General features: G+C 44.7%; 2 protein-coding genes across 2 annotated transcripts; one reads left to right on the forward strand and one right to left on the reverse strand.

Moving 5' to 3' along the window:
• Positions 1–26,808: 26,808 nt before the first annotated feature.
• LOC124797959 (trypsin-7-like) lies at positions 26,809–33,527 on the reverse strand. The gene is made up of 2 exons (XM_047261117.1): positions 33,144–33,527; positions 26,809–27,207 (listed from the first exon to the last, which is right to left on the reverse strand). Exons 1-2 carry the CDS (start codon positions 33,525–33,527, stop codon positions 26,809–26,811), a joined length of 783 nt encoding a protein of 260 aa, XP_047117073.1.
• Positions 33,528–52,380: 18,853 nt separating this feature from the next.
• On the forward strand, positions 52,381–59,308 carry LOC124798814 (trypsin-1-like). Its single transcript, XM_047262344.1, has 2 exons — positions 52,381–52,848; positions 58,907–59,308. Exons 1-2 carry the CDS (start codon positions 52,381–52,383, stop codon positions 59,306–59,308), a joined length of 870 nt encoding a protein of 289 aa, XP_047118300.1.
• The last annotated feature ends 12,781 nt before the right edge of the window (positions 59,309–72,089 follow it).

Genomic DNA, 72,089 nt, shown 5'->3' on the forward strand with positions numbered 1-72,089 from the left:
CTTCAAGAAGTGAGACTGGGTGTTATTTGTTGCATCAGACCGAGCCCCCATTTTATGCAATGGCTTAACAACAGCATATTTCAGTCTCTTAGGAATCATGATCTGTTTCAGTGAGCTACAACATATGTGGCTGAGAATCCTACTTATCTGTTGGGAACAATCTTTTAATACCATGTTGGAGATGCTATCAGTTCCATATGAGGTTTTACTTTAGACTACTTTCCTAACTTCAGAAGGAGAAGTGGGTAGAATTCCAATTTTATCAAACTGCATAGGTATTGCCTCTCCCATGTATAGCCTTTCCTTTTTTAATAAATATCTGGATCCCATTTTTACCACAATGTTTAAACAGTATTATTAAAAGCATTTTCAGCCTCAGACTTTCTGTTAGTAAATTTTTCAATCAGTTTCCCTTTCAACAATGTTCCAGATTGTTTTAATTTTACTATCAGAGTTGCTGATCTCAGACATAATACAATTACTTCTGGAATTTTTAATCACTTTTCTTAATACAGTACACTAATTTTTATAATATTTGGATGATTCTGGGCCATTACTTTTTTTGTTTTAGATAGATTTCCTTTTACCTGTTACTAGATTTTTCATCCCTTTTGTAAGCCATGATTTTTTAATGAGGTTGCTCACAGTTATATTTCACTGTTTTCTTAGGAACACTGTTTTCAAAAATACTCACAAATGTATCACGAAGTAAGTTATATTTTTAATTGGCATATGATGTGTTGTGGGTTGGCAGGAGAGCCAACACCGGGTTACAAGAGGAAGCCGAAAGGCACACGTTTTAGCTCACGCAGGCTGGTGTGAGGTCTGGAACAGGACAAGGAAATTAGAATTTAGAAAAAACGGTCGTAGCTGGTGGAATACTTAACTTTAATCCATAAATGGTGAACGTCGCTCTTGATGGTACATTATTCATAATATCAATAGTAACTGGTAATGGCGCCTTGCTAGGTCGTAGCAAATGACGTAGCTGAAGGCTATGCTAACTATCGTCTCGGCAAATGAGAGCGTATTTTGTCAGTGAACCATCGCTAGCAAAGTCGGTTGTACAACTGGGGCGAGTGCTAGGAAGTCTCTCTAGACCTGCCGTGTGGCGGTGCTCGGTCTGCAATCACTGATAGTGGTGACACGCGGGTCCGACGTATACTAAAGGACCGCGGCCGATTTACAGGCTACCACCTAGCAAGTGTGGTGTCTGGCGATGACACCACATGGTGCCCAGTACACCCCATCCCAATCTAACTGCTGCAATCGTTAAATCGTTAGTTGAATGCGCTATTTCGGAAGCTGTTTTTGTTACTGTATGGAGGTATGTCATATACTGTAACTAGCTGTGAATATTGATCAGAAAGACCATACTTAACAGGATAAATGTTTATGTAATTAAATTTATCTTGGTCTATGAAAGTATTATCTACCAGTGCGCTACATTCCTGGGCTACCCAAGTAGGAACATCAGTAACTGATGTCAAATTGAAAGAATCTAGTAATACTTCAAGATCGTTCTCCCTATCTGACTCCTTCAGAAAATCTTCATTGAAATCTCCACAAATAATAATTTACATCCCTCTGTCTGACAGACAGCACAACAAGGAATAGAAGTATCTCAAAATTTATGACAATTTCCCACTGGGGACCTATACACAGTTACAATTATGAAATTACCGTTACTTAGTTTAAACTGTCAGAAACATGCTTCTGTATGCTTTACACAGAAAAATTTTCAGTACTTAAAATTTTCACACTACAGTAACTTTTAAAATATATGGTTTCTTCTTTTCCCATATTGTCACGAGTTACATGCGCTAAAAGCTTATAACCACTTACATTTATCTTTTCCATGTCTGTGTTTATATTAATTTCAGACATGTATAGTGCATCTACTGCGTTCTCTGTTTCTAAATGTTACAAACAAACAAGTAGCACTTCGACTTTGTTATTTAAACCCATGACAGTTGTATTTCAATGCAATATACTAACATTGGTTTTTGACTGTACTTTTATCAGAATCTACTAATAATTTAACATCTTTAGTACCTTCTCATTCTGTTTGATTCCTTTCAGTGTTGCGTCACTGGACACTGGTCTTAGCCTAAAATGGAGTCAATGTGATTGGCTTCAATTATGCAGCACCAGAGCTGTGGTCTCAGACTCATACGGACGTGATCTTTACGTTAAGAATTTATCCCCTCTGCCAATCTTTTCATCTCGGAATAGCACTTGCAGCATACATCCTTAATTATACTCTGGGTCTACTTCAATATCTGTTTTTCTCTACAATTTTCCCTAAGTATTTCCCGGTGTCTTAACTTAGTCCTGTCACCCTGCCCCTTCTTCATGTCAATGTTTTCCACAATGAAGCACCAAAAAAACTATATTCAAATACAGAGATATGTAAACAGGCAGGATATGGCTCTGCGGTCGGCATCGCCTATATAAGACAACAAGCGTCTTGAGGAATTGTTACATCGGTTACTTCTGCCATAATGTCAGGTTATCAAGATTTAAGTGATTCTGAACATGGTGTTCTAGTCGGCGCACGAGCCCTGGGACACAGCATCTCTGAGGTAGCGATGAAGTGGGGACTAATTGACGAGTGTACCGCGAATATCAAGAATCCCGTAAAATATCAAATCTCTGACGCCGCTGCGGCCAGAAAAAGATCCTGCAAGAACTGGACCAACGACGACTGAAGAGAATCGTTCAACGTGACAGAAGTGCAACCCTTCCGCAAATTGCTGCAGATTTCAGTGCTGGGCCATCAACAACTGTCAGCGGGTGAACCATTCAACGAAACATCATCGATATGGGTTTTGGCAGCCGAAGATCCACTCATGTACCCTTGATGACTGCACGACACAATGTTTTACATCTTGCCTGGGCCCGTCAACATCGACATTAGACTGTTGATGACTGGAAACATGTTGCCTTGTCGGACGAGTGTCTTTCCAAGCTGTATCGAGCGAATAGAGATGTACGGGTATGGGGACAACCTCACGCATCCGTGGACAATGCAATGCATGTGCATATAACCACCTTGTGTGTTATATGTAACAGGATGGATCAACTGCCCTTACAGACACAGTCTTCACACATGATATAGTTGTTAGCAGAAGTCAGTCTGAATGTACGACTACTATGTGTGGGGAGCCCTGAAGTCTAAGAACTGCAGTAGAACATTTCAGGTGAGATCGCAGCAGTCCATCTTCGTTCCGCTTTCAGCATCTAGATGACCAGGGCCCAAAAGTGGCAAGAGATGCATTGTGGTCACTTTCAACATCTGCTATAGTGAGGTTAGTACTGTATTTCCCTTCCCCTGCTGTGTTTCTTTGTGCCCTGGAACTCTGTACTCATGGCCACTCTTATTTGCCCCATCCTGTACATAAATATATAGCCCATATTCAACCAAAATCTGTTTTTCATCTTTTCTAAAAAATAAAAGAAGTTGTATTCACATGCCTAGAAGCCGAGGGTTTGTGGTACCGATTCTCGGTCGAACCACAAATTGTTGAATCTTTGTTATAAAAAAGATAAAAAAGAAAAAGGAAAAACCATGAAGTGAGTGCCTACATGTCAAGAGATTGCGGAATCGAAACTTGGTGATACCATGGATTAAAAGGAAAAAAAAGTGGTGACGTGCGTGACCGAAAACCCATAGGTATTGGGATGTAATCGTGGTCAGGCCATGGATTTTTCGGTCTGTCTTTTAACATAGCATTCACCTCTCAGTTATGTGGGGGTTCGCAAGAATCGACACGTGGTTCAGATTCCACGTTAAACTGTAGGTCCCTTTTCCCTGTTTGCTAGCTGGGATATGTCGGGGATATGGAATTCACCGGTGTGGCGACCAGTTGAATGAACTGCGACATGCCATAGAGCTGCACGAAGTTATTATGTAACACCCCGGTGCATCTGACGTATATAGCTTCTTTTCTGTGTTTACTTCTTAGAGTTTTACTTACATTGTGTGTGAGTTTCGTATAGGAGGTGTAATTTCGTGTTTTAGTTACTGTAATCGTAAATTCAGGCAGATCGTAGTGCAGTCGTTAGGCATTTGTACAGGTTAGTTCATACATTCTTTGCGTGTTTCCCTTGCGTTATCTAGGCACTCGTGTTTCAGTAACTGTTGTTCAACATCGATTAGAATGGACAGGGATTGTGATTGCTGTGTTTGGATGAGGGCTGAGTTGGCATCCCTTCGCTCACAGCTGCAGGCGGTGCTGACTTTGGTCGTGCAGTTTGAGGCTGTTGCCAATGTGCACCACTGTGGGGAGCCGGACTTGGGTATCAAGGGAATGTCAACCTCGTCCCGTCTGACCCCAGATCGGTCTGCCACTGTGGTTGCCCCGGTTGCTACCTGCAGTGGGGCTGAGCCCTCGCCTGTGGTTGATTGGGAGGTCGTTCCAAGGCGTGGCAGGTGGCCAAAGACGTCCCCAGAGGCTGATCAGAAAGCCTCCCCGGTGCATCTGACAAACAGGTTTCAGGTACTGTCTCTGGCTGAGCCAGATGCAGCTGCCTGCCCTGTTTCAGAGGATGATTCTCAGCCTTCAAGGTCTGGGCAATCGCAGAGGGTGGGCTTATTGGTAGTTGGGAGCTCCAATGTTAGGCGTGTAATGGGGCCCTTAGGGATATGGCGGCTAAGGAGGGGAAGAAATCCAGTGTGCACTCCGTGTGCATTCTGGGTGGAGTAATTCCTGATGTGGAAAGGGTCCTTCCGGTTGCCATGAAGAGCACACGGTGCAGCCAGCTGCAGGTGGTGGCACATGTTGGCAGTAATGACGTGTGTCGCTTTGGATCTGAGGAAATTCTCTCTGGATTCCAGCGGCTATCTGATCTGGTGAAGGCTGCCGGTCTTGCTTACGAGATGAAAGCAGAGCTGACCATCTGCAGCATCGTTGACAGAACCGACTGCGGACCTTTGGTGCAGAGCCGAGTGGAGGGTCTGAATCAGAGGCTCAGACGGTTTTGCGACCGTGTTGGCTGCATACTCCTTGACTTGCGCCATAGGATGGTGGGGTTTCGGATTCCGCTGAATAGATCAGGAGTTCACTACACTCAGCTGGCGGCTACACGGGTAGCGGAGGGTGTGTGGCGTGGACTGGGCGGTTTTTTAGATTAGAAGGCCTCGGGAAAGTACGGGGTGGGCTGCAATCTCAAAGGGTGCATGGAAAATACAGGACGTGCTTGGATCAAGGAACAGTCGGAATTGTAGTTGTAAATTGTTGTAGTTGTGCTGGGAAAGTCCCTGAGCTTCAAGCGCTAATAGAAAGCACAGAAGCTGAAATCGTTATAGGTACAGAAAGCTGGCTAAAGCCTGAAATAAGTTCTGCAGAAATTTTTACGAAGTCTCAGACGGTGTTCAGGAAAGATAGATTAGGCAGAATTGGTGGTGGAGTGTTTGTGTCTGTCAGTAGTGGTTTATCTTGTAGTGAAGTCGAAGTAGATACTCCGTGCGAATTGCTATGGGTGGAGGTTATACTTAACAGCCGAACTAAGTTAATAATTGGCTCCTTCTACCGACCCCCAGACTCCGATGATATAGTTGCTGAACAGTTTAGAGAAAATTTGAGTCTCGTAACAAATAAATACCTCACTCATACGATTATAGTTGGTGGGGACTTCAACCTTCCCTCGATATGTTGGCAAAAATACTTGTTCAAAACCGGTGGTAGGCAGAAAACATCTTCCGAGATTGTCCTAAATGCCTTCCCCGAAAATTATTTCGAGCAGTTAGTCCACGAACCCACGCGAATTGTAAATGGTTGCGAAAACACACTTGACCTCTTAGCCACAAACAATCCAGAGCTAATAGAGAGCATCATGACTGATACGGGGATTAGTGATCACAAGGTCGTTGTAGCTAGGCTCAATACCGTTTCTTCCAAATCCACCACAAACAAACGCAAAATAATTTTATTTAAAAAAGCGGACAAAGTGTCAGTAGAAGCCTTCCTAAGAGACCATCTCCATTCCTTCCGAACTGACTATGCAAATGTAGACGAGATGTGGCTCAAATTCAAAGATATAGTAGCAACAGCAATTGAGAGATTCATACCTCATAAACTGGTAAGAGATGGTACTGATCCCCCATGGTGCACAAAACAGGTCCGAACGCTGTTGCAGAGGCAACGGAAAAACCATGCAAAGTTCAGAAGAACGCGAAATCCCGAAGATTGGTTAAAATTTACAGACGCGCCAAATTTGGCACGGACTTCAATGCGAGATGCCTTTAAAAGGTTCCACAACGAAACATTGTCTCGAAATTCGGTAGAAAATTCGAAGAAATTCTGGTCGTATGTAAAGTGGCAAGACGCAGTCAATACCTTCGCTGCGCAGTGCCAATGGTACTGTTACCGACGACTGTGCCGCAAAATCGGAGTTATTGAACGCAGTTTTGCGAAATTCCTTCACCAGGGAAGACGAATGGAATATTCCAGAATTTGAAACACGAACAGCTGCTAGCTTGAGTTTCTTAGGGGTTGCGAAGCAACCAAATCGCTTGATACGGGCAAGTCTCCAGGTCCAGATTGTATACCGATTAGGTTCCTTTCAGATTACGCTGATACAATAGCTCCCTACTTAGCAATCATATACAACCGCTCGCTCACCGATAGATCTGTACCTACAGATTGAAAAATTGCGCAGGTCACACCAGTGTTTAAGAAGGGTAGTAGGAGTAATCCATCGACCTACAGACCTATATCATTGACGTCGGTTTGCAGTAGGGTTTTGGAGCATATACTGTATTCAAACATTATGAATCACCTCGAAGGGAACGATCTATTGATACGTAATCAGCATGGTTTCAGAAAACATCGTTCTTGTGCAACGCAGCTAGCTCTTTATTCGCACGAAGTAATGGCCAATATCGACAGGGCATCTCAAGTTGATTCCGTATTTCTAGATTTCCGGAAAGCTTTTGACACCGTTCCTCACAAGCGACTTCTAATCAAGCCGCGGGACTACGGGGTATCGTCTCAGTTGTGCGACTGGATTCGTGATTTCCTGTCATGAAGGTCGCAGTTAGTAGTAATAGACGGCAAATCATCGAGTAAAACTGAAATGATATCAGGTGTTCCCCAGGGAAGCGTCCTGGGACCTCTGCTGTCCCTGATCTATATAAATGACCTGGGTGACAATCTGAGCAGTTCTCTTAGGTTGTTCGCAGATGATGCTGTAATTTACCGCCTAGTAAGGTCATCCGAAGACCAGTATCAGTTGCAAAGCGATTTAGGAAAGATTGCTGTATGGTGTGGCAGGTGGCAATTGACGCTAAATAACGAAAAGTGTGAGGTGATCCACATGAGTTCCAAAAGAAATCCGTTGGAATTCGATTACTCGATAAATAGTACAATTCTTAAGGCCGTCAATTCAACTAAGTACCTGGGTGTTAAAATTACTAACAACTTCAGTTGGAAAGACCACATAGAAAATATTGTGGGGAAGGCGTGCCAAAGGATGCGTTTCATTGGCAGGACACTTAGAAGATGCAACAAGTCCACTCAAGAGACAGCTTACACTACACTCGTTCGTCCTCTGTTAGAATATTGCTGCGCGGCGTGGGATCCTTACCAGGTGGGATTGACAGAGGAAATCGAAAGGGTGCAAAAAAGGGCAGCTCGTTTTGTATTATCACGTAATAGGGGAGAGAGTGTGGCAGATATGATACGCGAGTTGGGATGGAAGTCATTAAAGCAAAGACGTTTTTCGTCGCGGCGAGATCTATTTACGAAATTTCAGTCACCAACTTTCTCTTCCGAATGCGAAATTTTTTTTTTTTGAGCTCAACCTACATAGGTAGGAATGATCATCAAAATAAAATAAGAGAAATCAGAGCTCGAAGAGAAAGGTTTAGGTGTTCGTTTTTCCCGCGCGCTGTTCGGGAGTGGAATGGTAGAGAGATAGTATGATTGTGGTTCGATGAACCCTCTGCCAAGCACTTAAATGTGAATTGCAGAGTAATCATGTAGATGTAGAAGTTCAAAAAATTCATACGTATGGTAATGTAACACGAGATTTACTATACCTTCTTCGACATGGCTCTCTTTGTAATTTACTTTGTTGAACATCAGCGCGAACACTTCACAATACGTAACAAGCGAAAAAAACCTTTTTAAGGAAATAGATCCTCGGTATGATTACACTTTTATCTTGATTGTCATCTTGCATAGCCTCATCGTCAGTGGCACGGAATACGCCAGTCGCCCTTCCTCCAACTACATGGCGTTTTCCATCATCAGTAGAGCTAAGAAATTAAGCAACAATTCAAAAATTTCTCAAGTCTGCATTCGGTGCTAAATCCTCCGATTGCTTCGAAGTGGAATCCGACGTATAATTTCAGTATCTATATCTGCAGATCCATGTGTAGTTACATTCCTCACAAAAAAGATTTGAGAAACTAACAGAAAAACTAAATACAGTTCAAATGGGAAAAGCAGATAAAGGTTACATGACCAAACAGTGAGATCGTAATACGTAGGCACGTCCTACTTGAACTTGCTGAAAGAACGACGTGCAGTGCCTCATCGAGAGTAAATCACAGCTGTGTCAGGAAGTGGGGAAGTATAGAGAACTAATTAATGGGAACCATACAACAGGCTGCTAGACGTAAACCCGTGAGAAGTGTTAGCTCAGAAGAAACTGGTTTCACGCGAAATGTTTAAGATTCCTAGTATCTAAGTGACTTGCAGCGGACAAAAGGAAAACTATCTTGATGTTACATCATTTTCGAGCTACACTTTCCAGGAACTACTTATGTGCAGGGCACTAGAGATAACTGAAGTATCGAGTGTCAACAACTCTAACAGAGTAAATAGATAATGCTTCCGAGCCAAAACACTTCGAAGATAACATTTCTTGAATATTCTGTCGGCAAGTGGAATAACGTAGAAATATTAAAAATTGAAATACATAGTAATAGTGTTCATAATATTTATTTTACATTACATTCTGAATCTTCTTAGGTTGTCTGATAACGCCGCGGAAGCCAGTTCGCAACAAAATATGGAATAAATATTATGGAACATGAATTCACTGCATTTCAGTTTTTAAGACCTCGAAGGTAAATGACACAGAATGGTGAAGCGCGTGAAGAAACCATTTGCCATTGCTCAGAGAAGCCCTTCCAGTAAGTGCTGTTTCAGTGATTCGCGCAAGCGATACCGCGTTTAATGCTGAAATGGCGTGGATGCTGTGTGTTGTTGTTGTGGTTCTCAGTCCAAAGACTTGTCTGATGCAGCTCTCCATGCTACTCTATGCTTTGCAAGCATCTTCATCTCCGAGTAACTACTGCAACCTACATCCTTCTGAATCTGCTTGCTGTATTCATCTCTTGGTCTTCTTTACGATTTTTACCCCCCCCCCCTCTCGCTTCCCTCCTGTACTAAATTGGTAATACCTTGAAGTCCTACCAACCGATCCCTTCTTGTCGTAAGGCTGGACCACAAATTTCTCTTCTTTCCAAATCTATTCAGGCGCCTAGTCACGGTTCGCGCGACTCCCCCGTCGGGGGTTCGAGTCCTTCCTCGGGCATGGGTGTGTATGTTGTCCTTAGCATAAGTTAGTTTAAGTTAGATTAAGTAGTGTGTAAGCTTAGGGACCGATGACCTCAGCAGTTTGGTCCCATAAAACCTTACCACAAATTTCCAAATATTCAGTGCCTCCTCATTAATTACACAATCTAACCATCCAATCTTCAGCATTCTTCTATAGCACCATATTTCGAATTTTTCTATTCTCTTCTTGTCTAAACTGTTTGTCCTCCATGTTTCACTTCCATAAATGGCTACACTCCATACAAATACTTTCAGAAAGGACTTGCTGACACATAAATCTATACTCAATGTCAACAAATTTCTGTTCTTCAGAAACGCTTCCTTGCCTTTGCCAGTTACATTTTATATCCTCCCTACTTCGATCATTTCTGTTATTTTGCTTCCCGATTAGCAAAACTCATCTACTACTTTGAGTGTCTCGTTTCCTAATCTAATTAATTCCCTCGACACCAATTGATTTCATTAGGCTACATTCCATTATCCTCGTTTTGCGTTTGTTTGCTGTCTATTCCGTTCAACTGCTCTTCCAAGTCCATTGCTGTCTCTGACAGAATTACAATGTCTCCGCAGACCTCGATTTTTTAAAATTTCTTTCCTCTGGACTTCAACTCCTTCTATAAAATTTTTCTTTTGTTTCCTTTACTGTTTGCTCATTATACAGTTTCAATAACAGCGGCGATAGGCTACAAACCCGTCTCACTCCCTGCTCAACCACTGCTTCCCTTTCATGCCCCTCAGGTCTTATAACTGCCATATGTTGTGTGTACAAATTGTAAATTGTCTTTCGCTCCCTGTATTTTAACACTGCCACCTTCAGAATTTGAAAGAGAGTATTCCAGTCAACATTGTAAAAAGTTTTCTCTAAGTCTACAAATGCCATGAACGTAGGTTTGCCTTTCCTTAACCTATCTTCTATAAGAAGTCAGTATTGCATCGCGTATTCCCACATTTCTCCGAAATCCAAACTGATCTTCCCCGAGATCGGCCTCTAACAGTTCTTCCATTCTTCTGTGAAGGATACGTGGTAGTATTTTGCAACCATAACTTATTGTACTGATAGTTCGGTAATTTTCACACCTGTCAACATTCTTCTTGAAGTCTGAGGGTATTTCGCCTGTCTCATACAACTTGCTCACTAGATGGAAGAGTTTTGCCATGACTGCCTCTCCCAAGGCTATTAGTAGCTCTCCAGGGCTTTGTTTCGACTTAAGTCTTTCAATGCTCTGCAAAATTTTTCACGTAGTATCATGTTTCCCTTCTCATCTTCATCTACGTCCTCTTCCGTTTCCATAATATTGCCCTCAAGTACGTCTCCTTTATCGAGACCCTCTATATACTCCTTCCACCTTTCTCCTTTCCCTTCTTTGTTTAGGCCTGGTTTTCCATCTGAGCTCTTGGTATTCATAGAGGTGGTTCTCTTTTCTCCGAAGGTCTCTGTAATTTCCCCGTAGGCAGCATCAATCTTACCTCTAGTGCTATGTGCCTCTACGTCCTTACATTTGTCCTTTAGCCATTCCTGCTTAGCCATTTTGCACTTCTTGTCGAATTCATTTTTAGGCTTTTGTATTGCTTTTCTCCTGTTTCATTTATTGCATTTTTATATTTTCTTCGTTCATCGATCAAGTTCAGTATCTCTTCCGTTACGCAATTCTACTAGCCCTCGTCTTTTTACCTAATTGATCCTCTGCTGACCTCACTATTTCATCTCTAAAACTACCCATTCTTGTTCTACTGTATTGCTTTCCCCTGCTCTTATCAACCATTCCCTAATGCTCCCTCTGAAACACTCTACCACCTCTGGTTCATTTAGTTTATCGGACCCATCTCCTTAAAATCCGGCCGTTTTGCAGTTTCTTTAGTTTTGGTCTGCAGTTCATAACCAATAAAATGTGGTAAGAGTCCACATCTACCCCTGGAAACTGTATGTCTGAAACTGCAGTGACGAGAATAATTAATAATTCCTGCCTTCCGGCTTCGAACCCGACACCTATCTCCGTTTCTCCCTAGCCGCAAATTGACATTAAATATTAGTTTCTTTCACCAGAAGCGAGATGTGTGCATTTCTGAATTAGAAATGACATGGCGAAAAATACAGAAATGAGTGAGAATCGAACCTCGCAGATATCGTTCTTGACTATTCCAGAAGACATGTTATCTATCAATTTCTCTTTCACCAGTACCTAGGAGTGTCATTTTTAAACGTGTAGTGATGTGATGAAAAGATCTGTGTCTGTCGGCCGGAGTGGCCGAGCGGTTCTAGGCGCTACAGTCTGGAACCGCGTGACCGCTACAGTCGCAGGTTCCAATCCTGCCTCGGGCATGGATATGTGTGATGTTCTTTGGTTAGTTAGGTGTAAGTAGTTCTAAGTTCTAGGGGACTGATGACCACGGCAGTTAAGTCCCATAGCGCTCAGAGCCACTTCATCTGTGTCTCTCTGTGGGAGTCGAATCCGCCACATATCGTTACTAATAATGAATAAAGATTTGTTAAAAATCAAAATACTCGTAAATGTTCATCGCCAGTTACGTGCGCTCATGCTAAAGTCTGAAAGGACATTATCAAAATTTTTGGGCGGAACCAGGATTCGAACCCTGACACGCGAATTACTTGGAGAATTTGAGGAGTCTGGAACCTTGAGCAAACAACGAATTGCTGGCACTATGTGATCACGAATAGAACAAATCCCATGAAACCAGAACCAATATAGTCAACATTTTAAGCTGATGTATGAGACGGAATAAGTTCCCCGTGGCCTTACATGGCGTTTGGTGCTGTAACTAAAATAAAGATTACTGGTGTAAGAAAGGTTACTGGTGACACAGAGTCTACATGCTGCCAACTACGCATCTATCGTGGTCCAACGTAGTCTGTAGTCGGCGGCGAACGGATATCACGTTTAATGTTATTTAGTAACTACATTGAAATAGCATGTTTTTCATTTTGCTTAATAAGGGGTTAGTCAGGTCTACTAGTGTCTATCAGATCGAACCCTAACCCTATTTATACTAACCTAGTAACATATACCAGCACCACGAAACTGCACGGTTAGCTGAGTCAAGCTTTTGCCTTAGCGCTGTTGAGCCATACGGGATGAGAATTTTGGCTTCATGACTCCCTGAACTGAATTACTTCATTTTGTAATCACTGAAATAAAATCACATAACGACCATCTACACACTCTGCCAACACTGTAGGATACGTAAGTTTCCACAGGAAGTGTTGCTTCCCCTAAGTTACTCTTCTTGGCTAACGTCATGAAATGGAAAATAAAGCTGAGTTACAGAACTCGGTTCTTTCGTGATTGATTAAACTGCAACTCGTCAGTCTGCTAACGGCATAAATCTCTGAGAAGCTAACGAATAATTTACTTCATTTTCTTGCCCGCCAGTAACAGAAAAACCTTGGGAAGACGTTTCCTTCATCAGAAGCGAGATGTGCGCATATGTCCTGTTCAGAACAATTTCTGCTTCACCGGCCTACGCCAACGCCGCCTAAGAGTCTCAGTGTAGGTGGGGTTGTCCAAGGTTGCCTGATGCTATACTATGTCAGGCCGGGTGAAAACGGCGGATCGTGCTATGCCTATGATTTACCGCGGCCATTTGTACACTCATATTGGTATTCATAAAGTTATGTAATAATGTAGTTTGGTCTACAGCGCGAAATGTTTTCTATAATCACTGTGTATGCCATGCAGGTAACAGCAACGTAGTAACCAGTATTCTCGCAGTATACGATGTTAGGAACATTTGTGGCGATTTTGGCAAGAAGGGGGAAAGCAGGAAACTCGAACGTTTTTACCTTGTATGACGTGAGTGTTGTCGAAGGAATGAAGTCGGTTAATCGCTTTCTCGTTTCTTGTAGGATGATTTTAAAGAGGATTATTTGCTACATCCAGCAAGCCAAACATCTGTAGCTCTGTCATATAAAGAGTTAAAATGTTACTTTTCTGTGAGACTAATATCTAGAACCAGTGACGTCGCAGTGCGACATAGTTTCTACTTACTTGCCGAGCTACTGCGGCAGTCACTACCCTCATAATGCTAGAGATACCTAAGAGAGTCAATTCGCAATGAAGACTTAATTACGGTACTGGTTATTAAAATTGCTACACCAAGAAGAAATACAGATGATAAACGGTGTAAGACGTCGTGGTCTTCTGAGCTTCATTGCTTACATATTCCGACCTCACAATCATATTCCGCACATCAAGACGCTTCATTCGAACCCAAACTCGATAAAATAAAGTCAATGTTGTATGAATTCATGTAAACGATATGCAAATAACTAATAAATCGCAAGTGCGCACTGTGGTTGAAATACTCGAGGCTGGCGTACACACATACATTCCAGACACGACGGTCATAGGAGCTTTTAGTTCGAGAGAGCCAACCGCACACCAGGAGGCCAGTCCAAACAAATCTACGTCGGCCGGTGGCCGCCCGTGGAGCGGACAGCATTCGCTCGAGGGAAAGGAGAAACGACCCCGTGTTTGGCCTAAAAGCAAATTCCACTACATTGTGTGGGAGCGGCTGGCCTACGCATTCTTTACACATAGCACGCAGTTTCAGAGATTTTCACAGGGAGACAACAAACGCCAAACGCCGATACTACAGATTTCCAGAGTGGGCGCCTTAAACGAAACGTCATTCTCCCGTTTTAGAAGAGAAATGCTGATTTTCAGATGATATTTCTAACGCCTTGAGCTGAAGGAGTAATGGAAGAGACCGAAAGATATACCCCTTCACATCTGGCGTGGAGAGGCGCCATTCCTTTGTCGCTTTTGGAGCGAGGAACAAGTCTCTCCTCAGTACTTCACTGGGAGAGCATCAGTGTCGAGAGCGAATCAAAGTGCGACTCTCTATATTGAGCCCTTGCGATTAAGCGTTGTTCACTGTGTTGGCTGAGGCACTAATTGTGCGGCGTAAAGGGACAGAGTTATAGTTAAACGCCTGCGAGCAAATTTTTGAGTGGCATCGCGGTAGACTGGTTATCTGACCGGTGTACCTCGCCAATAGTTAGACTAGGGGTGAATAGGAGTCTTTGACTTCATCAAGGCGTAGGGAAAGTTTGACTGGCGAAGGTCAATCCAGATTGAATGAGAGTTATCTTATTTATCAGCAGCGAGCGGCGCAGACAGCAGTCATTGCAGCTTGTAGTATTGTGCACTACAGCTATTGCGAGCCCCATATTTCCTCCACAACAGTACACTTCACAGCATTTCACACACGACAGCCTCGACCGTACCTAGCAGCATTCTAAAGGATAATTATTCAAGTTGAGTAGGCGCACCTCTCAGCCATTCTGCCAAGTCAACAACCATCTTAAACTTTGTATAGAAATTTCAGTATCGAATCCTATCTTTGAGAGGTAACTTCACATTCCGAAAAGAACCAGGATATAACTTCTTCAATTCATAACTAAAAGTGCCTTTGTGATTTCTCAGAATTTTTGCAAATTAAATAATAGCTTTCGTTAGTTTCATGTTTTTCTTACACTAACTAGCACTACTCCAGTACCCAAGTATCCCACTACATACGTAAGAAACTCTGTGAATTTTTGTGTCATTTCATTAAAGCGGACGAATCCAGAAGACATTTATTGCTGAAAGTTCTTCAGACATTTCTCTTTAGAACGTTTGGAACGTCTGCCTGACTTCTGTAGTAGTATGGGGGTGGAAATTGCATCTTGCAGGAGCCACGGGGTAAAGGGTATATCACAGATTAATCCATTGCACAGAAAAACAGAATCTCAGATTAACCCCACGCTCACAACGGGTATTCATTGGACAAATATGTTATTCTAGAACTGACATGTGATAACATTTCCACGCAATTTGGGTGCATAGATCATGAGAAATCAGTACCCAGAACAACCACCTCTGGCCATAATAACGGCCCTGATTCGCCTGGGCATTGAGTCAGAGCTTGGATGGCGTGCGCAGGTACAGCTGCCCATGCAGCTTCAATGCGATACCACAGTTCATCAAGAGTAGTGACTGGCGTATTGTGACGAGCCAGTTGCAAAGTCACCATTGACCAGACCTTTTCAATTGGTGAGAGATCTGGAATATGTGGTGGTCAGGGCAGCAGTCGAACATTTTCTGTATCCAGAAACGCCCGTACAAGATCTGCAACATGCGGTTGTGCATTACCCTGCTGAAATGTACGGTTTTGCACGGATCGAATGAAGTGTAGAGCCACGGGTCGTAACACATCTGAAATGTAACGTCCACTGTTCAAAGTGCCGTAAATGCAAAAAGAGGTGACCGAGACGTGTAACCAATGGCACCCTATACCATCACACCGGGTGATACGCCAGTATGGCAATGACGAATACACGCTTCCAATGTGCGTTCACCGCGATGTCGCCAAACACAGATGCGACCATCATGATGCTGTAAACAGAACCTGGATTCATCCGAAAAAATGACGTTTTGCCATCCATGCACCCAGGTTCATCGTTGAGTACACCATCGCAGGCGCTCCTGTCTGTGATGCAGCGTCAAGGGTAACCGCAGCCATGGTCTCCGAGCTGATAGTCCATGCTGCTGCAAACGTCGTCGAACTTTTCGTACAGATGGCTGTTGTGTTGCAATGGTCCCCATCTGTTGAGTCAGGGATCGAGACGTGGCTGCACGATCGGTTACAGCCATGCAGAAAAGATGCCTGCCATCTCGACTGCTAGTGATACGAGGTCGTTGGGATTCAGGACGGCGTTCCGTATTACCCTCCTGAACCCACCGATTGCATATTCTGCTAACAGTCATTGGATCTCGACCAACGTGAGCAGCAATGTCGAGATACGATAAACCGCAATCGCGATAGGCTACTATCCGACCTTTTTCAAAGTCGGATACGTGATGGTACGCCTTTCTCCTCCTTACACGAGGCATCACGTTTCACCAGGCAACGCCGGTCAACTGCTGTTTGTGTATGAGAAATCGGTTGGAAACTTTCCTCATGTCAGTACGTTTTAGGTGTCGCCACCGGCGCCAATCTTGTGCGAATACTCTAATCATTTGCATATCACAGCATCTTCTTCCTGTCGGTTAAATTTCGCGTCTGTAGCACGTCATCTTCGTGGTGTAGCAATTTTAATGGCCAGTAGTGTATTTTTAATTATTCATGAATTATTTTGTAAAAGAAGTATCTATGTGTTAAAATTTGCAAGGAAAACTATGTGAAACAAAACGCAGTAAGTACTTTCATTTGTCTGGCGATATAAGAAAACGGAACGCGACTAGTTTGGTCTTCACTTCTTTTGTCCTCCGTTATCGAGATGAGATGTGTGTCGTGAGTACCCTTTTATTCAGTAACTATGTTAAGTTGATGTTAAGTAGCCGTGTTTCATTTGCAAATCCCTTTCCTTGCTATTTGTGTGACAGGTGATCTTATTGTGCATTTTTTTAGTCCAGTTCCAAGCTGCATCGAAGAGAAGTTGCTGGTGCACTGTTTGGTGGGCACGGCCGAACACTGTTAGTGTTCATTCACCGTTTAATGCATCAGATTGTAATTCATACGTCCCTGAGATCATTTTTTACCCATCTTTCTTTCTCTCATAATCCAGACAATGTTATTACGCGAACTGCGCAATGTCGATCAAAAATTGTTCAAATGTCTCTAAGCACTATGGGACTCAACTTCTGAGGTCATTAGTCCCCTAGAACTTAGAACTAGTTAAACCTAACTAACCTAAGGACATCACACACATCCATGCCCGAGGCAGGATTCGAACCTGCGACCGTAGCGGTCTCGCGGTTCCAGGCTGCAGCGCCTAGAACCGCACGGCCACTTCGGCCGGCGCAATGTCGTCTACCAAAGCATTCACCGGTCTGATGTACTGACGATGACGGAAGGCTGAGTTCAGTTTAATTAGGAAAGGGAGTAAATTTTCTCTGTGCAATATTTTATCATTTCAATAGGATTGCCTCCAGCAAGTGATTATTAAAAGTCATTTTTACTATCAAAGATAAAATCTATTAACATTGCACATTAATTAATTAATACCTGTCTAACCAAACAATAATCATATAAAAATATCTTCTCTCTTATTTTTCTATGTTGAGAAACGCTGTAATCCGCAGAGACTTACAAGCGAAAAATCTATCACGTAACAAAGCCTCTTCAATCTTTGTCGAAGCCTCACTGACAGAAAAGGAATACGAAATAATTCGAACACCTGATAGGAAGTTCTATGCCTGTTACAGGACCCTTCAAGAGGCTAGAAATCAATGTTAGCCTGTGACTGAATACATCAGGAGACTGCAACGTGAGTGGAGATTTAACTTACAGCCTTTTTTGGCCACAACTGCGAGCGATTAATGTATTTGGAAGAGATTTTGAACTATCTTCCGAATGATGACATAAATGCATTGGAATCTATCTATAAATGGTGCTGTGATGACTCACAGCAAATTCAGTAAAAAAAAAAAAATGATTCCGATGCGAACGCATTTCAGTCACCTTTAGTGCCTCCTCTCCAACTTATTAGTCGCACGAATAACTGTTTGGAAAAATCATACACCATCATCTCCTCAGTGCTGTAGACTGGGAGGCATCATCTGAATAATACGTAAGATCCTGTGTAAGAAGTTAAGTATCTAATAAAAGTTCAATTGTGTTGCAAAGTATGTTAATACATTATTATCCTCATATCTCCTCACGGGTCTCACAGTACCGATAATACCAAACACTAATATTGGCCAAGATTTTGCATGGAGTACCGCTGTGTGCATCGGATGGGTGAGACAAGTGGTGAGGGAGTGGACAGATTCATGTGGTGAAACAGTGGTAGCATCAACAGCTGTTTAACCAGGCAGCCTTATACACCACGATGGCCGTCCTCAGGACCACACTGTGTGCGTCAAAACGCAACCAACCCCGGTGTGCGCTGACGACCCTACCACGCCTGGCGACGTTTGTTGTCCTGGGTTGCAGTGGCTGCTGTCACGGCGACCGCGTGCCGTCTGGCGCAAAGAGGAGCGCGGGCTGCCCAAGCTCTCCGGAGTCGTCGGCTGAGCACTCCCACACATACAGTGAGCGGAGAATACGGTGGCCGATGGGCAGTGACCAGTTTTCGTCCAAAGAGCTGGTCGAGTTCATTCGTTTGTTCGAAGACAGAATAATCGCTACGGACGCCCTGCGATCTTTCTCAAACGATTTTACAGAAACTGATCAGCAAAAAAAAAAAAAAAAAAAAAAAAAAAAAAAAAAAAAAAAAAAAAAAAAAAAAAAAAAAAAAAACACTTTTGCCGTAGGTTCCTGAAAGTGTGCCTATCATTTCGTTAATGTATGGTTCTAGTCCATGAAGGTCACCCGACCCATAACCTACAACTACACTACTGGCCATTAATATTGCTACACCACGAAGATGACGTGCTACAGACGCGAAATTTAACCGACAGGAAGAGGATGCTGTGATATGCAAATGATTAGAGCATTCGCACAACATTGGCGCCGGTGGCGACACCTAAAACATACTGACATGAGGAAAGTTTCCAACCGATTTCTCATACACAAACAGCAGTTGACCGGCGTTGCCTGGTGAAACGTGATGCCTCGTGTAAGGAGGAGAAAGGCGTACCATCACGTTTCCGACTTTGATAAAGGTCGGATAGTAGCCTATCGCGATTGCGGTTTATCGTATCTCGACATTGCTGCTCGCGTTGGTCCAGATCCAATGACTGTTAGCAGAATATGGAATCGGTGGGTTCAGGAGGGTAATACTGAACCCCGTGCTGGATCCCAACGGCCGCGTATCACTAGCAGTCGAGATGACAGGCATCTTATCCGCATGGCTGTAACGGATCGTGCAGCGACGTCTCCATCTCTGAGTCAATACATGGGGACCTTTGCAAGACAACAACCATCTGCACGAACAGTTCGACGACGTTTACAGCAGCATGGACTACCAGCTCGGTGAGCATGGCTGCGGTTACCCTAGACGCTGCATCACAGACAGGAGCGCCTTCGATGGTGTACTCAACGACGCACCTGGGTGCACGAATGGCAAAACGTCGTTTTTTCGGATGAATCCAGGTTCTGTTTACAGCATAATGATGGTCGCATCTGTGTTTGGCGACATCGCGGTGAACGCACATTGGAAGCGTGTATTCGTCATCGCCATACTGGCGTATCACCCGGTGTGAGGGTATGGGGTGCCATTGGTTACAAATCTAGGTCACCTCTTATTCGCACATATTGCAGTTTGAACAGTGGACGTTACATTTCAGATGTGTTACGACCCGTGGCTCTACCCTTCATTCAATCTCTGCGAAACCCTACGTTTCAGCAGGATAATGCACGACCGCATGTTTGCAGGTCCTGTACGGGCCTTTCTGGATAAAGAAAATGTTGGACTGCTGCCCTGGCCAGCACATTATCCAGATCTCTCACCAACTGGTCAATGGTGGCCGAGCAATTGGCTCGTCACAATACGCCAGTCACTACTCTTGATGAATTGTTGTATCGTGTCGAAGCTGCATGGGCAGCTGTACCTGTACACGCCATCCAAGCTCTGTTTGACTCAATGCCCAGGCGTATCAAGGCCGTTATTATGGCCAGAGGTGGTTGTTCTGGGTACTGATTTCTCAGGATCTATGCTCCCAAATTGCGTGAAAATGTAATCACATGTCAGTTCTAGTACAATATATTTATCCAATGAATACCCGTTTATCATCCCTATTTCTTCTTGGTGTAGCAATTTTAATGAGCAGTAGTGTACATCCTCTCATTAGTACATCGTTTCGTTGAATTAATGTACAAATTTATTCACATATGTAAAATTATTTATAATATTTTCAGGTGTTAACTAAACTTGGGGCTACTTTTTATTCATTTATACAGTAAAAATCTCAAGCTCAGATCTAATGCTTGTACGTATATAACTCTTCGTGTAGGTGATGAAGTAATATCTGCCAGATTCTTGGAGCTTTATTTGACTGATATACGTTACTTCTGTGGCTCCAAAATTTTTTCTCAGTAGCTCTGTCTCATGTCTTTTACTGGGTGTGCTTAACTCTGTGAACAATTTTGATGGCCTACCAACTCGAGTTTTAGGACATGGAATTTTGGTAGCACTTTGCAGCCAGTCTGGCTATTTCTTAAGAAAGAATTTTTAAGATTGTGTGAAGCAAGTTATCGTTTCTTTAATTGTGACTTTATATAAGACATTTCATGTTTAAAACCTTTCTTTTCTTCATTGGGGAACGTAGGATTTGACAACATACAATTTTTCATAAAGTCATACCCTTTACAAACACGTTTCTTCATAAGATAATACAGCTCTTTTCTTGTCATTACTTTGACTTTCGAAGGGCTTAGGATAAAAATAATACGTTTTCATAAATTTTTTCGGAGATGATAATGTCTTGTAATTGATAACTCATTAACATAAAACCATCATACGAAATCAAACTGCGGCATACAGCGGCTATTCTTTTTAAATTTCCGGCAGAAGAATGATTTTGCTTTCACACTGCATTAACAACTATGCAGGGTAACACCCTCAAGTACAACAAAAACATATTATTACTGGTAAAAGTAGTAGATAATATGATTAAAAGTAATTGTAAATAACGGTACAACCCGGACTTCCGGAATCCATATTGCTTTTCTCTACACATCTAGTAAAAACACAGTTTAACACATTCAGAAACGTAGAGTGATTTCAAGCCAGTAGAGAAGCTTTAGATGCACTGCAAGTGAGACGTAGATACACACTAGCTCTACCGCGTATCAGTGCACAATAAGCAAATAGCACACTGCCCCTTCTATCCGATTATCGCAGTAAGTTATGCGTTCCGGGAACTGACGCATTCTAAAAGCGCACTTTTGGACAGCTTCGCGACGCGTAGCGACGCGGAATAGACCAGGTCGTTACAAAGACTGTATTGTCAACGACAAAAAAGAAAAAGGTTCAAATGGCTCTGAGTACTAAGGGACTTAACATCTGAGGTCATCAGTCCCCTAGAATTTAGAACTACTTGAACCTAACTAACCTAAGGACATCACACACTTCCATGCCCGAGGCAGGAATCGAACCTGCGACCGTAGCGGTGACGCGGTTCCAGACTGAAGCGCCTTGAACCGCTCGGCCTCATGTCAACGACACGCTGAAGTCCAATCTTCCTTCCTTATAACCACTTCCAAGCTGGTACTTTCATGTAATGCCTCCAAAACTGTTACCGCCGTCCTATGCTGAAGGCGTGGGTCGTCCCCCATTTACGTGAAACTAGAGCGAACATGATGGCGAGCCTCTACAGTGTGCGGTGGAACGGCATAATTGGAGCTCAGGAAGCCGATAGTCCACCAGCCTGAACGAGGTAGGACTGGAGTGGTGACTGGGTGTCTGGTAGCTATCCAATGCGTTGTCTTACAAACATCATCATTGCTAAGACATCAATATATTGTTCATCAACATTAACAATCAAGATGATACTCGGAAACGGGTCGTGCTGCAGAATAGACTGCCCAGCAGGCAGGCGATGGTGAGCGAACGACTGTGCGGCCCTGGGATCGAACTGTACACCTCCAGTCTGGAGAAGCGGCTGGTTGAACCGTGTAGGCTCACAGAGTCGAAGACTCATACACCCGTGGACCATCGAGCACGTTGGCGCACTGGTTAGCACATTTAGGTTTTCCTTGGTTTCCCTAAATCGCTTCAGGCAAATGCCGCGATGGTGCCTTTGAAAGGGCACCGTCGACTTCCTTCCCCGTCCTTCCCTAATTCGATGGAAGTGGTGACCTCGCTGTCCCCTCCCCCAAACCAACCAAACAGTCAAGTCGTGGACCGACGAAGGTCCCCCATAGTGACTGCTGGCTGATAGACTGCCATCCATTTAATACAATATCCTACGGTTCACGAAATTCCCAGTTGCAGTTAACAGCACGACGCACTCTACCGCGAAGCTCGTCACTGACTTGCTGTCCGACGGCGACACACACTATTGACAAAAGACTTTTTAGCGATTGAATTCTCAAGGCAGCTCCAGAGTTGCTTATACACCCACAATTCTACCAGAGTCGGATGACGAAACAGAGCAATCGCTTCTAAAACGCATCGCTGACGCGTCAGCGCTCTGGAAGCGTTCTATCTTCAAATTAAATTAATAATAACTTTCCCAGTTAGGTTTATATTCACTCTCTCATTTTTGCTACCTTAATCCATGCTTTAGGAACTTCTACCTACAATTTTATATTAGTACCTTAATGGATATAGTTCTACGTTTTTTCAAACTGAGCTTCAGGTGGTCTTCACCTTTAACTGTCCATCCTGTCATCGCTCGACCTTTGTAGCATTAATTTAATTTTCTGAAAATCGGCACATCGTAATGGTTTTATACACAGAATGTTGTGCTGTAGCCTCTATACTCTTTCCTGTATCAAAATAGCGGATATTGTACTAAGATCTTCAGATTTTAAATCCAAAATTTACAATTTAGCAATGCAGGAAGTTTTTTATAACGCAATATAAACACGGAGCTGATTAAATATGCGTCTGATAAACTAGACCGGATGTGAGACGAACGAACGGAATGAAGCTTTGGTACGCCCTGTATCCAGGAAAGGCGATAAACCACAAAAGGCAAAATTCTGAAGAATAAATGTGCTAAATTCCTATTACAAACTGTATATTAAAACTGTGAACAGTGGATTAATATCAACAGAAGAAGCAGTTATGTCAGAGGTACAACATGACTTTAGAATAGATAGATCATGCTGCGACTGTCTTTTCATTTTGGCATTGTTAATACCAACTTACAATGTTTTTATCGTTTATGAAACAGGCCCTTGACAAGGTAAAGTGGAAAAATGATGTGTAATCACTAAAGAAAATCTAGCAGACCTGGTTACGGTAATTCAGTCACTACGCGAAAATAATAAAATAAGGATCCGTGATGTAAGGAATGAGAAAGCCCCTGTTGATATTAACCAAGGACTTAGACATAGTGCCCCCTGTCTCCATCCTTTTCACTTTTTATGTCGACGATGTCTTTCATAAATGGCAGATTATATTAAATGACACATTAAAAAGCGGTAATTTTAAATTAATGCTTATTCATAGGAGAATTTAAAGCAAAATTTAAAATTTGCACTACGTGCGAGAAATTACCGCTAAATTCGGAATGAGAATATCGACAGATAAAACAAATGTCATCACATTTCAAAGAATGGAACCCGTAAGAGTCAAAATCGTTATAGTTGGACAAACCATTGAACAAGAAGGGGAGTTTAAGTACTTAGCGTGCCATTTTAAATTTCCTAAATCAGCCGATATAGAGCTAAAATTGGACAGATTGAGTAATTTCTGTGGATCCATATAACACACATTAAAACATAATGCTCGAACGAAATATTCATTAAACTTTACAAAGTAGATTTGTTGTCTTTAGTGCTAAGTGACAGTTAGAGTTGGATCCTGTCCTTTGATCAGCTACGACTCGTGGAATCGTCAGCGATGAGGTTCCTCCGCTTTGTAGAGCGACCATAGAAAAAACATCGATATTAGACAAGTACTAAATGTTGAAACCATTGCAAATATAGCTGAAAAATACCGACTGATTTGCAAAGACCATATCCAAGGTATGTCCAATAATAGAATAACTAATGCTGCAATACAATATAACCCAAAAGGAAAGAGAAACGTTGGACGACTGTTAAAGAGATGACGTGAACAATTCTGAGGCGAAACAAGCTGAACAACCAAATATTTTGAGAAAACTACTTTTCTGAGGACGCTCACAATTAGTATTCCTAACTTCTGAATACCTCGGAATCATTCTACTAACAGATTACATAATTATAACAACATTAAAACTTTTGTGCCACACTGTTGTGTAACACTTTGCCTGCCATAAGGACATGCAGAAGCGCACTTGTCTTGACTCTGGAAGAGTAGGAGATCCCCTTTCGTCTGCTAACTCACCAATGTTACTATGCAGATGAGGCATTTGCTTCCCCACATTCTCAATCTCTCTTACGTAAGCCGGCCGGGGTGGCCGAGCGGTTCTAGGCACTACAGTCTGGAACCGCGTGACCGCTACGGTCGCAGGTTCGAATCCTGCCTCGGGCATGGGTGTGTGATGTCCTTAGGTTAGTTAGGTTTAAGTAGTTCTAAGTCCTAGGGGACTGATGACACAGAAGTTAAGTCCCATAGTGCTCAGAGCCATTTGAACCATTTTTTTTTTCTCTTAAGTCAGCACTGCACTGAGTTCATTCCTTCCTCCAGAATCCCAATACAGAAGGAACACATAATGCCTGTTTTTAGGTTAAATAACTAAGAATATTTTGTCAAAAACCAGCATATGTGCTAATCAGAGCTATCATATTTCAATAAAGCGCCAAATTCGTGCAGAATTGGTAAAATTGAACACCACAACTATATCTGTAGAAACATTAAAAAGGAGACTGAGTGAAGTGGGCTTTAAAGGATGTGTCACAGCAAGAAAACCACTTCTATGGCCCATAAATAAACAGAAGAGACTTGAATGGGCTAGAAAACGTCGTAATTAGACATCGGAAGAGTGGACGAAGGAGTTATTCACCGATAAATCGAAGTTCGAGATTTTTGGAACCAGAAGGAGATTATTTGTTCGCCGATTTGTAGGGGAAAGGGTAGCTTAGCAGTGTGTTCTACCTACAGTTAAACGCGGTGGACGTTCTATTATGGTTTGTGGATGTTTTGGCTGAGATAGAGTTGGCGACTTTGTGAAAATAGAAGAATGTATGGATCAGAAGCAGTACCACTGCATACTGCAATATCATGCAATACAAAGTGGATTGCGCTTAATACGTAAATGATTCACCTTACAACAGGATAATGACCCAAAACATCGGTCGGCATACTGTACGAACTACAATGTGTCAAAGGGAAAACAGAATGACATGGTATGGCCGTCCCAAAGCCACGATTGTAATCCCATAGAAATGGTCTGCGATGAAGTGGACAGACGTATCAGGGAAGTTAATATATCTAGCAAGGAACATATCTGGAATATTGTTAAGGATGTGTCGAATCATATAGATTCACGATACCTACAAAAAAAAAAAAAAAAAATTGATCGCGTGCCTCGAGTTTGTGAGGCAGTCATTAAGTACAAAGGAGGATACTTTGATGAAAGTAAAATAGAATGACTGTCATTGTTTTATATATGTGGAAGGTAATATAAATATATTATGTTAGAAATGACATTTCATTTGTGTTGTAAATATGAAATACCACGGTGTATTGAAAATAATGAGCAGTAGTATCATATAGTAACTGAATGCTACTATTAATTGAGCCCTAATATCCACTATATGTGCCAGGTGATCAAAAAGTCAGTATAAATTTGAAAACTGAATAAATCACGGAATAATGTAGATAGAGAGGTACAAATTGACACACATGATTGGAATGACGTGGGGTTTTATTAGAACCAAAAAAATACAGAAGTTCAGAAAATGTCCGACAGATGGCACTTCATCTGATCAGAATAGCAATAACAAAGTAAGACAAAGCAAAGATGATGTTCTTTACAGGAAATACTCAATATGTCCACCATCATTCCTCAACAATAGCTGTAGTCGAGGAATAATGTTATGAACAGCACTGTAAAACATGTCCGGAGTTATGGTGAGGCATTGGCATCGGATGTTGTCTTTCAGCATCCCTAGAGAATTTGGTCGATCACGATACACTTGCGACTTCAGGTAATCCCAAAGCCAATAATCGCACGGACTGAGGTCTGGGGACCTGGGAGGCCAAGCATGACGAAAGTGGCGGTTGAGCACACGATCATCACCAAACGACGCGCGCAAGATATCTTTCGCGCGCCATCTGTCGGACATTTTGTGAATCCCATGTCATTCTAAGCGTGTGTGTCAATTTTTTCCTCTCTATCTACATTATTCCGTGGTTTATTAAACTTTCAAATTTATACTGACTTTTTGATCACCCTGTATATATGGCTGAATTAACAGTAGCATTCAGTTACTATATTCACGACAGTTATTGCCTGGGATTGCCATTAAATAATTGAGCTTCTGATACAAATAGTAAAATAAAATGTGTGGGAGTTTATGTATAGGACTGTTCTTTTTCTGAGTTTTTTCAAGTGATTACAAAATAAGATTTTGGTACAAATATCAATGTTTATTTGCGGAAACAAAGAGCGTTGATTAGTACGAAAGACATAAATGTTTCGACCAGAAGCGTTGATCTCCCAAGATTAGAATGAATAAGGCCTATGCCCTTTCAGACTCCTGAGATCTCGCTGATCCAGGACCTGACGCTGCCGACGTTGGCGTAGACGTCGAGGCCAAGCTCGCACGGAAAGAGCGTCCAGGATAAGACGCCAACCTGCGTGCTGCCACTGACCAGCGGTCCTCCAAAGTCGCCATCGCAAGAGCCCCTCAGCAGTTCTCCAGCGCACACCATGCGCGCGGTCACGTTCCTGATCACGTAGGTCGCCTGGCAGACGGCACGGTCCACGATGTTGACGTACACCTTCTGCAGAACACTGGACATACTGCCGTCAGTGACGTTGTAGCCCCAGCCAGTGATCGTCACCGGCAGGCCCACTGGTGGGTCGTAGCCTTGCTCAGGCAGGTTCACTGCCTGCACGTTAGGACCTAGTGCGAACGAGCCGTTCACCTGTAAAAGCAGAAAAAATGCACTACTGGCCATTAAAAGAAGGTAAGGCAGATGGCAAACGGGTATTCCTTGGACAAATATATTATACTAGAACTGACATGTGATTACATTTTCACGCAATTTGGGTGCATACATCCTTAGAAAACACTACCCAGAACAACCACCTCTGGCCGAAATAACGGCCTTGATACGCCTGGACATTGAGTCAAACAGAGCTTGGACGGCGTGTACAGGTACTGCTGCCTATCCAGCTTCAACACGATACCACACTTCACCGAGAGTAGTGACTGGCGTATTGTGACGAGCCAGTTCCTCGGCCATCATTCACCAGACGTTTTCAGTTGGTGGGAGATCTGGAGAATGTGCTGGCCAGGGCAGCAGTCGAACATTTTCTGTATCCAGAAAGGCCCGCACAGGACCTGCAACATGCGGTCGTGCATTATTCTCCTGGTTTAGGGTTTCGCAGGGATCGCATGAAGGGTAAAGCCACGGGTCGTAACACATCTGAAATGTTACGTCCACTGTTCAAAGTGCCGTCAACGCGAACAAGAGGTGACTGAGACGTGTAACCACAATGGCACCCCATACCATCACTCCGGGTGATACGCCAGTATGGCGACGACGAATACACGCTCCCATTGTGCGTTCACCGCGATGTAACCAAACAGGGATGCGACCATGATGATGCCGTAACCAGCTCTGGATTCATCCGAAAAAATGACGTTTTGCTATTCGTGCACCCAGGTTCGTCGTTGAGTACATCATCGCAGGCGCTCCTGTCTGTGATGCAGCGTCAAGGCTAACCGCAGCCATGGTCTCCGAGCTGATAGTCCATGCTGCTGCAAACGTCGTCGAACTATTCGTGCAGATGGTTGTTGTCTTCCAAACGTCCCCATCTGTTGACTCAGGGATCGAGACGTGGCTGCACGATCCGTTACAGCCATGCGGATAAGATGCCCGTCATCTCGACTGGTAGTGATACGAGGCCGTTGGGATCCAGCACGGCGTTCCGTATTACCCCCCTGAACCCACCGATTCCATATTCTGCTAACAGTCATTGGATCTCGACCAATGCGAGCAGGAATGTCGCGATACGATAAACCGCAATCGCGATAGGCTACAATCCGATCTTTATCAAAGTCGGGAACGTGATGGTACGCATTTCTCCTTCTTACACGAGACATCACAATAACGTTTCACCCGGCAACGGCTGTCTACTGCTGTTTGTGTATGAGAAATCGGTTGGAAACTTTCCTCATGTCAGCACGTTGTAGGTGTCGCCACCGGCGCAAACCTTATGTGAATGCTCTGAAAAGCTAATCATTTGCATATCACAGCATCCTCTTCCTGTCGGCTAAATTTCGATTCTGTAGCACGTCATCTTCGTGGTGTAGCAATTTTAATGGCCAGTAGGGTACTAAGTCACAACTCTTTCAATTTATTCTGTGTTGTCATTTGACGCACAGGGTATTAGGTTCATGATTTCCTAACATCGGCCGGAATAGTGCTAAAACACATATTCCACTAAAGCGTGCCACGTTACTGTGCAGGGAAAAAATTAGTACATCTGGAAAGACGACACCGATTTTGATCCGATGTCGGCATATAGCACCTGGTGTTTTGAAGATGCGCTGTTAATAATTTTGACGTCGTCCACCAACAGACTCGTGCCACCACGAGAGCGCCATCTGTGTCTACCCTTTGACAAGGAATTCTCGTAGCCAGAACGCTCGATGTGGTATAAATGTGTAAAGCAAGCAGGAACCGTGCCACTGAGAGGCACTGATGCTTCCTACAGCCAACTGGCCGAGTTTGAAGGAGTCAAATTGGGCCTTGAGAGTGGCAGGGTGGTTCATTTGTAGACTACCACGCTGTGTCAGTTGTGCAGCAATACTGGTATCAGTGGCCACGTGAAAACACTCTCGCACCCACAGTCGAGGTTCTCGATGCCCACGCAGCACCGACGCCCGCCATGTTAGTAGTGGCAAGTCGTGCAGCTACCGCAGCGCAGATAACAGGGCTTGTGAGCTCAGGCGTGTCAACAAGAACTGTGGCGAACCGGTTATTAGCAGTGGGACAAAAAGCACGCACACCTGTAGCCCGTCTTCCACGTATGCCACAGCATCGATGTGCACTGTGCGATTGGTGCCGCCAGAGGATCACTTGGAAGGAGGAACGGCGAGCCGTGGTCTTCAGCGATGAAAGCGTTTTGCCCGCATGCAAGTGATGGTCGTTTGCACATCGACGTAGATCTGGTGAGCGCTGTCTGGTAGAGAGCATTCGTCCAAGACACACTGGCCCCACCACAGGCCGTATGGTCTGTGGTGCGACAAGCTACAAGTCTCGTCCATCTTTGGTGTCTCTGGAGGGGACGCTAACGAGCGCTCGGCACGTGGAGAATATTGTTAGACCCCTTCTTTTTACAGGAAGTTGATGTGTTGTTCCAAAAGCTAATGCTTGCCCATAAACTGCCCGCAAAGCTCAACATGCACTGCAAGACGTGAAGTAACTTTTCTGGCCAGCACGATCTCCGGACTTGTCTCCAATCGAACACTTGCGGGATATGATGGAATGAGAAGTGACTCGTTTGACTCGCCGATCAACAACTCTCACCTAATTACGTCAACAATCTCGTCCAGGCATGGCATAATTATCCCAGGAAGTATTCGCCATCCGTATGATTGACTGGATACCAGAGTCTGCATCTACATCTACATCCACACTCCGCTAGCCACCTGACGGTGTGTGGCGAATCTCGTCCAGGCATGGCATAATTATCCCAGGAAGTATTCGCCATCCGTATGATTGACTGGATACCAGAGTCTGCATCTACATCTACATCCACACTCCGCTAGCCACCTGACGGTGTGTGGCGGAGGGTACCTTGAGTACAACAAGTCGAGCAGGCATGGCATACGTGTCCCAGGAAGTATTCGCCATCCGTATGATTGACTGGATACCAGAGTCTGCATCTACATCTAAATCCAAACTCCGCAAGCCACCTGACGGTGTGTGGCGGTGGGTACCTTGAGTACAACAAGTCGAGCAGGCATGGCATACGTGTCCCAGGAAGTATTCGCCATCCGTATGATTGACTGGATACCAGAGCCTGCATCTACATCTACATCCACACTCCGCTAGCCACCTGACGGTGTGTGGCGGAGGGTACCTTGAGTACAACAAGTCGAGCAGGCATGGCATACGTGTCCCAGGAAGTATTCGCCATCCGTATGATTGACTGGATACCAGAGTCTGCATCTACATCTACATCCACACTCCGCAAGCCACCTGACGGTGTGTGGCGGAGGGTATCTTGAGTACAATAAGTCGAGCAGGCATGGCATACGTATCCCAGGAAGTATTCGCCATCTGCGCGATTGACTGGATACCAGAGTCTGCATATGCATCTACATACACACTCCGCAAGCCACCTGGCGGTGTGTGGCGGAGGGTACCTTGAGTAACTCTATCGATTCTCCCTTCTATTCCAGTCTCGTGTTGTTCGTGGAATGAAAGGTTGTCGGTATGCCTCTGTGTGGGCTCCAATCACTCTGATTTTATCCTCATGATCTCTTCGCGAGATATACGTAGGGGGGAGCAATATACTGCTTGTACTGCTTGACTCCTCGGTGAAGGTATGTCCTCGCAGTCATCGCCTGCTTGCCGCCAGTGGTGGCTATACCACGTACTAATATGGGTGTTTCAGCAAGGCTCGATACCTGGTACTTCTAAATCGCTTGTACTATAGATTTGTACATATAATTATTTCCTGTACTCCGTATGTTCAGTTGCAACAATAAATCTTGAATGAATTGGAATTCTTTAAAAGGCTAGACAAAATTTTTTTCCGGCAGTGTTTAGTTGTCTATAGGATTTGATGAGAGTTTTTGGAGTATCAATATTGTGCAAGAACCCTACAGCTTACTCCCATTTTTCTTAAAATTTCAAACATATTGCACTATTTGACATCCTGCGAATGTGTCTTGATTTTTCTTCAATCTGTCTCTCTTAATTAGCCACTTCGCTAAAGGAATTCCTATAGCTTCCTTGACTAGCGAGTCTCCGAATGATGAGGTTGCCGACATTATCGTACAGCAGAATGTGGCCAGTGTCGATGCAGAATTCTGTCGCAACCGATTTGTTGAGCTGTAGCAGCCGGTGTACCTTCCGTGTTCTGTGCATGACTGTACGATGTACGAAGACCACACTCGCAGGGGATTTTGTAAACACCCGCTTTGCAGACCCTCAGGTTATCCATGACGGGACCAAAAAGTGCTGCTGTCTTCGGTGGAGGGCGGAAGGTCACTCTATACTCTTACTTGGGGGCGATCCGAACTATTTTTTACGACTGCCTTCCAACACATGGAGTGAAGCCACGGATCTAAATCTCTCTAATCTACCTCATTGTTTAAAACACCCTTAGATTTCATACATAATGCCCTGCAGATTTCTTGCAGCTTTCATGTGCATCTGCATCACACTCCACTAGCCACCTAACAGTGTATGACGAATCGTGCTTCTGGTACCACCAACGGTCCCTCACTTCCCTGTTGACTCGCGAATGCAGCTTGTGATAACGGATCGTCGGTAAACCTCTTTATCAGCTCTAACGTCTCGAATTTTCTTTTTATGATTACGAGATGTATATGGGAGACGATAATATGTTGTCCGACTCCTCCCGGAAAGCGCTCTTTCGAAATGTCAATAGTAAATTTCTCCGTGATGCACAATGCCTCTCTTGTATATGACCGTAACTTTTAATTGCATTGACATGGAAGCTTAATTTTTGTACACTGTCAAGGGACGATAGACCTCAGTATTTAAGTTAAATTTCAGCTTGATATCTTTACCCGTTTCTGAGAAAAAGGGTTCTTAACACACGGACACAGAGGCAATAAAGTGATCCTATACGGGTTCCGTTTTAACCGACTGAGGCATTGAACCCTAAGACTGGGCTGATTTATATGGAGATACGCCTGCGCTCGATTTATACCAATGCAAGTGGTGCTCTTTCAGATGTGGAAGCTGCGGAAGCATGTCTTCAGTCAGTATGATCCGGTTCATTCGCACTGTGAAGAACGACTCCGCAAATCGCAGTGCGCCAGTGATCAGGTAACAAATAAGATTTTTAACAACAGAACTACTCCTCCGGTTCTCAATAACATCAAGTGAGTGTTGTGCACTGCTATATTTGCTAACGATATCTGAAACCTGAACTTTAGCTTCGTAGACGAATGGAGTATTTTATAGAAAATAGTAGTATTCCAGCAAAGGTGATTCGAAACATGACGTGAAATATCGTACGTCAAAGACTTCCCTTCTGACATTTTTATGTGTTTGCTTCCTGAAGTTTGCATGCATCCACATCAAACTTGGGCACTTTCTGGGAAAGTGAGGCAGCAGTCCACCGTAAGGACATTTCTTCAAGCTCTATGCAGGTGGTCTGGGAAAGACAAAAAAAAGGAAAGGTACAGAGAAAAGTATGTACAATATTAGGGCTCAAGTCAGAGAACAAGGAAAGCTTCGGAGTAATTATCTAGCTCACATGAGACACTTTTTGAAAACTTTGAATTGTAGACCTAACCTTCAGGAAAGACCTGGAGAATCTATGATAACCTATGAAAATTATGGCAATCTCCATGATGATGCAAAATAATATAAACTATTTCTACTAAGTAATTATCGAATGGTTCAAATGGCTCTGAGCACTATGGGACTTGACATCTGTGGTCATCAGTCCCCTAGAACTTAGAACTACTTAAACCTAACTAACCTAAGGACATCACACACATCCATGCCCGAGGCAGGATTCGAATCTGCGACCGTAGCAGTCGCGCGGTTTCAGACTGAAGTGCCTAGAACCGCTCGGCCACCGCGGTCGGCAAGTAATTATCAGTGAAAAGGAATTTAAGAAATAAAATTGCAATTCGACTTGCCTTGATGAGTGCGACATCGTAATCAACCGTGAGGGGGATGTACAGTGGGTGCTCGTACATCTCAGCTGCGAGCAACACGACACCGCCGCTCCCCTTCGTAGATGTACCCGCACGCAGCGAGACGAACTGCAGTATATGCTCGAAAACGCCGCTGAAGCCATCTAGGCACAACGAGGACGTCAGCACCCAGTCGGGACTGATGAGGGACCCTCCACAAGTGTGGTCTCCCGCCGACTCTACAGACACCTGCCAAGGGAAACTGGAGATGCTGACTTCAGTCCCGCCGATGATGCGAGCCTGCCCGGTCCTCCACAGCCGGCCCCTGGTTGGCGATGCCAAACCTGGGGACAGGAGGCATACGAGCAGTACTGCCAGGCGAAACATCGTGCACTCGGCCTGTAGCTCACCGCTCCGTGTTCGTCTTTATACACTAGCTGCACTATAAATAAGTGGAGCTAATGATCACGTTATCTCCGCCCACTTGAAATCAGACGTCAAGTGGTAACGTGTCTTAAGATTACATATCACCTCACTCATCTCAGCACGGAACAGTCATAAGCAGTCTGTTTTTGATGTCGTAATCCATTAAGCTGACGCCACACCACACGATAGTTGACTTCGATGATGGCTACGCTAGTATACTGCCGGAAAAATATCTCAAGGACCATGTAATTTTACTAACAAGTAAATGATGATAAATTCACATCAACGGAAACGCACATGCCACAGTAAACAGTGTCAACACAATCAACACATTGTGCACCCCCATCTGATCGCAACGCGGGCCTATATTCTCACCACCCAAATCATCATGAAGGTGCCGAATGGCATCCTGCGATAGGTTGTCGCAAAGGTCTTGTGCCTTTTAGTGGTTCTTGTAGACCCTGGCCAACTAATAACTTTGGGATTCATCATATCCCATAGGTGTTCAATCAGCGAAATGTCCGGTTATCTCGTTGTCTAGACCGGTCACTGTATACCACGAAGAGCACGTTCCATCACAGCAGCCGTACATGGACCTGCGTTGTCCTGCTTCAAAAGCGCATCGCCTTCCTGTCCAAGAAATGACAGTAGCACAGCCTCTGAACTTAAGAAACAAACACTGGTTCCCTTACCCTGCAGAATCACCGAATGTGACTGCGAGTCGCAACTGACGCCCCTCGTTCCCATCACTCCCCCCCCCCCACCCACACCACACACACACCCACACACACACGCACACACCCACACACTCCTTGACTCCTTGAAGCCCGGGATAGGAAGTGCGTATCGTTGGCAGATGTACTCTGGAATAGGCAGATCTACGCCACATACGAGTACGTCGACCACTCGCATACAAACAGAGCCTACCCTCGTCACTAAGGCAACAGAGTACCATTCCAGCCTCCAGTCAACTTTTTCACGACCACAGAGTAGCCATTCTGGGCGATGTCGTGGTATCACTGGTTGCCTGGCCAGTAACAACGTGAACTTACTCTTCCAATGGTCCGTGATAGCGCAGCTGGTTGCATATGTCCCATATCTCGTCCCTGGTTGATGTTCGCTCAGCCACCGCTGTTCCCAGAAGGTATCGGTCTTGACATGCGTCTGTACTACGCAGACGTCAAAAACTGGTTTGCAGGTGTGGCAATGTTCCGCAAGCGACTGTTGAGAGCAGCGACACACAACCGATACATTGTGCCCAGCATGTGCAGCAACCCGTCGATACGTCCATTTCGCTTCTCGCAGGCCTAGAAGAGTACGTTTCCGTCGGTGGGCGTGGTTGCATCCTAGAAGAAACGTTGCAAACACTGTTCGCCTCTACTCAGCCAGCAGAGTCAAAACAATGTTTTTTTTTTTTAATTTTTTCAGGCACTTGTACACACAGTGTCTCTCTCTCTCTCTCTCTCTCTCTCTCTCTCTCTCTCTCTCACACACACACACACACACACACACACACACACACACACACACACATACACACAAAGCACACAAAGTCATTCACAAACTCTCACAGTCACTGTCATTCACACACTCGTTCACACATTCATCCACAGTGTCACACCGACACACTCCCACACGCACAGAACATCCAATAAATTGCAAACCGTTTATGTAGTTCCCTCATGCATAAGAATACAAAATTTGAAGGTGTTGTGATATAAGCACCGAAAAAATTGTTCCTTCAAATGTACAATTGTAATTGCTATTTGCTCAATGACGAATGTCTGTCCCCAGAATTACGCTGTATTGATTCTCAGTTGGATAGAACATAATGAAAGGAACTTTACAATCTCAAATCCTTCCACTGGAGTGAAGGATGCATTTTCCACATCTACATCTACGTGATTACTCTGCTATTCACAGTAAAGTGCTGGCAGAGGGTTCAATGAGCCACCTTCAAGCTGTCTCTCTACCGTTCCACTCTCGAACGGCACGCGGGAAAAACGAGCACTTAAATTTTTCTGTGCGAGCCCTGATTTTTTTTTATTTTATCGTGATGACCATTTATCCCTATGTAGGTGGGTGCCAACAGAACTTTTTTCACAATCGGAGGAGGAAACTGGTGATTGAAATTTCATGAGAAGATATCGTCGCACCGAAAAACGCCTTTGTTTTAATGATTGCCACTCCAACTCACGTATCATGCCTGTGACACTGTCTCCCTTATTTCACGATAATACAAAACGAGTTGCCCTTCTTTGTACTTTTTCGATGTCATCCGTCAGTCCCACCTGATGCGGATCCCACACCGCACAGCAATACTCCAGAATAGGGCGGACAAGCGTGGTGTAAGCAGTCCCTTTCGTAGACCTGTTGCACCTTCTAAGTGTTCTGCCAATGAATCGCAGTCTTTGGTTTGTTCTACCCACAATATTATCTACGTGATCGTTCCAATTTAGGTTATTTATAATTGTAATCCTTAAGTATTTAGTTGAATTTGCAGCCTTCAGATTTGTGTGACTTATCGCGTAATCGAAATTTAGCGGATTTCTTGTAGTACTCATATTAATAACTTCACACTTTACTTTATTCAGGGTCAATTGTCACTATTCTCACCATATCGATATCTTACCTACATCATTTTGTAAGTCGTTTTGATCATCTGACGACTTTACAAGACGGTAAATGACAGCATCATCTGCAAACAATCTAAGACGGCTACTCAGATTGTTTCCTATGTCGTTAATATAGATCAGGAACAATAGAGGGCCAGTAACAGTTCCTTCGGGAACGCCGGATATTACTTCTGTTTTACTCGATGTCTTTCCGTCTATTACTACGAACTGTGACCTTTATGACAGGAAATCACGAATCCAGTCGCACAACTGAGGCCATAGTCCGTAGGCGCGCCGTTTGGTCGGAAGACGCTTGTGAGGAACGGTGTCAAAAGCCTTCTGGAAATCTATATATTCGCATCACATTACACTTGTCTACATAGAGATTCAATTGACATTCCCTGCATCATGCGTCAATTCGTTGCAGATCCTCCTACATTTCAGTACAATTTTCCATTGTTACAACCTCTCGATATACTACAGCATCATCCGCAAATAGCCTCAGTGAACTTCCGACGTTAGCCACAAGGTCATTTATATATACTGTGAATAGCAACGGTCCTACGACACTCTCCTGCGGCACACCTGAAATCGCTCTTACTTCGGAAGACTTCTCTCAATGGAGAGACATGCTGCGTTGTGTTATCTAGGAACTCTTCAATCCAATCACTTAATTGGTCTGATAGTCAATACGCTCTTACTTTGTTCATTAAATGACTATAGGGAACTGTATCAAACGCCTTGTGGAAGTCAAGAAACACGGCATCTGCCTGGGAACCCCTGTCTATGGCCCTCCGAGTCTCCACAAAATACGACCAGTCTTGTTCGAGATGCCAACTCGGTATTACCATCACTCACCCGCTGAACGGTTGGTTTATAGCGGAACGCCCGTCTGACCCGTCTTTTACTGTATCCATTCTGACGGGAGGTGATCTCAAGGTGAGTGACCTCAGCCGACAAACTCTCGGGGTCTGAAATGACGTGGGCCCTGCGAACCAAGAAACGAAGAAACCCTTCAGACTGAGTCTGAAGATGACAACAATCACCCTGTAGATAGAAGTCAGTGTGAGTAGGGCTCCTATAAGCATGTCCCAGTGTAGGATCATCCTTCCTCCTGACTAACAGATCGAGGAAGGGAAGGCACCCATTCATTTTCACTCCCATCGTGAAACAAATATTCGGGTGGACTGACTTCAGATTCTCTGAAATTAACTGAAATTCTCACTGTATGTGATCAAACAACGAAAGTGTAGGCTTCATAACTGAAAAAAGACGCAGCTTCGAAACCCGCCGACTCTAAGCCACGTTCCACGAAATCTTCCATAAACAAATTTGGAATAGTGACACAACGTGCTTCCCGTCACAGCTACGTCTGCTCGTAGTACTGGTCATTGAATAAAAATTAAATGGAAGTCAACACATGTCGAAGAATATTCGTTAATTCAACACCAAACCTAACGTCAGTTAACGCAACGAATCATTCAAAAAAAAAAAAAAAAAAATACGAGTGGCGAGAGAGACCACATCAAGACTTACTAGAATATCAGAGTCTGTGAAACGCTTTCCCTATAAACGACGTAACTAATCCTGAACAGATTAGCAAGGTGTTTTACCGAACTATAACTTGTTACCGGCAGTCGGACGATGAGGAACGCCTTATTTCTGCATTTTCGGCAGGCCATATAACCTCGGGGGAACACCACAGTTAGTTTTAAGATTCTTGACAGTCTTCTGCGACTAGGATCTTTCCTTCAAGAGGCTGTTAGTCTTTCTCTCAATTCATTTTGTGGGGTCGGCTCCGATGTTGCCACACACTGAATTAGATGGCAAACACTGAATCTTTTGAACGTAATCCTGCTTTTCCAGAACAACTGTAACATTTCCCTTGTCCGCGGGTAAAATAACAATATCCGAATCAACTCTACGTGGACTTCTCTGCCGCTATGATATTACTGTTGAGTGGACATGCTCCAGTCACCACAAGATATGCCTCCCTCCTATCCTCTCCTGCAGCCTCAGCAGGTAATTTAAAAACAGCCTGTTCAATAGAAATAATAAAATCATTCACTTGCAAACGCCTAGGCGTCCGTGTAAAATTTAAACCTTTCCCTACCAAAGATATATCTGCATTTTCAAAAGGTTTCTCCGTGAGATTTATCTCAGAAGTTCGAGATATAGTATTAGATACCGAGCCACGGAAACATTCAGACTTCGTCAAACGCCAGGCAGTCACAGAATGAAATTATCACTCAGATTGCGACTATGAATCACAGTTCAGCCTGTCCCAACCCGCTGCGTTCCTGTTGAACACAGTATTCGCCGGGAGAAACTCAGGTCTCAGGTTACCATGGTTACGTGCCGATAAGTATAGAGACTTCCATACTCTATGTTTGCTCCGTCATAGTCTCAGTCATTGCACTCCCTCTTATTTACCTTCAGCTCTTACAGTACTATCGATCAGCACAGCAAAAATGCTCTTACTCAACAAAGTAAATTCCTCTCTGTGCCATCACGTAACACTCCCATGTTCCCTAAATCAATTTACGTATCAGGAACACGACACTGGTACAATCTTCCTCAAAATTTCAAACTAATTAAATTCTTTACAAATTTCTTCTATCACAAAAGCCATCTCTTCCACATACTAGTCAGCAGTTCATACTCAGCAATCCCCAATTCCCTACAACTTCACCCTCCCCCTTGACGGTAGGGCTCCTTATTTAAATGCTGTCTTTTCATAACAGCTACTTCACTCTCCCTTCAATCTTCTCATCTTCCTGTACCCCTCCTGCTTCTGACAATGGTAAATGGCTCTGAGTACTATGGGACTTAAACATCTGAGGTCATCAGTCCCCTAGAACTCAGAACTACTTAAGCCTAACTACCCCAAGGATATCACACACATCCATGCCCGAGGCAGGGTTCGAACCTGCGACCGTAGCGGCCGCGCGGTTCCAGACTGAAGCGCCTAGAGCCCCTCGGCCACAGCGGCTGGCCAAAGGGAAGCAAGAGAAGATGTTATTAACTGAGCAGTCACTGGCAGTAATGAATACTGCCTGCAGTTATGATTCAGCGTTAAGAATCGACTGCTAATTCAAGAGGACCACTGGTTTCGAATAGACACTTCACTCTGTTGCACCATAATTTAAGAAAGGAATTAAAGCTTAAAGTTGCTTTTCCAAACTTTGTTAGCATGTGCTTTAGTGTATTAATTTGTAAACTGTCAAATCTCAAAATGGTTCAAATGGCTCTCAGCACTATGGGACTTAACATCTGAGGTCATCAGTCCCCTAGAACTCAGAAATACTTAAGCCTAACTATCCTAAGAACATCACACACATCCATGGCCGAGGCAGGATTCGAACCTGCGACCGTAGCGGTCGCGCGGTTGCAGACTGAAGTACCTAGAACCGGCCGGCTAATAGTAAATATGGTTTCAAATGTGCTGAACTAATCTACAGGGTGGTCAGAAACAGCCTGAAAGGCTTCTAAGTGTGTTGTGGTAGAGTTTTAGCTGAAAAATAATATTGTTAGAAACAAATGCTGTACATTGCACCGTCTCCGAGTTGCACTGGCAGAAAAAAAGAATCGCAACACCAACAAGGAATTGTGCGACACAAACGGAAGTTGGTAGGCATGTTTCTACATCTGAAAGATGATATATTTTCAAATTTCGTGCCAGTCGCATAAGAGTGGCTGTAGTAGTGTCACCGTGAGGATGTAAATCAGGTTTGTTTTAAATACACGGTAAAACGGTAGAGCAGTAGTTGCTGTTCAGACTGGACATGATGAGTTGATGTTTTACTCAAGAATACCTCTATGGAGACAAAGACACCATTAGCAACACCTTACTGAGTTTGAATGAGGTCTTGAAAGAGGGTATCGAGATGCTGGAAGTTCCTTTTGCGATATTCGAGAAAGATGATGCAGAAACGTCGCCACATTACATGACTGCTGGCAGCGGAAGTAACGAGGACATACGCAGCAATTTGACCAGCAGTTGGTACCAGTCATCCTGTTGCGGCTATCTTTTTTTTTTTTTTTTTTTGGTCATCAGTCTACTGACTGGTTTGATGCGGCCCGCCACGAATTCCTTTCCTGTGCTAACCTCTTCATCTCAGAGTAGCACTTGCAACCTACGTCCTCAATTATTTGCTTGACGTATTCCAATCTCTGTCTTCCTCTACAGTTTTTGCCCTCTACAGCTCCCTCTAATACCATGGAAGTCATTCCCTCATGTCTTAGCAGATGTCCTATCATCCTGTCCCTTCTCCTTATCAGTGTTTTCCACATATTCCTTTCCGATTCTGCGTAGAACCTCCTCATTCCTTATCAGTCCACCTAATTTTCAACATTCGTCTATAGCACCACATCTCAAATGCTTCGATTCTCTTCTGTTCCCGTTTTCCCACAGTCCATGTTTCACTACCATACAATGCTGTACTCCAGACGTACATCCTCAGAAATTTCTTCCCCAAATTAAGGCCGGTATTTGATATTAGTAGACTTCTCTTGGCCAGAGATGCCTTTTTTGCCATAGCGAGTCTGCTTTTGATGTCCTCCTTGCTTCGTCCGTCATTGGTTATTTTACTGCCTAGGTAGCAGAATTCCTTAACTTCATTGACTTCGTGACCATCAATCCTGATGTTAAGTTTCTCGCTGTTCTCATTTCTACTACTTCTCATTACCTTTGTCTTTCTCCGATTTACTCTCAAACCATACTGTGTACTCATTAGACTGTTTATTCCGTTCAGCAGATCATTTAATTCTTCTTCACTTTCACTCAGGATAGCAATGTCATCAGCGAATCGTATCATTGATATCCTTTCACCTTGTATTTTAATTCCACTCCTGAACCTTTCTTTTATTTCCATCATTGCTTCCTCGATGTACAGATGCGGCTATCTACTGACCCCAAACCACAGCCACTTGCGACTTCAGTGGTGGCAAGCGAGAGCTCAGTGGAGGGCACTACCTTGGTGCCAGAGATTGCCGTGTGGTGGTTAGGAGGCCAGTGGAGGATCTGCAACCAATTTATCTGCATGCTAGACACACTAGACCTACGCTTGGAATTGTGGTTTGAGTTGTGATTTCGTATGACAGCAGGTGCACTCTTTTGTTTATCCCACGAATCCCTACTGAGTATGTCAATCTGGTGGTTCGATCTGTTGTGCTGCCATTCATGAAGAGCATTCGAGAGGGTGATTTCCAACATGATAATGGCCTCCCACATACCGCTGTTGTAGCGCAACATGCTCTACATGGTGTCGACATTTTGCCTTGGCCTGATCGGTAACCAGATCTTCCCCAATCGGGTATATATGGAACATCATCGAAAGACAGCTCCAGCGTCACCCACAAACAATATTAACAGCCAATGTACACTCCTGGAAATGGAAAAAAGAACACATTGACACCGGTGTGTCAGACCCACCATACTTGCTCCGGACACTGCGAGAGGGCTGTGCAAGCAATGATCACACGCACGGCACAGCGGACACACCAGGAACCGCGGTGTTGGCCGTCGAATGGCGCTAGCTGCGCAGCATTTGTGCACCGCCGCCATCAGTGTCAGCCAGTTTGCCGTGGCATACGGAGCTCCATCGCAGTCTTTAACACTGGTAGCATGTCGCGACAGCGTGGACGTGAAGCGTATGTGCAGTTGACGGACTTTGAGCGAGGGCGTATAGTGGGCATGCGGGAGGCCGGGTGGACGTACCGCCGAATTGCTCAACACATGGGGCGTGAGGTCTCCACAGTACATCGATGTTGTCGCCAGTGGTCGGCGGAAGGTGCACGTGCCCGTCGACCTGGGACCGGACCGCAGCGACGCACGGATGCACGCCAGGACCGTAGGATCCTACGCAGTACCGTAGGGGACCGCACCGCCACTTCCCAGCAAATTAGGGACACTGTTGCTCCTGGGATATCGGCGAGGACCATTCGCAACCGTCTCCATGAAGCTGGGCTACGGTCCCGCACACCGTTAGGCCGTCTTCCGCTCACGCCCCAACATCGTGCAGCCCGCCCCCAGTGGTGTCGCGACAGGCGTGAATGGAGGGACGAATGGAGACGTGTCGTCTTCAGCGATGAGAGTCGCTTCTGCCTTGGTGCCAATGATGGTCGTATGCGTGTTTGGCGCCGTGCAGGTGAACGCCACAATCAGGACTGCATACGACCGAGGCACACAGGGCCAACACCCGGCATCATGGTGTGGGGAGCGATCTCCTACACTGGCCGTACACCACTGGTGATCGTCGAGGGGACACTGAATAGTGCACGGTACATCCAAACCGTCATCGAACCCATCGTTCTACCATTCCTAGACCGGCAAGGGAACTTGCTGTTCCAACAGGACAATGCACGTCCGCATGTATCCCGTGCCACCCAACGTGCTCTAGAAGGTGTAAGTCAACTACCCTGGCCAGCAAGATCTCCGGATCTGTCCCCCATTGAGCATGTTTGGGACTGGATGAAGCGTCGTCTCACGCGGTCTGCACATCCAGCACGAACGCTGGTCCAACTGAGGCGCCAGGTGGAAATGGCATGGCAAGCCGTTCCACAGGACTACATCCAGCATCTCTACGATCGTCTCCATGGGAGAATAGCAGCCAGCATTGCTGCGAAAGGTGGATATACACTGTACTAGTGCCGACATTGTGCATGCTCTGTTGCCTGTGTCTATGTGCCTGTGGTTCTGTCAGTGTGATCATGTGATGTATCTGACCCCAGAAATGTGTCAATAAAGTTTCCCCTTCCTGGGACAATGAATTCACGGTGTTCTTATTTCAATTTCCAGGAGTGTATAACGGACCAAGTGCCACAGGCATGGAACTCCGTCTCACTAACTGATATCCGGCACCTGTACAACACAACGCATGTACGTTTGCATGCTTGCATTCATCATTCTGGCGATTACACTCGTTATTATTGCACCAGCATTTCATCTTGTTTTGAATTATCTCGAGCTTACGTTAACCTATGCTCTTGCACTGTTAACCACTTAAACGTGTTACCCAGATAAATGTATTCCCAAAACTTCGTTATTCTGCGTTAGTTATTTTTTGGTGTTGCGATTTTTTTACCGTAGATATGTTTAGGACTGAAGTTGCTCAATCAGTTCGTAGCGCACGCAAATCGAGGGAGGCTGCGGTGTCGCCAAACTTGTACGTGGTTTGATTTTCTCAAACCAAACATTACAAAAAAGCCATATTTTAATGATAAGAGCCTTTCAGTACGTGGTAACTTACAGACCCATCGCATTTTAGCGCGTGCAGCTTGATGCTGTTTTCTGTTTACAACTAGATTCAGACGGCTAATAGAGTTATCATGCTCTAATGCTGGAGTGAAGTTGATTTTAGGGTGCTTGAAACTTACTGTTTGTGCAAAGTTATCCATGTCTTCCTTAGTGCCTTCGAAGTAGAGAATTTTATCATATAGGTATCGTTACTAATAAATGATGTAATAAATGATGTTATCGTATTTCTCAAGAAACTTATTCTTCACATCAGTAATGAATATTTCTGCTTAAGCTGGTGCCCAGCCCAAGACCCTCCTTCCGGTGATATATTTTACCATCAAAGCTGAAATAATTGTAAGATAAACAAGAAAAAACTGATGAGTTATTGCAAAGCGAAGAACAGAAGGGTATTGAAGGTATAAACGACAACCGAATAAGAAATGAGTCAAGGCTGACCACCTTGACAGGTTTCGCAGCTCCCTACAATATATTCATTGTTCAGTTTCTCTTTCATTGCTTTGCCGTGTTTATTAGCAAAAACAATAATTAAAAAAAGTTACTGTTTTCTCGCCATCTTAACTTATTTACAACTATTCATGACGTCGCCTTTCCGGCTTAGAATTTTTAAAATTTGACTTGTGAGTACTGCATCTCTTTCCAGTCGGTAAACACATTAATTTATTAATGTCTTATATACCTATTATGTTTTAGAACAGTTAGTTTAATTCTGAAGACGACGCTCATAGTAGCGTCGAAACTTGGTCAATTTTGACTTAATATTTGTGACCGAGGGCTTATTTGTTCTAATATAAGCAATAATTTAAGTTAAATAGGTCACCTAAACTCCAATAAACGATTTCAAACAATTATTCCATCATCTTTTTGGCGTGTATCTGGGATTTTATCTTTTCTTGTTCCGATATGTCACCTGACAACCTATCAGCCATTCTCAAGGTGAGTCGGCTTGAAAGATTTTTAAATCACTTTACACAATACTGTAGAATAATCGCATGTGCATCAGAGATAACACCTCTGGTAAGATGTAGTGGACCTGGCAACAAGATAGATATAATTTGACGCGTCTAACACTGAAATTCAGCAACCACAATGTCAGTGAATTCACAGAGCTGACGAAATATTTGATTGATTATCATGCATGGCATATGTTGAAATATCAGGCAGTGATGACTTACAATAATATTTCCTTTGAGAGTGCATACGTGATATGAGTGTTTTTCGTGATTTGTTGAGCTGGCAACCCTCAAATTACTGCCAAGGATTACGTGACCATTTTGGCTGCTCACATTCACACCTTGTGCAAGGTGCCATTGGGATAAGGCTGTAGCTGATCTGTTTTGCCACTGATATGCAGAAAGTGTCGCATCTCAAGGTGCCAGCCCCCATTACGGTCCAGGTGTATACAAAGGAAAATGTGTACACGGAAACACAAGGAAAGGGTTGGCACTAACACACGAACTGTAGTTGTGTGCCCTGATTAAACATTAATGATTACTAAGTAGTGACGGAAACAATCAGCTACTGTAATGAAACAAGAGTTGCAGATTATAAACATTTACTGTCATGACCTCAACGATTGCTCATAACAAACAAGAGTCAAATACTCATTATGGGAGAATGAGTGCGTATAGACATATGAGTGTGTACAGTTGTAGATATTCAGATGGAAAGGACTGGAAAAGTTCTCAAAAAGTAGACCTAACGAATAAGAAATCGTTCTAACATACTGAATTTCGAAATTGAAGTGTTGGTGATGATTGCAGCGAAAGGTTAGTGAGTAAAGAGAAATAGAACCCCAAAGAGGAAACTCATGGCCCAAAGGGCACCATACAGTCAGTGACTGGCTGATCAATCTGAATCCACGTGCTTATCATCCTCTACGAATTATGTACACCTTCGCTGCGACTCTCACATCATTTAGGGTAGACGAGGAGCGGTGAGATGGCAGGTAGGGTCGGGCGCTACCGTGGCGCAGCCCGCCTGCTCCTGAATTGTCTTCTCCTCTAGCGGTGAAAAAGGCAGTTCCCAGACCCCTTAACGACCAAGTCCGTCTCCTATGGCTTCCGGCGAAGCACGGATCTCAGCGAGGAAGCCTCTGATACTTTAGTCTACTGATCCTTTTCGATGTCAGCCTTCCAATACTATCATTACAACCAATCTGAGACCGTGTACTTTATTTCACAAATCCGAAACCTCCTAACAGTTTTCTTCTGGAAGGTTCGGCGTCGATTCTTTTGAAAGGTTCCGGATGCTGATTTGTCCGGACTCCTCTTCCCAGCAACCTGCCAGTAATGCCCTATGCCACATCGCCGTTCCCAAAGATTCCGAGTTCCGGCCTCCCAAACGGAGTCCCGCCAAAAACTTTCCTCAAATTTGCCTTCTCAGTGTTTATGCTCAAGGAATCAGCGTCCCGTCGGCACTAGACAAAGAACTCGCTTGTGGAGGAGCCCGACAGTTGCTGCACAACACTGAGATGTTGTCGCACGGGACACGCCATATGCATGGGTGGTCTGTCTTTGAGAGAAATCTCTCTGAACGACGCAAGCCGCCCTCTGCCGTAGTGAATGCGACAGTGGGCGGCCGCTCACAGGTCCTTGGCGCTCCAACCAGCGCGTCCACTCTGCCGCTTCGCCTGCCGAAGGCAGGTAAAGGGAGCATACATTGCAAGGGCCATGTTTTCACTCTCTGATAACCACCAGAATAAAGTCACCACCCACTATACAATTAAATGAAATTAAAGGAAATCTACAATCATCACACCTTCTCATTGATATTACTGCTCTTTTGCTTATACATTCGAATTTATTGCCTAATTAGACCTATCTTATCGATGTATTAAGTGTGCTGAGTAAAAATGAGAATGAAGCATCAGGCTCTCTACAACCTGATTCGTTTCACATGGTAAAAGTTTTGTTCCTCAATGGTAATTTTGGCCGCACAGCTGGTATCGTACTGGTTTCATAAGTACGAGGATGAATTGTCGTATCTTCCCCGAGCATCACAGTCAGCAGATTGCAGTGTAATTGAGGCTTTGTGGTCTACTTAGGAGATCGGTATTGACTTTCACGATACTTGAAATTGCAATTGTTTGCAAGAATATAGTACATAAAATTTCCCTGAAAACGATGCAGGATCTGTATCAATCCATTCCGAGAACACTGGAAGCTGTATTGAAAGTGACCTGTTTTTCTACACCATATTAGTCATGACAGTGTGTTATGTTTATACAGTGAAGAGGTAAAGAACCTGGTACACGTGCCAAACATTGTGTAGCCCCACCCCCTACCCGAGCACAGAGAAGTGCTGCAATAGGACGTAGCATGGAAGCGAGTAATGTCTGAAGTAGTGGTGGAGGAAACTGAAACGATGAGTCCTGCAAGGCTCTCCATAAATACGTAAGAGTACGAGGTGGTGGGGGTCTATGCTAAACAGCACGCTGCAAGGCATCCCATATACGCTCAATAATGTTCATTTCTGGGGAGTTCGGTGGCCAGAGGAAGCGTTCAAACTCAGAAGAGTGGTCCTGGACCCACTCTGTAGTAATTTTGGCCGTGTGGTGTGTCGCATTGTCCTGCTGGAATTGCCCAAATCCGTCGAAATTACAGTGCACATGAATGGATGCAGATGATCAGATGTGATGCTTACGTGTGTGTTCACTTTTCAGAGTCGTATCTAGACGTATCAGGGTCCCATATCACTCCGAGTGCACTCGCCCCACACCGTTACAAAGCCTCCACCAGCTTGAACGGTACCCTGGTGATATGCATGGTTCATGGGTTCATAAGTCTGTCTACGTACTCGTACACGTCCATCCGCTCGATACAATTTGAAACGAGACTTGTCCGACCATGCAACACATTTATAGTCATCAACAGTCCAATATCGGTGCTGACGGGCCCAGGCGAGGTGTAATGCTTTGCGTCAAGCTGTCATCCAGGGGACAGTAGCGGGCCTTCTGTCCGAAAGCCCATGTCGATAATATTTCGTTGAATGACTCGCAGGCTGACTTGCTGATAGCCCAGCATTAAAATCTGCTGCAATTTGCTGAGGGCTTGCACTTCTGTCACGCTGAACGATTCTCTTCAGTCGTCGTTGATCGCTTCTTGCAGGATCATGTTCCGGCCTCAGCGATCTAGATCTGATGTTTCACCGGATTCCTGATATTTACGATACACTTGTGAAATGGTCGTACGGGAAAATGCCCACTTAATAGCTACCTCCCTTTGCGTCGACTGTAACACTTAAATCTTAAATCTTGACAGTCTGGCATTGTAGCAGCAGTAACCGATCTAACAACTGCGTCAGGCACTTGTATTATACAGGGTGTTACAAAAAGGTACGGCCAAACTTTCAGGAAACATTCCTCACACACAAATAAAGAAAATATGTTATGTGGACATGTGTCCGGAAACGCTTAATTTCCAAGTTAGATCTCATTTTAGTTTCGTCAGTATGTACTGTACTTCCTCGATTCACCGCCAGTTGGCCCAATTGAAGCAAGGTAATGTTGACTTCGGTGCTTGTGTTGACATGCGACTCATTGCTCTACAGTACTAGCATCAAGCACATCAGTACGTAGCATCAACAGGTTAGTGTTCATCACGAACGTGGTTTTGCAGTCAGTGCAATGTTTACAAATGAGGAGTTGGCAGATGCCCATTTGATGTATGGATCAGCACGGGGCAATAGCCGTGGCGCGGTACGTTTGTATCGAGACAGACTTCCAGAACGAAGGTGTCCCGACAGGAAGACGTTCGAAGCAATTGATCGGCGTCTTAGGGAGCACGGAACATTCCAGCCTAAGACTCGCGACTGGGGAAGACCTAGAACGACGAGGACACCTGCAATGGACCAGACAATTCTTCGTGCAGTTGACGATAACCCTAATGTCAGCGTCAGAGAAGTTGCTGCTGTACAAGGTAACGTTGACCACGCCACTGTATGGAGAGTGCTACGGGAGAACCAGTTGTTTCCGTACCATGTACAGCGTGTGCAGGCACTATCAGCAACTGATTGGCCTCCACGGGTACACTTCTGCGAATGGTTCATCCAACAATGTGTCAATCCTCATTTCAGTGCAAATGTTGTCTTTACGGATGAGGCTTCATTCCAACGTGATCAAATTGTAAATTTTCACAATCAACATGCGTGGGATGACGAGAATCCGCACGCAATTGTGCAATCACGTCATCAACACAGATTTTCTGTGAACGTTTGGGCAGGCATTGTTGGTGATGTCTCGATTGGGCCCCATGTTCTTCCACCTACGCTCAATGGAGCACGTTATCATGATTTCATACAGGATACTCTACCTGTGCTGCTAGAACATGTGCCTTTACAAGTACGACACAACATGTGTTTCATGCACGATGGAGCTCCTGCACCTTTCAGTCGAAGTGTTCGTACTCTTCTCAACAACAGATTCGGTGACCGACGGATTGGTAGAGGCGGACCAATTCCTTGGCCTCCACGCTCTCCTGACCTCAACCCTGTTTCATTTATGGGGGCATTTGAAAGTTCTTGTCTACGCAACCCCAGTACCAAATCTAGAGAGTCTTAGTGCTCGTATTGTGGACAGCTGTGATACACAATGCAGTTCTCCAGGGCTGTATCAGCGCGTCAGGGATTCCATGCGACGGAGGGTGGATGCATGTATCCTCGCTAACGGAGGACATTTTGAACATTTCCTGTAACAAAGTGTTTGAAGTCACGCTGGTACGTTCTGTTGCTGTGTGTTTCCATTCCATTATTAATGTGATTTGAAGAGAAGTAACAAAATGAGCACTAACATGGAAAGTAAGTGTTTCCGGAGACATGTCCACATAACTTATTTTCTTTCTTTGTGTGTGAGGAATGTTTCCTGGAAGTTTCGTCGTACCTTTTTGTGTCACCCTGTATAGGTGTTGCCGACCGCAGCGTCATATTCTGCCTGTTTACAAATCTGTGTATTTGAATACGCGTGCCTATACCAGCTTCTTTGGCGCTTGAAATCAGCCCTCGAATAACATGAAATTCCATTAGAAACAATACAGAAACGGTCCAAATTGCGGCACATCAATGTACAAAGGGTATTTCCAGTGTCCCTTGCCAGCAGAAAGGGACGGAAGAGAGAAAGCTTGCCCACAGGCCGAAAATAAAAGCTTTCTTGGCTAAGAAGAAAGAGAAAAAGAAGCCTCATGGTCCTCAGTGGGCTTAAAGGAATAGAAGAAGGAGGAATTTAATATAAGAGCTATTCAGGAAGATGATCATACAAAAGATCTTATGCTGAGGTTACAACAGTCATAATATCGTATCAGATCTATCTTTGCCCCTCCTGGTGCAGCAACTCGGCGTGGCATGGACTCAACAAGCCGTTGGAAGCCCCTGAAGAAATACTGAGACATGCTGCCCCTATGGCCATCCCGTAATTGCCAAGATGTTACCTGTGTAGGATTTTGCGCACTAACTAACCTCACGATTATGTCCCATAAATGTTCAATGAGATTCACGTCGTGCTATCGGGGTGTGACAATTCATTCTTTCGAATTGCCCAGAATGTTCTTCTAACCAATCACCAACAGTTGTGGACTCGTGACATGGATCATTCCCATCCACAAAAATCCCCTCGTTGTTTGGGAACTTAAAGTCTATGAATGCCTACAAATGGTCTCCAAGGAGCCAAATATAACTGAGGACCAAGTCCATTCCATTTAACACAGCGCAAATCATTATGGAACCATCACCCGATTACAAAATGCCTTTTTGAGAACTTGGGTCCACGGCTTGGTGGGTTATGCGCCACACTTCAACCCTGCCATCAGCTCCTACCAACTGAAATCGGGACTCATCTCACTACGCCACGGTTTTTCAGACGTCTAGAGTCCAACCGATAAGGTTACGAGCCCAGAAAAGGCGCTGCAGGCGATGTGCTGTTATCAAAGGCACTCGCGTCGGTCGTCTGCTGCCATGGCCCATTAACGCCCAATTTCGCCGCACTGTCCTTGCGGATACGTTCACCATACGTCCCACATTGATTTCTGCGGTTATTTCATGCAGCGTCGCTTATCTGTTAACACAAACAACTCTAGGTTGCTCTCATTCGTGAAGTGAAGGCCATCGGGCACAACGTTGTCTGTGGTGAGAGGTAATGTCTGAAATTTGGTATTCTTGGCGCTCTCTTGGTAGCTTGTATATCGGAATATTGAATTTGACTTCCGAAATGGAATGTCCCACGCCTCTAGCTACAATTATCATTTCGCGTTCAGAGTCTGTTAATTTCTGTCGTACTGCAGTAATCACGTCGGGAACCTTTTCACGTGAATCACCTGAGCACAAACGACCGCTCCGCCAGTTCACTGTCCTTTTATACGGTGTGTACGCGACCTTTATTGGTATATGTACACTACTGGCCATTAAAATTGCTACACCAAGAATAAATGCAGATGATAAACGGGTATTCATTGGACAAATATATTATACTAGAACTGACACGAGATTACATTTTCACTCAATTTGGGTGCATAGATCCTGAGAAATTAGTACTCAGAACAACCACCTCCGGCCGTAATAACGGCCTTGATACGCCTGAGCATTGAGTCAAACAGAGCTTGGATGACGTGTACAGGTACAGCTGCCCATGCAGCTTCAACACGATACCACAATTCATTCAGAGTAGTGAGTGGCTTACTGTGACGAGCCAGTTGCTCGGCCACCATTGACCAGAAGTTTTCAGTTGGTGAGAGATCTGGAGAATGTGCTGGCCAGGGCAGCAGTCGAACACTTTCTGTATCCAGAAAGGCCCGCACAGGACCTGCAACATGCGGTCGTACATTATCCTGCTGAAATGCAGGGTTTCGCGGGAATCGAATGAAGGGTAGAGCCACGGGTCGTAACATATCTGAACTGTAACGTCCACTGTTCAAAGTGCCGTCAATGCGAACAAGAGGTGACCGAGACGTGTAACCAATGGCACCCCACACCATCACTCCAGATGACTAATACACGCTTCCAATGTGCGTTCACCGCGATGTCGGCAAACACGTTTGCGACCATCGTGATGCTGTAAACAGAACCTGGATTCATCCGAAAAACGAAGTTTTGCCATTCGTGCACCCAGGTCCGTCGTTGAGTACACCATCGCAGGCGCTCCTGTCTGTGATGCAGCGTCAAGGGTAACCGCAGCCATGGTCTCCGAGCTGACAGTCCATGCTGCTGTGAACGTCGTCGAACTGTTCGTGCAGATGGTTGTTGTCTTGCTAACGTCCCCATCCGTTGACTCAGGGATCGAAACGTGGCTCCACGATCCACTACAGCCATGCGAATAAGATGCCTGTCATCTCGACTGTTAGTGATACGAGACCGTTGGGATCCAGCACTGCGTCCCATATTACCCTCCTGAACCCACCGATTCCATATTTTGCTAACAATCATTGGATCTCGACCAACGCGAGCAGCAATGTCGCGATACGATAAATCACAATCGCGATAGGCTACAATCCGACCTTTATGAAAGTCGGAAACATGATGGTACGCATTTCTCCTCCTTACATGAGGCATCACAAGAACGTTTCACCAGGCAATGCCTGTCAACTGCTGTTTGTGTATGAGAAATCGGTTGGAAACTTTCATCATGTCAGCACGTTGTAGGTGTCGCCACCGGTGCCAGCCTTGTCTGAAAAGCTAATCATTTGCTTATGACAGCATCTTCTTCCTGTCGGTTAAATTTGTCTCCTGTAGCACGTCATCTTCGTGGTGTAGCAATTTTAATGGCCAGTAGTGTACATATCGTTGTTCCATGACGTTTGTGTGACTTAAGGTAAATAAAATTCTCCTCTGCCACAATGTGCTTTAGACAATCATGTTTTACTGCCTTGCGAAATGGTCAGACAAGAGAGATGTAAAAAATACGATAATCTGAGTGATATCAGTGCAGTGCCACTTATGATGTATATCGGACGGAGATATGGCTGGGAGTGGTGTCATCATTTTCTCGGCCGGCAGGAGTATAAAGAGGGCCGGGGGCAGGAGGCATGCAGCACAGCCCAGGATGTCGCACCCCGCCACAGTGACCAGGTGCCCTTGTCTCTGGCTGCTGCTGCTGTCGGCGGCTGCGGCGTGGCCGTCCGCGGTCTGGCATCGGACCGGCGCCCACGACCGCATCGTCGGCGGCCACGAGGCCAGCATCGCCGACCACCCCTGGCAGTTGGCCTTCGAGCTCAGCGGCGACCAGTCGTGCGGCGCGTCGCTCATCGGCCCCTCCTGGGCGCTGACCGCCGGCCACTGCGTCGAGGACATCGGACTAGTCTACATGGCGCTGCGAGCGGGCTCCTCCGTCCGTGGCAGCGGTGGCACAGTGATAGAGGCGGCAGCCGTCTTCCTGCACCAGCAGTACGATAGCCGCACCGCCGACTACGACATCGCAGTCGTACAGGTTAGTGAAGTTTACTTTATTACTACCTGAGTACCCAGCGTTGCACCAGCAGTCCAGCTCCTCTTTTCCCCCTCTCTGCCCATCTCGTCCTCCCCCTCTCACTGCCCATCTCCTCCTATCCCCTCTCTCTGGTCACCTCCTCCATCGCCCTATCTCCGTCCACCCCCTCCTATTCCTCCCTCAGTCCATCTGCTCCTCCTTCTCTGTCTGTCCTCCTCCTCTTCCTTCGTCTCTGTGTCCATCTTCGCTTCTTCCTTTCTCTGACTATCTCCTCTCACCCTCTCTCTGTCTATCTCCTCCCATCCCCTCTCTTTGTGGCCACCTCCTCCATCACTCTCTATCCATCCCCTCCTATTCCCCCCTCAGTCCATCTGCCCCTCCCTCTCCCTGTCCACCTCCTCCTCCTTCGTCTCTCTGTCCATCTTCGCTTCTTCCTTCCTCTATCTCCTCTCCCCCTGTCTCTGTCTATCTCCTCCTATCCCCTCTCTCTGGCCACCTCCTCCATCACTCTCTGTCCACCCTCTCCTATTCCTCCCTCAATCCATCTGCTCCTCCCTCTCTCTCCTTGTCCACCTCCTCCTCCTTCGTCTCTCTGTCCATTTTCGCTTCTCCTATCTCTATCTCTTCTCCCCCTCCCCCTGCCTGTCTCCACTCTTCCCTTTGTCTGTCCATCTCTTCTAAACCCTGTCTCCATCCAACTTCTACCCTTCTGTTCTCTGTCCATATCCGCCTCCCAATTTCTCTCTTCATCTCCTCCTCTTTCTGTGCCCATTTCTCTGTCCACCCCTCCCTCCGACTGTCTTCTCCTTCCCCCTCTCTGTCTGCCCATCTCCTCCTTCTTTTTCTCTCCCCACATTATCACCCCCACCCCAATAGGTGGGTGCTGGTTCCTAGCCACACATTACTTCTTTCCTGATAGTAAAATAATAGGTGTACAAAGTTTGGTTGAAATTGATCCATGAGTTTGGGATGGGCTATTTACCTGTGGGTTTGCCCGTGTACGCACGTTTTACATGTACACTGTAGGAAAAATAGTCGCAACACCAAGAAATAATTAATGTAGAGTGATGAAATTTCGATCATAAATCTGTCTAGGTAACATATTTAAGTAATTAACATTGTAAGATCACAGCTTACAGCAAGCTCGCGGTAAGCTACTGCAAATGTGAAATGCTTATACATTAATAGGTGGTGTAACCGCCTGAATATTCAACGCAAACATGCAGAAGTGGATATATTGTGTTGTACAGGTGCCGGATGTTAGTGTGTGGGATGGAGTTCCATGCCTGTGGCACTTGGTCGGTCGATGATGATGTCTGATTTGTGGGGCGCTCAACTGCGCGGTCATCAGTCATCGGTCGATACAAGAACGATTAATACTGTTGGTGGATGACGCTGGAGTTGTCGTCTGATGATGTCCCATATGTGCTCGATGGTGACAGGTCTTCTGGTCGAACAGGATAAGGGAACATCTCGACACCCTGTAGAGCGTGGTGGGTCACAACAGCTGTATGTGCGCGAGAGTCATCTTTTTGGAAAATACCTTCTGCAATGGAAGCTCAGCAGTTCGAATCACAAGACTGACGTACAAATTTGCAGTCAGGGTGCATAGGATAGCCACGAGATTGCTCCTGGAATCAAATGAAATAGCATCCCAGACCATAACTCCGGTGTATCTAGCACGCAGACAACTTGGTAGCTGGCCCTCAACTAGCCTCCTTCTAACCAACACTCGGTCATCACCGTCACCGAGGAAGAACCTCCAGCATGGCCTCCAACGAACTTTCGCTTCTCACCACTGATACTGCAAATGGCGGAGGTTTGGGACCGGTGGAATGCACGCTGCAGGGATATCGGCTCGGATCTGTGCTTGAAGTAACCGATTTATAACAGTACATTGTCTCAGTCGCTTAGTGTAGTGGCAATGATTCTAGACTGTTGCTTGGAGGTTTGTGGGTTCAAAACTCACCTGAACTGAGAAACTCTAATTTCCATGTGCGGTTCGCATACACTGTAGAAGTATCCACAACTGACAGGAATCATTGTACTGGAATGTTCTGTAGGTGTATATAGACCATATGTGTTCTAGCCGGAGGCAGTTCGCTCCGCGCTCTTGTATGTGCAAGTGCTGAATAAACCTTCGTTAAGTGAAGTTAGTGCTCGTCATTCGTCTACTTACACTTTTTTCCATGTGACATTATTCTGGTGGAGGCGCTGGGTATTGGAACTTGTGATACTGCACATATCGACGACACAGTGGCTCCTATCAGGATGTGAAAGGACAATTTAAGGTAGTTGATGGATTACTTTACAAGAAAAACTTTGATCCGTTTGGAAAGAGGTGGCTACCAGTGCTTCCTAAACACATGCGCTTAGATGTTTTACAGAAATTCCATTACACACCTGAGGACGGACATTTAGGATTTATTAAGACATATGATAGGATCCGCAAGAGATTTTTCTGGCCAGGTTTATTTAGGAGTGTCCGGCACTATGTGTCGCATTGTCGAGAGTGCCAGAGGAGGAAGGCAGTACCTCAGAAACTACCTGGCCAACTCATACCAATTCCACCATCCGAAACGCCCTTCCAGAGTGTTGCGATTGACCTCCTCGGACGATTGCCAACGTCTGCTAGTGGCAATAGATGGATTATTGTTTGTCCTTATTATCTGATGCGATATGCCATTATAAAAGCCGTGAAAACAGCCGAAGCATTCGAGGTAGCCAAATTCATCGTATAAGACATTGCATTAAAACACGGTGCAACGAAGTCGCTAATTAAGGATCGAGGGAAAGTTTTCAATCGAATCTTGTGACAGAGATAAACTGTCGGTGCAACATTACTCAACACATGACGACTGCCTACCATCCGCAAACTAACGGGCTTACTGAACGCCTTAATAAGACCTTCGCCGACATGTTATGAATGATCGTCAATGTTGAGCAGAGCAACTGGGATGAGGTGCTACCTTTCGTGACGTTTTCCTACAACACCACCAAACAAGATAACACAGGATTTATGCAATTTTTCCTGGTGCATGGGCGTGAGGCGACGACCACGACGATGGACCCTGTGTTTTCGTTACATCCTGATGACGTGAACGACAACTACATCGGTCAGGTGTTAACCAGAGCTGAGGAAGCTCGGCAGTTAGCTCGACTCCGCACGCTGCAAGCTCAAGAAATCGATCGCCGAAGGTATGACGCGAGCCACCGCCCTGTCGTCTACCAGCCTGGTGACCTCGTCTGGATCTTTACTCATGTTCGGAAGGTTGGTCCCTCTGAGAAGCCCCTCAGGTGCTTCTCTAGACCTTATAAGGTTGTAGGACAGTTGTCTGATGTTACTTATGAAGTTGAAGATTTCGACCCCGACACAAGACGCCGAAAGATCAGAGATACAGTCCATGTCCTTCGAATGAAGCCCTGTAAGGATCCCGCAACCCAGGATAAATTCGAAGCTCCACCGGCAGGCAACAAGCGGAAAGCGGGAAGGGAAATTATAAGACTGCCTCCCAGGCGAACATCAGCCATTGGGAGTCAAATATGCAGGACCGATGACTCGTTCCAGGACTAGGAGGATGTAACACCGAGACGCTGTTCTCTTAAGGAGGCAGCAATGTCCCAGAAGAAGCTGCGTAGCACAGTCGACGTGGTGTGCCGCCACGGTAGCTCAGCGTGTTCCGTCATTGGGTTTAGCTACCCTCTATAACAAAAAAAAAAGCAACTGATTGACGGGATCAACGAACAACCTGAATGGGTGACATCGGACGTCCGCAACGAACAAATTCAACGAGCAAGATAGAACAAAAAATGGGATGAAAAAAATAGTGTAGTGGTTATGTTATTAGACTGTTGCATGGAGGGTCGTGTGTTCTAACCTCACCCGAAGTGAAAAATTTTAATTTCTGCGTTCGGTTCGAGTATACTCTAAAAGTATCGACAAAATACAAGAATCATTGTACTGGAATGTTGTGTAGGTGTATATATACCGTATGTGTTCAGGCCAGAGGCAATTCGCTCCGCGCTCCTGTATGTGTAAGTGCTGAATAAACCTTCCTTAACTGAAGTTAGTGTTCGCCTTTCATCTACTTACACCTTCTTCTACGTGACAATATTGTCACTGTGGTGCGAGATACTGCTCAGATTGCTGCTGCAGATGCACTATGATGCGCCAGAGCCACACGCCGGACACGATGGTCTTCCCTCTCGGTAGTGCCACGTGGTCATCCGGAGTCCGATCTTCTTGTGAGCGTACATTCTCGTTATCATCGCTGCCAGTGATCATGTATAGCGGCAACATTCCTGCCACACCTTTCTGCGATATGGCAGAAGGAACATCCAGCTTCTTATACTCCTATTACACGACCTCATTCAAACTCAGTGGGGTCTTATTAATGGTGTCTTTGTCGCCTGAAAAGTATATTTGATCACCAGTAGCTCACCACATCGTATCTCGAAGGTAACCATTGCACCGAGTACTTACATAAAACATGATTTGCATCCTCATAGTGTAGCTACTAAAAATGGTTAACATGGCTCTGAGCACTACTGGACTTAACTTCTGAGGTCATCAGTCCCCTAGAACTTAGAACTACTTAAACCTAACTAACCTAAGGACATCACACACATCCATGCCCGCGGCAGGATTCGAACTTGCGACCGAAGCGGTCGCGCGGCTCCAGACTGCAGCGCCTAGAACGTACTATAGCCACTCTCACGCGACTGGCGCGAAATCTGAATAGACATCATTTTTCGGATGTAGAAACATGCCTACCAGCTTTCGTTTTTGTCGCGCCACTCCTTCTCGGTATTTCGATTATTTTTTCATGTCATTGTATTTATTCTAGTGTTATATAACGCCAGCTTCTCTTTCTTTCTCTCTCTGTTCACCTCCACCATCAACCGCTCTGTCCACTTCCTCCTCTCTCTGTCCATCAGCTCCTCCCCACTCTCTTTCTCCATCTTCTCCTCCCCCATGTTTCCGTACATCTTCGCGTCTTTGTTTGCCCAATCCATCTCGTCTACCCCTTTCCCTGTCCATATTGACCTCTTCTCTTTCTCTGACCGTATTTTCCGCCCTGTGCTTCTGTCATCTTCTGCCACTTCCTTTTTCTGGTCATCTCTGCCTCCTCTCTCTCTCTCTCTCTCTCTCTCTCTCTCTCTCTCTCTCTCTCTCTCTCTCCACCTCCTACTCTTAGCCTCCTGTATCCATTTCTCCCTGACCATCTCTCTCTCTCTAACTCTTTCTTCGCCCTACATGAGTCCATCTCTCCTTCCCCCTCTTCGTCTGTCCGTCCCCTCCTCCTTCTGCTCTCTCCACGTCATCACCCCCACCCCAAAAGGAGGTTACTGGTTCTTACCCCTCACACTATTTCTTTTTAGAGAGTAAATAGTAAGTGTACAAAGTTTGGTTGAAATCGACCCATGAGCTTTTTATCTGCGACTTTGCCAGTATTTACACACTTCACATACAGGGAGATTCTTATTAACGTTTAAAAAACCACAAAGCGACGTAGATGACGCTGAGACAAATAATTTTATATAAGACACATGGAGTCGCAAATGTCGTGAAGTACCTCTAAAATGGATGAGAAATGTCGATCATGTGGCGTCACCGTATAACATACTCCGCCACGCGAGCATCTGTTGGGATTGCGCGTGAAGGGATGACTGAGCGACGCAGTACTTGCATTCGAGCACTTTTGTAAATGTGATCTGTTGCAACCGTAGAAGTTACCAAATTATTGTCCTCCCTGTAACCAAGTAAAAGCTGTTCTTATTTTGCGTATCTTTCCTTTTGTCAGTCCCATAGTGCTCAGAGCCATTTGAACCATTTGAATTCACATTGGGTCTAAGGTCTGGGAAGATGAGATTGTTTTGACCCTAAGACTCTCCGTACTGCATCTAAGTGATGCCATTTGTCAGTGGATGGGACAGTGTCTGGTCAGTGTCGTGTGGTTCTGATCGAGAAGTTGGTTTTATATTCCTATAGCGGCGTAAGGTCATGGGATAGTACAAAATAATGGCAAATTGTCGCTTACACTGTTTCGATTTACAGGTGAACGGATCCTTCACGCTGGGTCCCAATGTGCAGCTAGTGGGACTCCCGGCTGAGGGCTACGACCCTCCGAGTGGGCTGCCTGTGACGGTCAGTGGTTGGGGTTACCAGCACAGCGGCAACGGCCCGGCCGATACGCTGCAGGCGGTAGACATCAATGTGGTGGACCGTGAGACATGCCGCAAGGTGTTCGTCGCTGTGAATTCCGTGACGGAACGCATGATCTGCTCTGGGGAGTTCACCCGAGGAGTTTGCGTCGGTGACTCAGGTGGCCCACTGGTCAACAACGGCACGCAGGTAGGCATCGTCTCGTGGGGGCTCACCTACTGCGAAGTCGGCATCTCCGTCCAGACCAATGTCGGCTACCTGAGGGCCTGGATCCGAGACACCGCCGGCATTTAGACTTCACCCGCTCTCCTCAGTGGATACAATGGTTTAACTCAACAGCAGATACTATCATCCATGCGTTTTTGTTAAATAAAAACACGTTTTTTGCCGTATCCTTATATGGCGTCCTCTAAATACTCTGTGAGTCATTAAAATCGCAAGACCAGGAAGTACAGCAAACAGCAAATGACGAAATTTTGAAGATGTCTTGTGAGGGAATTTTGGACGGGCCCTGGAAGGGAATTTTGGAGATGTCGTGGTACAGTGGCCGTATCCGGCAGCAACAATGTCTCTAACCTAGGGTGGTGCTTATAGCTTTTCCATGGTTCTGTGGAATGATTAGGTAGAAAAACATACAACTACAGTTTCACCAGTTTATTATGACAAATAGGTGTAGTCTCAAAAAGTCATAAATGCGGCAACTGTTAAAGCCTTTTAAAACTGACTACCACAAGGAAAGCTTTCTTTTAGTTTTAAGAAATAGCGTCAATGAATTGACAACTGGTAAGTTAACTGACACATTACGCTTGCTAACTCCGCAAAACAGCCAAACTTAAAACGTTTTACATTTAAAACAAACAGCAACTGTTAGATAATACAATCTTTAAACATTTTAAACCTGAAAGTCTAAATGAAAAAATGCTTCTAATTTTAAGAAATGACAGTAATAAGATTGCCAGTTGGTTGTTATCCAGCATCTACTACTAGTTGGCTCAGCAAAGTCTACAACATAAATATCAGTTTTTCTTATAAGTTGAACAATTCCTTAGCAGTCGAAACACAAATAGTTCAACCAGTTAGTCTTTTGTCAGGTAACAGATAGCATTTCCTGACCCAGCTAAGATAGCACTCAATACAATCCCCATTTCAGAACTAAACAATTTATAGACACATTACAGACAATATTAACGAAGAACAGTTACTAAACATATTAGGCAATTTAACCAGACCACTGCAATTTTCCTTTTCTGTTGCTAAGTCTAGCTGGGCTGCCAACCCTCAAGTGCTGCTTATATATGAATTCGGCAGGGACCATACTTGCTCATACACTCAGACAGTAAATGGATTGCCACGGGGATTCTTGGAAGGCAGCTATCGTTGCAACTGCCCTGAATCCACATGGAGCAGCATAGTCACCAACAGCTGGCACCTATCCCGACCAACCATCAACAAGGTAATCCCTGTTGCACATCCCATCGGCCACCCATTCCAGGGACCACATAAATCACGTTCTCTCCACACTCAAGTTAGGCAAAATTTTCCTCTAGGAACTAACACTGCCAACATCGGCCCTACACTCAAGATAGGCAAAGATCTTCCTTAAGGAACTCGTAGTGCCAACACTGGCACACTAACTCCACACTCAAGCGGGACGAATACATTTCAAAAGCAGTCACAGTGCCAAAATTGGCACACTAGCTGGCCATCGATTCGAACTGAACTCAGACGACAGTTTCTTCAACATTGTCCCAGAATTCGTCCATCATATTGGCTGGTAAGTGATGACTTGCCAGTCTTTTGGCAGCATGTGACTACGTATATCAGTGCGTGAGAGATTTAGAGAACATGGCCAAGGTAACAGTCAAACCTGCAAGTATTGTGGTCGGTCAGGACAACAAGGGCAACATGTGCCCTTGTTTTACCTTGCTGAAAAATAATGTCACAGAGTACCAGAAGATAGGGCAGGCCACTCGCCGTGGTGATCATGTTGTGCGATCGATGGCATCTCATACCACTCCAAGTGATGAGCCCTACAGATAGTGTCGAATGCAGCCTTGCTACATTCACACTCCATGAAACCTCAACACATTGATACATCCATCATGGTGCTGTACGTTGAGTGAGTATTCGTCTGAAAAGACGACTTGGTACCATTTATGTGTGGAGTTCTATCGTTGGGTGCACCACTGTCAACAGTTAAGAGAAGTTGCGATAACAATATTCATATTGACTGCCCTCGATGGTTCAGACGTAGGTTCCCTGTCCGTTGGGATGCTTGTACTGCTACATACAAAGTACGTACCATAGTTTTGACTCAAGGTAAGTAAAGTGACTCTACGATCTTGCACAGCCAAGCAACCAACACTTCTGTTGTATGAGTTCACTGACATCCTTCATGGCGCTGAGTATGGCCCTTCTGCTGCGATAGATTCCATAACACTTCAAGTGATGGTGCTAAACTTAATCGTGGGGTCCAAGCCAACGCTGTCAATATAACGTGGAACAATAAACCACACTCTCGATAGGATATCTTACTGCCACTGTCGAATTCCACCATGTGCTGGTAGAAGTTTTATCCTTCTTACACCAGACACAACAAGCGACATTCAAATGCTGCTTCTGCATGAGAAACCACCTGCGTAACCTTGCCTTACATACAGAATGAAGATGACGTTACTCTAATGCACTTTGAGCGTTTGTGATGAAATAATAATCATTTCCATATCCTAGCATATAGTACACTACAAACCAGTGTGGTGTTGATTGCATGTGGCCTTCATGCCGGTGCAATTTTGATGAACACTGCACTCTCGCTTCTATACATCGTTCACTTATCGACCAGAAGCAGGAGTCCCACCAGATGAAGCCTAAGGAGCTAATACTTTTTACGAGCGAAACATTGTTGACCATTTTTACTTTGAGCAATAGGAGAGGTGTTATTCCCCCATATTGGTTGTTTCTTCCACAGGTGTTAAACACTTCACACCAAATCATGAGCGTTTAACAGAGAACACAAAACCTCCAGTTCGACAACAAACTGAAGCATGCTGATGCCATGAGGTTCATGCCTCCATCGTTAGAGATATTGTTGCTAGTAGTAACCTGACACCAGTCAAAATATTTCTTTTTTCTTCAGATCCAATGTGTTTTGGAGCTTCAACTTTATTTTCAAAGACTACATTATGGTTCTGGGCGTTACACCTGCTTCGGTTGACATTTCGGCACGTAAAGAAAATGTTGGTTTTATAAGAAAAACGTCTCAGACGAGATTAACAAACAAATGAAGTATTATGACGATGACTTTCACTTCTAATACTCGAAGATGTCGAAGGCTGTATTATTTAGATGAAACATTTCAATCTGTGGGTCTAGGTTATGAGCTCACTGTAATTGGGTTTCGACCGATTCAACGATATGGGGTAGATATAATAACAACTACAACCACCGCGAGTTGCAGCAATTAGTGATTTAGCATCCCCTGTTGCAACAACGAATTTCAGTGCCGTTGAGATTTAAACTCGCTGTAGTGTACTAATCGAAAGGTGTAGTTAAATGAATCGACAGGCGAGTGTCACAAGTTTTGCCAAATAGTAATCCGAAAGCTGGAAGTCCCGTTCAAGAGTGAAACGCTAATGAAAGCTATAACTTTATTTTAACTTCATGGCACAATTAGGTTGCAATAATTTCAGATCCAGTTTCATCGAGGGATACAAAAAAATTCTCTTTGAACATTTTCCACCGGACATGTCCAATTTTCTTTTCCTGTACGATCATCTTGTAATTTTACTGTCTACAAAAAGTGGAATCCTTGTCTGATAGTGGGGGATGATGTCTCATTAGCATTAAAAAGGTAATGAGAATCATTTTTGTATACATAAATACAAGAAATAAGATAAAATGAAATATAATTACTCTGAAGTGTGTCATCTCTTCTTTTACAAACATCGTATGTTTGTTAGCGAACTGCACACCTCTAATTTTTCGTCACCTTTAGTTTTTCTCCTACAGACATGTAAGTCATACGTTTGGGTTCATGATCAAGAAATTATTAGTTCATGACAACCAATGACGTGAAATGTAAAAGTCTACTGTGGTGAAATGTCAGTGAACGTTGTATGAGGTGGTGGTGGTGGTGGTGGTGCAACATCGTGGGAGAATTTGACAGAGTTGAAGGAGGGGGAGCGTTTAATGGAGAGGGGAAGGTGTATTCATGTTTCTGAAAGGGAGAAGAGGATTACGTCAGAGAAGAGAATTACGTCCAGTCATCCTTGTGAGGATACTGTATTGAAAGACTGTCATTGCTGAATGTAGACGGTAGTCAGTTTTATTCACTGTTGGTTTGTTCATTCGGCGTGTCACTGGGTTGGAAAACCTGTTTCCTGTGTACTATTAATGTCTGTAGTAAGTTAAGTTTTATGTTTGTCGATTTTAAGTGGCGTAGTGTGAGATGTTTAGTGATGTCTGCTCGATTTTGTGTACTATCATTTCTACTTCTCTCGCATGGTCTCAACAAAAGATTTGCTAATAAGACTTTTGGTTATAACTAATAATTTCGCCACAAGTAGGCAGCGTTGTTAGGTTGTGGATAATCGTCTGCAAAGCTGATTTCAACAACAATTGGAGCAAAAAAGTTATGTATACAACAACACATTAATTTCGTCTTCTCCAGATGGAGGATTAAGGAGAGTCCCTACCTTTAGACATGTACTGCGGTATTTTTAACTGCTTATAGTTCTGGCAAACGGGTCTACATGGTCTTCATAAAATACATAAAGATGGCGCTCCACTCAGACTATCGTAAGTGTCATTAGTCATGCAGGAAGTGGTAACGGTCAGATGTCAATTTTTTGAGTACATCAAGACAATTAATGTTGTTGTTGTTGTTGTGGTCTTCAGTCCTGAGACTGGTTTGCTGCAGCTCTCCATGCTACTCTATCCTGTGCAAGCTTTTTCATCTCCCAGTACCTACTGCAACCTACATCCTTCTGAATCTGCTTAGTGTATTCATCTCTTGGTCTCCCTCTACGATTTTTACCCTCCACGCTGCCCTCCAATACTAAATTGGTGATCCCTTGATGCCTCAGAACATGTCCTACCAACCGATCCCTTCTTCTGGTCAAGTTGTGCCACAAACTTCTCTTCTCCCCAATCCTATTCAATACTTCCTCATTAGTTATGTGATCTACCCATCTAATCTTTAGCATTCTTCTGTAGCACCACATTTCGAAAGCTTCTATTCTCTTCTTGTCCAAACTATTTATCGTCCATGTTTCACTTCCATACATGGCTACACTCCATACGAATACTTTCAGAAATGACTTCCTGACACTTAAATCAATACTGGATGTTAATAAATTTCTCTTCATCAGAAACGCTTTCCTTGCCATTGCCAGTCTACATTTTATATCCTCTCTACTTCGACCATCATCAGTTATTTTGCTCCCCAAATAGCAAAACTCCTTTAATACTTTAAGTGCCTCATTTCCTAATCTAATTCCCTCAGCATCCCCCGACTTAATTAGACTACATTCCATTATCCTTGTTTTGCTTTTGTTGATGTTCATCTTATATCCTCCTTTCAAGACACTGTCCATTCCATTCAACTGCTCTTCCAAGTCCTTTGCTGTCTCTGACAGAATTACAATGTCATCGGCGAACCTCAAAGTTTTTATTTCTTCTCCCTGAATTTTACTACCTACTCCGAATTTTTCTTTTGTTTCCTTTCCTGCTTGCTCAATATACAGATTGAACAACATCGGGGAGAGGCTACAACCCTGTCTTACTCCCTTCCCAACCACTGCTTCCCTTTCATGTCCCTCGACTCTTATAACTGCCATCTGGTTTCTGTACAAATTGTAAATAGCATTTCGCTCCCTGTATTTTACCCCTGCCACCTTTAGAATTTGAAAGAGAGTATTCCAGTCAACATTGTCAAAAGCTTTCTCTAAGTCTACAAATGCTAGAAACGTAGGTTTGCCTTTCCTTAATCTTTCTTCTAAGATAAGTCGTAAGGTCAGTATTGCCTCACGTGTTCCAGTGTTTCTACGGAATCCAAACTGATCTTCCCCGAAGTTGGCTTCTACTAGTTTTTCCATTCGTCTGTAAAGAATTCGTGTTAGTATTTTGCAGCTGTGACTTATTAAGCTGATAGTTCGGTAATTTTCACATCTGTCAACACCTGCTTTCTTTGGGATTGGATTTATTATATTCTTCTTGAAGTCTGAGGGTATTTCACCTGTTTCATACATCTTGCTCACCAGATGGTAGAGTTTTGTCAGGACTGGCTCTCCCACGGCCGTCAGTAGTTCCAATGGAATATTGTCTACTCCGGGGGCCTTGTTTCGACTCAGGTCTTTCAGTGCTCTGTCAAACTCTTCACGCAGTATCATATCTCCCATTTCATCTTCATCTACATCCTCTTCCATTTCCATAATATTGTCCTCCAGTACATCGCCCTTGTATAGACCCTCTATATACTCCTTCCACCTTTCTGCTTTCCCTTCTTTGCTTAGAACTGGGTTTCCATCTGAGCTCTTGATATTCATACAAGTCGTTCTCTTATCTCCAAAGGTCTCTTTAATTTTCCTGTAGGCGGTATCTATCTTACCCCTAGTGAGATAGGCCTCTACATCCTTACATTTGTCCTCTAGCCATCCCTGCTTAGCCATTTTGCACTTCCTGTCGATCTCATTTTTGAGACGTTTGTATTCCTTTTTGCCTGTTTCACTTACTGCATTTTTATATTTTCTCCTTTCATCAATTAAATTCAATATTTCTTCTGTTACCCAAGGATTTCTACTAACCCTCGTCTTTTTACCTACTTGATCCTCTGCTACCTTCACTACTTCATCCCTCAAAGCTACCCATTCTTCTTCTACTGTATTTATGTCCCCTATTCCTGTCAATTGCTCCCTTATGCTCTCCCTGAATCTCTGTACAATCTCCGGTTCTTTCAGTTTATCCAGGTCCCATCTCCTTAAATTCCCACCTTTTTGCAGTTTCTTCAGTTTTAATCTACAGGTCATAACCAATAGATTGTGGTCAGAGTCCACATCTGCCCCTGGAAATGTCTTCAATTTAAAACCTGGTTCCTAAATCTCTCTCTTACCATTATATAATCTATCTGATACCTTTTAGTATCTCCAGGGTTCTTCCATGTATACAACCTTCTTTCATGATTCTTAAACCAAGTGTTAGTTATGATTATGTTGTGCTCTGTACAAAATTCCACCAGGCGGCTTCCTCTTTCATTTCTGTCCCCCAATCCATATTCGCCTTCTATGTTTCCTTCTCTCCCTTTTCCTACACTCGAATTCCAGTCACCCATGACTATCAAGTTTTCGTCTCCCTTCACAATCTGAATAATTTCTTTTATTTCATCATACATTTCTTCAATTTCTTCGTCATCTGCAGAGCTAGTTGGCATATAAACTTGTACTACTGTAGTAGGTGTAGGCTTCGTATCTACCTTGGCCACAATAATGCGTTCACTATGCTGTTTGTAGTAGCTTACCCGCATTCCTATTTTCCTATTCATTATTAAACCTACTCCTGCATTACCCCTATTTGATTTTGTGTTTATAACCCTGTAATCACCTGACCAGAAGTCTTGTTCCTCCTGCCACCGAACTTCACTAATTCCCACTATATCTAACTTCAACCTATCCATTTCCCTTTTTAAATTTTCTAACCTACCTGCCCGATTAAGGGATCTGACATTCCACGCTCCGATCCGTAGAATGCCAGTTTTCTTTCTCCTGATAACGACATCCTCTTGAGTAGTCCCCGCCCGGAGATCCGAATGGGGGACTATTTTACCTCCGGAATATTTTACCCAAGAGGACGCCATCATCATGTAATCATACAGTAAAGCTGCATGCCCTCGGGAAAAATTACGGCTGTAGTTTCCCCTTGCTTTCAGCCGTTCGCAGTACCAGCACAGCAAGGCCGTTTTGGTTATTGTTACAAGGCCAGATCAGTCAATCATCCAGAATGTTGCCCTTGCAACTACTGAAAAGGCTGCTGCCCCTCTTCAGGAACCACACGTTTGTCTGATCTCTCAACAGATACCCCTCCGTTGTGGTTGCACCTACGGTACGGCTATCTGTATCGCTGAGGCACGCAAGCCTCCCCACCAACGGCAAGGTCCATGGTTCATGGGGGGGAAGACAATTAATAATGATCTTGAATAGCAAAATGCAAAAATTAAACAGAAGCGTAAAGCAGAAAATCTGAAACACAAACATAAAAGCAGATTATGTTGAGAGGAGAATCAAGTCAAAGAGAGTGTACAAGAATTCCGGGAAGCGTTAGAAAATTCGCGGAAGGGACTGACCGATACGTTCAAGAAGAAACAAACTGAATCACATAACAGACTTATGACAGAACAATGCACGCTCAACTCAGAAGTGAATGGGTTAAACTCTAAGCAAGACAAAGATCATTGCACAGTAAAACCGCAGCCCATCAGGTGGCAGGGAAAACAAACGAGCACAGCACGGACATCGCCTTAGCCAAAAGTCGCTGTGCACAGCGTGAAAACTCACTAATTAATATGGCAGCCGACTAAATTTGAACATAGACAACAACCCACTTTAGGCGAATGGATGCTAAAAGGAAAATCAGTACTACAGTACAAGAAAGATCTTGCAGCATGTTGAGCGTAACACCGAACATCATAACTGATGTTACTATCTGTAGACTCAAGAGTCTTGAGTTCAAATTCACTCTAAGCCTGCATTCTGTCGCTTTTATCCGCCAATTCAAGCACGCCTTCTCGGCATTGCAATCCGAGAACACTAGGTGTGTATCTATCTGTAAGACAATGACAGACGTGAGGCATAAGAGTAGCTGACAGTTACCGAAATTTCAGACCAGCTTTTGAATAAATTTTAGTCTGTGTAACAACAATGAGCAGCGAAGTCAAAGTTATTGACTCTGTCACAGTACAACCGTAGTGACAGTACTATTCGGGATTTTTGCAGAGGTACTGGTACCGCAACATATGTATGTATGAGCCTGTCAAAGACAAGGACCTAATGATCTCATACAGCGACAGTAATTGACTGTTCGTGAGAGATTGTTGCTAACAAGATGCAAAGGCGTCAAACACGTATTTCTTATAGTCGATGGAACTGATGCTATCGAGTCCAGAAGAAGACGGCGGGAAAACAATAGCTTGGACGCTAGAAACTGAGACAATGAAGCGCCCTGAAATGCAAATCGTGATGAAAGGATCGTCAGGAAACTGTTTCAGTAGAATGATGACAGTGAACCAAGAGGGTAATTCACTATACGAAAGGGAATAGAATTGTCGTATGTAGCGAGTTTCAGAGGAATGACGAGAGTGAGATTTACGATCAATTTTCACAATGTAGGAGAAATAGAGAGATAGTTTCACACTAGGATTCGTAGGAAAATTGATTCTATTTTTGGTTATGGCCTTCCCCAAAACGGAATGTACCTGAATAAGGTCATATATAGCAATCCAAACCATGCACACAAACAACGAATGAGCCATAATGAAAGTCATATTAATTGAAGACGAATAGTGTACTAAGACTCTATTAAACCGATTGCTACAGCAGGAGTATCAGAGCTGATGTAATGTTGTGGATGGGTGCCAGGAGGTGCCGTATTAAAACTCGCCCGAGCTTTTCAGATGATGTATTTTTTCCACTACAGAGCTTCGTTGACCTCTATCTGCGTCACAGGCCCCGCATTGCTGAGGTAGCACCCCAGTGGCATGTGCAATGCACAGTGTCGAGCCGGCTTTGTACGCCAACTGCAGAGTTCCAATTACGTCAGGATGGCTGCGCTAGCAGCCGATTCAGCAGCCACCATCCCCATTGACTCCGCACTGCTCCGCCGGGAACCGTAGGCCGGCCATGCGGCTGCATCTTCCTCGGCTGACGTAGCTGGGAATGCAGTGGCAATGACCGACCGTCCCCATTCCAGCGTCCAAACCTGCGGCCCTCGCCTTGTAAGTCTCTGGCATGTGTCGGGAGCTGAGACGACGTGGTAGCGAGCTGAAGAGTGGCCCGATCTGGCTGGCTGCGGACCCCACTGCGGCCTCAGAGGGTCGAACCAACGACCCGCCATGGACTGGGACGCTGTCGCCCCATCTGTTGCCGTGTGTCGCATGTAGTGTGCCTCGCCCCGCCATCCAGGAGAGCTGCCACACTTGAATGAATCTCGTTAGGAAACCACACCTATTTATGCTCGGCTTCGCAGCTCTGTTTCGCTAACGCATTGCTCCGAGTCACATACGCCCCACAGCACGGTTGTGCCAGTGGGCCCCTTCTTCCTATAGCGTGCGACATGCGAACCGCTGCGTTTACGCTTTTCAGTGGTTTGATGGCCACTGTGGCCTCCATTCCACTTCGCAACCACTGGTCAACATAACTTACTGCAATCCAGCCCGCACCTGGCTCTAACTTGTGCGCTCTGAAATATTGCACCAAATCTAATTTCCCTATCTTAAACTGTGGTGCCGCTACAGTAATTACAAAAAGATTATTTAAAGAGCTCAATGATCCACTAAATACACTGAGAAGCGTCTCGTTTTGTGGAATAGTATGTGGGGAACTTCCATTCAACTTTTGCCCCAGAATATTCTGTGACACCAAACAACCTACAGTTACAGTATTTTGAAATCAAACATATTGAGATATTTGCACGCAAATAACCATATGGATCCCTAGTAGTGAAACTGAAGTTGATACAATGTATAATGCTCAAAATAATAAACCTCTTCTTATCTCCCACCAAAATGAATCAAGTTAATAAATGACCAAGGAATGGTATGTGTAGAAATAAAGGATGGTATTGAAGCTAACGACCTCCTTTTGCCCGGCGTAGTGCAGCAGCCCGACGTGGCATGGACTCAACAGACCATTGGAAGTCCTCTGCAGAAACACAGGGCCACGCTGCCTCTACTGCTGCCCATAATTGCGAACGTATTGCCAGTGCAGGATTTTGTGCACAAACTAACCTCTTGATAATATCTCCTTAACTGTTCGATCCAATTAATGTCTGGTGATCTGGGTGGCCAAGTAATTTGCTCGATTAAACCAGAATGTTCTTCAAACCAATCGTAAACAAGCGTAGTCCGGTGACATGGGGAACTGTCGCTCACAAAACTTCCGTCGTTTATTGGGTACATGCAAGTCCATGAACGGCGGCAAACGGTTTCCAAGTATCCAAAAACAACCATTTCCAGTTAATGATCGGTTCAGTCGGGCCAGAGGACCCAGTCTATTGTGCGTAAACACAGTCCACAGCATTATGGAGTCACCATCGGCTTGCACAGTGCCCTTTTAACAACTTGGATCCATAGCTTCGTGGCATCTGACCCAATGCTAAAACGTACTATTAGTTCCTACCAGCTGAAACTCTGGTACCGAGCGCCACGGGTTTCGAATCCACGCCAGACGACATGGAACTCGATTACCACTAGAGGTCTATCCAGCCGTCGCGCCACAAGCCGTGGTTGTGCGCGCGCTCTTGGCCTGCGTACAATGTGTGGGTGCCACGGTGGGGCACGTGGTCCCAGAGGCCAATAGCAATGTACTCTATCAGGTACTTAAGCGCGTGCCTCTCGCTCAGCAGGCAGTCTGATATCCGCGTTAGTCTATCGACATCTCGCTTACAGACAGCATTTTTACTTGGTTTACGTGTACGAGTGGACGTTGTGGATTCGAGAGTTTTCGCTTGTGACCCCGTTGCTATTTGCGTGTTGTTGTTCGTTAGGTCTTTCTCGGTTCAAATGGTTCAAATGGCTCTGAGCGCTATGGGACTTAACTTCTGAGGTCATCAGTCCCCTAGAACGTAGAACTACTTAAACCTAACTAAACTAAGGACATCACAAACATCCATACTCGAGGCAGGATTCGAACCTACGACCGTAGAGGTCGCGCGGTTCCAGACTGTAGCGCCTAGAAACTCTCGGCCACTCCAGCCGGCCATTATCACCACATTTCGCCACACTACCCTAACACATATGTTCGTCGTACGTTCTGTATTGATTTCTGCTATTTTTCTTTCACAAAGTCTTGCTTGTCTGTTAGCACTGACAACACTTCGCAAACGTCTCCGCTCTCGGCCGTTAAGTAAAGCCCGCCGGACACTGCGTTTTCCGTGGTGAGAGGTAAATGGCTTAATTTTGGTGTTCGCGACACACTCTTGACACAGTGGATCTCGAAATATTGAATTCCCTAGCGCTTTCCGAAATGGAATGCCCCATGTGTCGGGCTCCTGCTGCCTTCCGGCTTTCAGATTCTGTTGACTCCCGTTGTGTGGCCTTAAGCACGTCGATCACCTATTCACCTGTATCAGCTAAGTACAAATAAAAGCTCCGCCAATGCCCAATGCACTGCTCTTTCATGCCTTGTGTATGCGATACTACCACCATCTATATATCTGCACATCGGTGTCCTATGACTTTCGTCACCTCAGTATACAGGCCCCTGTTTAATGAAACTGATGGCAAAGCAAGTGGGTGGTGGAAAGTTAACTTCATCTCTTACTTTGACCGAGGATAATGTATTCTGACTGACTATTTCGCCTGTCTGTGATTGTGAACTGCAAAGCTGAAAGATACCATGATTTGCTGCTGCTTGGAACGGCACGCCATGGTCGGTGAAATTTCACATAAAGAAATGGAAAAGAGCGTTTGGCGTCATTCGCCGGGAGGCCCCTTGCGGGGCAGGTCCGGCCGCCTTGGTGCAGGTCTCATTACATTCGACGCTACAGTGGGCGACCTGCGCGCCGGATGGGGATTCAATGATGATCAAGACAACACAACACCCAGTCCCTGAGCGGAGAAAATTCCCAACCCAGCCGCAAATCGAACCCGGGTCCGTAGGACGGCAATCCGTCACGCTGACCACTCAGCTATCGGGGCGGACAACTTCACGTAAAAGGTTCATAATGCATCGGAGTTGCAATTTGGTCACCACACAGCTGCGGGAGTCTGCTGTGCAGCGATCAGTGCGCCTGTGCGTCGACTCGAACTATGGACCTTGGTCTCCCTCTCTCGTCTCAGGATCAACGACCGAGACTCCGGATGAAACCT

Source organism: Schistocerca piceifrons, chromosome 5 (genome assembly GCF_021461385.2).
Source record: "Schistocerca piceifrons isolate TAMUIC-IGC-003096 chromosome 5, iqSchPice1.1, whole genome shotgun sequence".
NCBI classification, from domain to species: domain Eukaryota; kingdom Metazoa; phylum Arthropoda; class Insecta; order Orthoptera; family Acrididae; genus Schistocerca; species Schistocerca piceifrons.

Bases quoted from the DNA above. Each gene is read 5' to 3' on its own strand.
- LOC124797959 (XM_047261117.1), bottom strand. From the start codon at position 33,527: ATGTTTCGCCTGGCAGTACTGCTCGTATGCCTCCTGTCCCCAGGTTTG. The intron at 27,208-33,143 runs GCAAGTCGAATT...CTGCTTTTACAG, and splicing joins ACGATGTCGCACTCATCAAG to GTGAACGGCTCGTTCGCACT.
- LOC124798814 (XM_047262344.1), top strand. From the start codon at position 52,381: ATGGCTGGGAGTGGTGTCATCATTTTCTCGGCCGGCAGGAGTATAAAG. The intron at 52,849-58,906 runs GTTAGTGAAGTT...TTCGATTTACAG, and splicing joins ACGACATCGCAGTCGTACAG to GTGAACGGATCCTTCACGCT.